Below are 68,818 nucleotides of genomic sequence, written 5' to 3'. Positions count from 1 at the left end.
AAGTTCTTAATCTCTTATACTATTTATATCTTATAGATATAGAGGTAATTATACTCTTTTAGATTATATAGTATAAAAGTAAAGACTTCTTAGTTAATAAGGTTATTTATCTCTATTTAGTCTAATTCTTTATATAGAGCACCTAGTATTATAATTATATTATTAAGCTATAACTTTTCTATTAACTCCTTATAGTCTTTTTTTTTTTAAGATAGAAATGCTTGATTAGTATATAGTGATTATTATATAGCTCTTCTTTAGCCTTTCTTTAGTCTTCTTCTTTTGTTTAGCTGTTTCTGAGGAATAGGTCATGCAATATCTGAATCTGATTGTGTTATGTCTTGATGGTATGGTTTAACATATGTTACATGAAACTGTATAGGACTATTAATCATCTTGACTGTCATTGTATGGCCTTCTATAGCCTGGACTTTGTATAGTCTAGTCTATCTCTTGTTTTCTCTCTATATTAGAACCTTACTTTGAATTAGTAGTAATAATATGCTTTAGAGGTTAAGGCTATTTCTGGTGTTAATTATATAATTAATCTCTACTTTTGTATAAATACTTTAAAGCATTTTTATTACTTTTTAGATTACTTTTGCCCTTTAGGTGATTTTAGGTAATAGAGGTAAGTCCTTATTAATCCTTAGATATATACTAAAGACAAGTAGTATAAATATAATATTATATAGACTAGCTATGTTATTTAATACCTTTATAGCTATCTAGAGAATAGTTTCCTTGTCTGTATTATGCCTAAGCTTAGTATATAAGATATTGTATATATACCTTAGAGGAGCGTGAGCTCTTTTTATCTTACCTATTGCCTAGTAGGCTTCTACTAGCATTTCTTTGTATGATATGCCTATGATGTTAGTATAGTTCCTGAATTCTGCTAATGCAAAGTTTATACCTAGGTTATGTACAATATAGTCTAGTGAACTAATATATATACTAATTTAGCACTTACAAAATGTATTCTATATATCTTATATAGATAAGGACTTTAAGAAGGTAGCTCCTTAGAAGCTTATCTTTGTGTTAATAATATGTAAAGCGTTCTTATCTCTTAGTTATATAATATTTATAATTATTTTATAGTTAAAGTAGTTTTTGTCTTTAAATATGAACTTAAACTTCTTTAGTATTAAGTTATATAATTAATAATAATAATAAAACTTTTAGACTTTTTTTAGAATATTAATATTAATATTATAATATTTAGCCTTTTTTAGGAGGTAATAAAGACGGTTTATATAAGGATATCTAAATTATTTATAAAGCCTTTAAAGTTGTTTTTTTATAAAGAATATACTAGCCTCTATATAACTAAAGTTAAAGAATAAGTAACTCTATTTTTATATAACTAGAATAGGTTTTTTATCCTGCTATATAATCACGTTATTAATATTATTAAAATATATACTTAACCTATCTATATTATATAATAAAAATAAGAATAAAGTAGAAGTATTAAGGATATAATATATAACCTTTCCAAGCTAATTCTTTATTTCTATAGTATTAACTAATGTAATTAAGTTATTTACCTTAAATTATACGTTTACTAATCCTAGTCCCTAGGATATTACTACACAAGGGTTTTCCTATAGGTATATAAGAACTTAAGGTTTCCTTACAGTAAAGAACTTTACTGCTCTTATATCTTATAGTTCCCTTTAGTATAATAAGATATAAGGATTATATAATAAGAATTAATAGGCCTTTAACGTTTTTAGTAATAAAAAAATATCCTCTTTTGTTGTGTAATAGAAGAATAAAGAAGACATTAGGAAAGCTAATATCTCTTTATCTCTTATGAATTTTCTCTTCTTATTATATAATTTATCTACTAAGTTTTTTCCTTTAAAGTTAAGAAAATATAAAACAAAATCTCTCTATAGTTCTTATTTAAGTATACTATATACCTAAAGGTATTAGTCTTTTATACAATTATGTTCTTTATCTAAATGATTTATAGACTAATAACCCTCCTTTTTATACACAAAACATCTTTTCTTAGATATTATATAATTAAACCTAGGTTATAATGAAGGTTGACCTTTCTAAGGTTATTAAGAAGATCCTCTGTTGTTTAACGGTCTATTATACAATAGTTATAGGTAACCCTTGTTGTTAGAGTACCTTCTATCCACAAAGTTGATGTTATATAACATAGACTTCCTGTTTAAAGCGACTTATAGTAATACTCTTAGACTAGAAAAGAATTACTTGCATATATAATATGCTTTAAGATTACTTAGAGCAGTTTCTAGCTCTAGTATACCTCTGTACGCTTAGGTGATTTATATATAAAGCATAATCTTCCCCTGAAAACCTAGGCTAAGTGCTTACTATATAAGGGGTATCTTGTCTAAGAGTATCTCTAATATATCCATTAAATTCTTATCTAGATTATTTTATTTGACTTATATAAAGGATAGATTTGTTTAATTTGTTTAATAGAAAGTATAGTTAATATTAGTATTAAAGTATATTTTTAATATATTATATATCTCGTCTTATCTCCTTATTAGTCTAATATAATAGAAATAAAACTCTTTTATATAATTAGCTAAGATATTAAGAAATACTATATAATATTAGTCTTTAGTAATCTTAAAGTATTAATAAAAACTAATAAAGACCTTTGTTTTATTATATAGGATATTATATAGCTTACTTATATAATTCTTGTCTTTTCTTTATCCCTTTTAAAAGATTAAAATTATAGTTAGCTTATATAATCTATTCTGGATTATTTGTCTTAGTAGTAGGTCATAAATATTATCTTTTTAATATAAAGGTGTTATATAACCCTGGATTTATAGAAAACTCTTAACCTCTTATGTAAATCTTGTTCTAGGAGATATATTTCTTAAAGCTGATTATAACTGTTCTTATATAATTAATATTTAAGTTGTCTATATATTATACAGGGGTTTAATTAGCTCTATTATTGGTTTAGTTATGTTTTAAGGTAAAGTTGATTTAGGGTTTTGAATAGGTGTTTAAGTTGTTATAATTATATAACTTGGTGTAAGTGCTATATAAGTAGAAAGCTACTTTTTTTACTTATTAAACTTCCTTCTAATCTCCTTGATGAATTTAACTAGCTATTAATTTATATTTCTTATTAGTAGTAATTAAAATCCTTTTAGCTTAATAAGTTATATAAACTTTGCCTTAAATATATAATAGACCTTTTCTTATTAAAAAGTAGATTATTTATTAAAATCTTTATATAATAATATTATTAGGTTTTCTTTTAATTACTTAAGATAAAGTATTTTTATGTTAATATATATAATATATATAGTTATCTCTTTTTTAGATAGTGCCTATGTAATATTAACTAGATTTCCCTAGTGTCTAGGATTCATAGTCTTTTTTTATGTATATAATAGGACTTTGCTTTTTATACTTATTTCTTTATACATTAACAGGTATTTATTAATATTATTATATTAGCTTTAACGATTATTTTCTAGATCCTCTTAGAAAGCTATGTTATATTTGGTAGTTATTTTGTATTATATAACATTAAAATTAGTTTATTTAGTACTATAGCGTACATTTTATGCTTTATATATAATATAATAAAGATTCTTATCTGGTTTAGCTTAGTAGGTAATAACAGGAATCTGTCTTATATAATAGTAAAACAAAAGTCATCTTTATCTTATCTACCTAGTTTAGTTTAGTAAACAATAATAAGTAAGATTAAGGCTTCTTAGCACAAGAGACTTTCTAGTATAACCCCTTAGGTATCCCTAAGGATTTCTCGCCTTACACAAAGTACAAGACTACCTAGTAGCCTAGCTATAAAGCCTAAGTCTTGTTTCTTTACTTTTACTAATCTGTAATTATATAAAGTAATTATATAGATTACTAAGTAACTACTAATTAGTATTAAATAGATTCTCTTTTCCTAAGAGAACCTATTTATATAATTATACTTAGGTTAAAGTTAAGGTAAACCAAAGATATATTTTCTATAATTATCTTCTTAACTATAAGACTTAGCTTTTATATATAAGATATATAATCTTATATGTCCCTAAGTTAGTTTAGCATGAATATACTTTTGATCCCCTTAATAGATAACTAAGGGCCAAATATCCAGTCTATGCCCTCTGCTATGATGTGTGTCCCTGAGTTGTGCGTGTCGTACAACTAGCTAGTACTATTATTCCAATAATATATATTATTTTTATAGTTAAGTACTATAGCTTTTATAGCCTTATTATCTAGCTTTTTTATCTTAGGATTCTTATTCTTATAGTAATATATAGATCTAAAAGTTACTATATTATTAATATTAGGCTTTATATTATTATTACTTATTTTATAAGGGGTCTTATAGTTAAGAGCTTTATAAGGGGTTATATTATATAGATCTACTACTATTAAAGTAGCTTCTTTTTATAAATATAAAGGCAAATTTGTTTATAAAAGCATAGCTCTTATTTTATTAGTTATAGTCCTTATTACTCTTTCTATTATACCGTTAGGCTCGTAAGTATAAAGTACTTTTATATTATGATTTATCTCTTTAATTATATAGGTATAATTTATAGTATTATTATTAAATTCTAGACCGCTATTTATATTAAAGTCTTTTATCTTATTCTTATTTATATTATTCTTATTTATATATTCTAGAACAGTAGTATTAACTTCTTTTACTTTTTTAGTTCTAAGTAGTTTTATAGATATAAGTCTAGATTTTCTTTCTAAGAAGATAATAAACCATTAATATTTATTATAGGTAAAAGGTATTATAGGTCTACAGAGATTAAAAGAGACTTTTTCTATATATTTATAATCCTTATTATAGTTATTAGAATACTTATTAACTTTAGTAGTAAAGTTTACTTTTATACAGGTATTATAGGTATAGTCTTCTTCTATTATATTATTAGTTATATTTATATTATCTTTAAGTTATATTAAGACTTTTCTACTTATATATCCTAGTCTATTATACTACTTTTTATAATTATTAATCTCTTTATTATATATAATCTTCTTATATTTATAAAGTTTTTTTTTTTATATTTATAGTATTTATATATTCTTTATAGTTATTAAGATCCTTTTTATTTAAAACCTTTATATTTAGGTAATATAAACTGTCTTTTATTTCTTTCTTATAAAGGGTTCTTTTATTATTTATATTTATTAAAGATACCTTTATATCTTAAAAAAAAAAGGTTATCTTAAGTCTTTTTAGTCTATTTTAACTTAGAAGATTAATACCTATTTCAGGTATATAATAACAGTCTTTAAGGATATATATATTATTATTATTAGAAAAAGAAATTACTATATCTCCTTATAAAGAGACTTTCTTTCTTCCTGTATCTCTCTAGTTAATATACCTGTTTATATAGGTAGTCTTTATAAATAGGAATTTATTACTTATAATATTAATAATAGTAGTAGTATCTAGGTAGAATATAATATATTTATTATTCCTAGTTATATATATAGGTTTATTTATATTACCTATTTTATTATTAGTTATAGTTATTATAGAAAAGGTTATATAACTTACATCTTTAAAATCTAAGTCTATCTTACTCTCTTTCTCTTATTAAGGGTTATCTATAACTATATTACTTATAACTATAATATATGTATTTTTTGCGTCTGATTTATCTAATTCTTCTAAATCTTCTTCCTTTATTATAGCTTTTTTAGCTATTAAGGCCTTTTAGGCCTTATAAAGCTTATTTCTCTTTATATTAGTCCTTTATTACCTTAGGACTTTTTTCTTAGTATTATCCTTATTTTTCTAGCCTTTAAGGGCCTTAATAGGATATAGGAAGTTATAGTCTTTAACCATATAGTTTTTTAACTTGTAGTATATATAGTAAATACCCTTTGTCTTTTTCTAAGGCTTTTTAATTCCTTTTCTAAAGGTAAAAGTATATAATACTATAGAAAAACCTTTTCTTTTTGTTTTATTTATAAGATTTACAAAAAGGGATTCTATAGTATAGGAATTTATATCCTTTTTAAGGGCTTAGGTTATGTTAGTTATAAAACCTTTATAACTATTATCTAGACTATTTAATACCTAAGCTATAATAACTTGTTTTAGTAAAGCTATATCTTTAGAAGATAGGTTGTCTATAAGCTCTTTTACCTTATTAAGGTATTCTTCTATAGATCTAAAGGATTCTAAGAAGGTATTAAAGAACTCTTTATAAGTAAGATATTTGTTAATAAAACTAGTAGGTTTATATAAATCTTTTAGTTTCTTTTAGGCTTTATATTCTATTATAAAGTCTTTTATAACCCTTAAAAGGGAATCCTTATAAAATAGCTTTATAAAAGCTAATACTTTTATATTACTCTTTTGTTAAGAAGGTATAGTTAAAAGGGTTATAAGACTAAAGTTAATATCTTTACTAATAAGTAAAGCCTTAAATCTAGTTATTTAAACATTATAGTTAAGGCTACTAGAAAGGCGTAGTATATAGATTTTTTCTATAGTATTAATTTGGTTTAAATTTAATTAGAATATAAGGATTTTAGTTGATTTTAGCTAATTAGAGAGAGATATTAGTATTCTAATAGTACTATTAAATTCGTCTTAAAAAATAGGCCTTAAAAGTGGTTAGGTTGTTATTAATAGTATGGTGTTGCGTGGTTGCCTTGGGTTATAGATATATATAGGCCTTTAATTAAAGAAGCTTTCACTAGATAGTAGAGCAGTTAGTCTAGTGGTTTAGCTATCCTCTAGATTAACTAATTAAATTAGTAACTTAATTAGAGCTCTTAGGTTCAATTCTAGCTTAAGGTATATAGTTTTTGTTAAATATAGACTAGAAATAACCTTTAACTAGTAGAGTAGAATTATGATTTGCCTGGAGCTGTAGTAGCATAAAATATAGCAATAGGTGTAGTACTTACCTAGTAAGCTAGTCCCTCTATTCTGCTAAATATAGACTGCTAGGTGTAAGGTGTAGCTGCCTTAGAGCTGTATTCCTTAAAATTCCCTTAGCTAATATAGTATATCCCTTAACAAGGTTGAATTTTTGTTGTATAAAATAAGGGTATAAGTATAAAGGAAGTTAAAGGTATAAAGGAAGGTAAAGGTATAAAGGTTACCTTCTCTACTAAGCTAGGCTTATAACTAGTAAGAATAATAAGGGGTTATTTATAAATAGTTATAAGGAAAAGTAAAGAAGAATAAAGGTAAATAGAAAAGGTATATATATATATTAACCGTTAAGGTATTGTTTTACCTTGTTATTATTATAAAATTGTCTAAGTAGAAAGGATATCTCTTAGTTATATAGAAAGTCCTTTAGATATATATAGTATCTAAGTGTATATCTAAGCGTATATCTAAGCGCTAAGAGGTACTTATAGTTTCTTATATATATATATATATACCTATATATACCTATAAATAAGTATAAGCGCTAACATATATAATGCTTAGAAGTATATGCGTTTATATATAGTAAACTATATTAGTTTATAGTAGTTTATATTAGTATAGTTATATATAGTAATATATACTTTTATAGGTTATTTTTCAAGAAGAATCTAGAAAAAGTAACTATATATTTATAGGACTTTTAGTTATAAAGTTATAAAGAGATTTATATATAAGAATTATAAGAATTTTACTTCTTAATTCTTAGTGTTTATTTTATAGAACTAGACTTCTTAATTATTCTTATTCTTTTTATACTATAGTTAGTACTTAGAGTAGTCCTTTTTAGTAAGCTAAGCCTTTTTAACTATTAGGTTATTACTAAAGTTAATATTTACTTATATAGCTATTAGTTTATTTAAGTTATAATAAGTTAAGCTTTAGTTAGCCTTATAAAGCTATACTTTTTTTTTATAAAAGGCTTTTTATTTAAGGTTTAATTTATTAAAAGATTCTTTTTTTTTTAAAAATAATATAAATATAATTATTTTAGTTTTTTTTTAATATTTTAATAAAATATTAATTATATAAAAGTTTAGCTTAATCTTCTAAGATCTATAAGTTACTTAGTAGTCTTTTTTTTAAGCTTACTTAAAGGTTTAAACTTATTAAGTAATTTCTTATATTCTTCTTTAAAGCTTATTTTTTTACTAAGTACTTTAATTAACTCTTTAAGTATAAGTTCTTTAAACTTAAGTCTTAGAGGAGAGAATTTAGGTTATTATAGTTATTTTTGTTCTATAGCTATTATCTTAGTAGGCTTTTTAGGTTTAATGCTTCTTTTTTTTTTAAGAGTATTCTTAAAGTCTTTTTTAAGTATTTATTATTTCTAGAAGTTCTTTTAGGCTTATATATATAATTAAAGTTATTTTTTAATAACTTTTAAAGTATTAGGTATATAAGAGTTATCTCTTTTGTTTTATATAGCTTTTTTAGCTTAGATAAGCTTAGTAATTAGCTATTAGTTTTATTACTCTAGTTATTAAACTATAGTTTAGTCTAGGTAGCCTCTTTTCTAAGTTTATTAAGAGATTACTATAGTTCTAGGTTTAAGCTATTATAGGTATTATTTAGTTTATTTTTTTAGTTTTTAATAAACTAAATAGTTATTATTAAAGTAAATAATCTAGTTTTTTTATTTATAAAGAACTTTTTTTTTATTATATTAGTTTTCTTAGTACTTTTAGGTATAGGCCTATTTTAAAGTTATTTTAGCTATTTATAGTCTTTAGCTATATATTTAGGCTTTTTATAGTTATAGTACTTAAAGTCCTTTAAGTCTTAATGGTTTTAATAGGTTTTTTTAATTATAGTATTAACGTTTATAGGTCTATTATGTTGTTTATAGAAAGTACTTAGCTTACTAGGTTGTTAGTTATTTTACTAGTATAAGTTAAGTTATAAGTTCTTAGGCTTTTATAGTATATATTTCTTACTAGTATTTAGTTATAGGTAGTATGTTTCTTTTTTTTTTTTATTACTTATATAGCTTAGTATTAATTCTTATTATAATTTCTATATATTATAAGAAGTTATTTAGTTAATTAAGCTTAAATAACTTATTTTTTATTTCTTTTTTAAGTCCTTAGTAAAACATAAAGATCTTAATGTTATTAGTATAATTAAGTTATATATAAATTCTTTAGAACTTTATAGTATAGTTAATAATTAATTTAGTTTATTTAAGATTTACTAAATCTTATTTAGCTTATTATTTCTTATTTAAGTCTTAGAATAAAGATTTTAAGGTATACTTAAATCCTATAAAGCTTTTAAAGATTTACTAGGTCTCTAGGTTATAGTACTTTAGTGTCTTATTATTTAAGTAGTTTTTTAGGTAAAGTTTAAATTAAGAAAAGATTTATTTTTTAAAGAAGGTATTCATATAAATAATTTTCTTTGTTTTTATATAGAAGTTATTAGAGTAAAACGTTTAGTAGGTCTTAACTTATATTAAGAATCCTTTAAGCGTTTTAGAGGTCTTATTATAAGTAGTAAGGAAGTTAAGCTTAAGTTTCTTCTACTTATTTATTAGGGTTAAAATAATGTTAATAATAGCTTAGAGAGTATAAACTTTTTCTTTAAGATTATTAGTTTACTAGACCTTAGCTTAAAGTTAATTAAGAAGTATTATATTATTATTAAATATTTATTATATATCTATAATATTTTTATAGGCCTTTTTAAGTTATTTAGCTATTTTAGTATTATTATTTTTATTATTAGAGGACTTAATACCCTTTATTTCTTAATTTAAACTTATAAATTTAAAAAGTATAATTACTTTTTTTTTAGATTTATTAAAAAATAAAGTTAAGGTAGCTTTAAAGGATATTATTACTATTTAATAAATATTAAGGTTAATTTACTAAATAAGAGTAATTAAAGTGTTATAGTTAAATATTTAATAGTAGTATTTTTTGTTAATAGGTAGCTAAAGTTAATACTTAGTAATAGTAAAGTAAGTCTTATTAGTAATCTTATTAGTCTATTAGTGTTTAGTGATTAGTTAAGTATATTTAGGCGTAAATAGCTTTATAGCTTTATAATAAAAAGATAATCTAAGAGTTACTTATAAAAAAGTGAATTATAAAGTTAATTACTAAAGAGCTATAGAAGGTATTTAGTTTAGTTAGAATAATTATCCTTATATCCTATTATTGCCTTGTTAGGACTGATCTCTTGAAGTTGGTCTTTGATAAGGACTGATCCTTGGTATGTTAATCCTGGGTTGTGGACTGCTTATTGGTTATTAGTCCTTCTTATTTTTATGTAACCTTCTTTAGTTCTTCTGTTCCAAGAGGGGATTGACGTGTTCCTGTGCTATCCCGCATATAACCTTGTCTTGTAACCGCTAGGCGCCTATGGGGCGACCCTGGTTATGTTATGCTTGTTGGGTCATAACAGGAAGGCTCCGTATTTGATGCCACCGATTTAACCAATTTAAGCAAAACCTCGATATTGATCTCAAGTTTGCAACAAGGGCTGGAAACCAACAATTTAGTTCTGTGACTAATAGATGAAGTTACAACGAGCTAGTTGTGTATGGGATCGTCACGATGCCATCACCTTCCGCCCCTTCCGGGTTTTGCAGCCACGGTGGCCAAACATGCTGGCAACTTGCAACCCACGCAGGCATTTGACATGAGCCAATGCCCAGAAACGAGGCCGTAAGAGAATCCACTCAACAAAAACACGAACCCCACGGAAGCCGCTTAGTGGTGAGGGGCGAGCTCGCGAAGCAGTTGGTTTTGGGCGAGAGTACGCAGCGTATGTGTCGACGAGAGCCGGGAACAAACCCGAGCTCGCTAGACCCTGATCAAACAAGTGGGGACTAGTGCAGAAAAGTCTCCATTGTTTACTTTGTACTGTTACCTTTTGCAGTGCCGGTCGTGGGGGTCAAGGTGGGGGCGGGGATTGCGGAGGTCAATTAAGGATGAACTACGTCCTATCTGAACCCAAAGACGGAGGTGGATCACGTTGCACATGTGCTGCTTCATGGTGAAGGATCACACTATGGAGTGCTTCGTTAAGAACAGCGTTAAGAACGGAAGGTACGATCCCAAGGTTTGCATGTGCTGCGTCACTTCTCATTAAAAAATTAACACAACCGATATTGATGTAAAAACCCTTGAGATTGCTGCTATTTACCAACTTAGCACACCATGGCCAAAATCGTGACAGTGCGGTACTACCGGGTGAAGCCTCGCTGGCTTATGGTCAAAATCACTGACGAGAATGGCGAATACGGCTGGGGCGAGGCCACACTCGAAGGCCATGACCTTGCTGTGGAGGGATGTCTTCAAGAAATGATCCCTAGAATAGCTGGCCTGGAAGCGAAGTGAGTCACGATCATAATTTACCTAACATGGGAATGATAAAGAGCCAAACCCAACCGATACATGTGCTAACCCCTTCATAGCAACATCGAACACATCTGGCAAACATTCTGGAGACATGGCTTCTACCGAGGAGGCCCTGTCTTCATGTCAGCAATGTCTGGTATTGACATCGCGCTTTGGGATCTAAAAGGTAGGAAACCCCGCTCTTGAATACAGGGTCTCTGAGTTGTTTGCTAATGGCTTAAATTCTAGGAAGGACGTTGAAGGTTCCCATATACGAACTTTTGGGTGGTCAGGTACGCAATAAGGTGCAGGTATACTGTTGGATTGGCGGCGACAGACCATCGGATGTCGAAGCAGCAGCGTAAGTCTTGAACAAAGCATAGTGATGAACTTATGTTGATCTCCGTTATAGGAAGAAGCGAATCGAGCAGGGGTTGACTTGCGTCAAAATGAATGCAACCGAGGACATGAACTGGGTCGACTCGCCGAAGGTACTCAAAGCTACGGTTGAGCGCCTGAAGCAGGTCAAAGCCCTCGGCCTTGACGCCGGTCTCGACTTCCATGGCCGCTTGCACAAAGCCATGGCGAAACAACTGGCCAGAGCTCTTGAGCCCTATGAGCCCCTCTTCATCGAGGAGCCCTTGCTATGCGAACACCCCGAAGCCATCAAGCAGCTCGCGAACCAGACCACAATTCCCATTGCCTTTGGTGAGCGCTTGTATACAAGGTGGGATATCAAGCGCTTCCTTGAAGACGCTAGTGTCGACATTCTCCAACCCGACATTGCCCATGCCGGCGGTATTTCTGAAACCAAGCGTATTGCCACGATGGCGGAAGCCTACGACGTAGCTATTGCGCCGCATTGCCCCCTTGGCCCTGTTGCGTTCGCGGCCAGTGTGCAAGTTGCTCTGTCATGTCCTAACTTTTCCATCCTCGAGATGAGCCTGGGCATGCATTACAATACCGAGGCTGGAGATATCGATCTCTTGACGTACCTAAAGAACCCTAAGGTATTTGACATTGAAGGAGGTTATGTCAAAGCACCGACAGGCTATGGATTGGGCATTGACATTGATGAAGAGATGGTGATGAAGATATCAAAGGAGACGGAGCCGTGGCAGTGCAAGATCTTTCATGGTCCTGATGGTAGCATTCGGGAGTGGTGATTGGATCGAAGACCAAGCATTCATAATCCTACAGCCTTTGCGTGACTCATGCGTCCAAAACGCAATGAAAACGCTAACTGAAAATGTATGTAATGTTCCTTGTGGACGAGTGAGAAAACACATCGTAACCATGGTCTGCCGCCTCTGTTTTTCTGGGGCCTTGGGTTCTGAACTCATCGTGCCATTGTAGCGCTCAACTTCATCTACAAGGGTTTGCTCAGTCTCTTCGCCCACACACATATAAACTGGTACCCAAAGGATACCTATGCATGCTTGTTTGTGCACATTGTCTGTTGGTATTATTGCCACAAAGGTTGTAGAACAGTCCTCACCATTCAACCTGTGTATCAATTGTCTCAAAACAGAAACCAGAGGCTGTTGTGGGAAGCTTGATTTCTGATGTTATATCAAACGGCAACCTTTAGGTAACGTGAAGCCTTAATCTTCTCGAGCATGAAAAGGCTGATATCCCTTATCCCTATAGATCATTATAGTTCAGAGACCTCACGGTGAAGCACAGCATCTAAAGATGCCCAAAACCCCGACGCTGGCCTTCACCTAAAATGTTGACTACAGTTAGATAACTCCCGGCCAGTGTATGTTAGGAGCCTGTAACCGGGCAGGAATCAGTCTTCAGCAGAAGATGAGATGCATTGATAGGCTCTTGAATGACGTGTTCCGCCTTGATAACCTGGACAAAGCCGGGCCAAAGTCCCATTGCTACCAATATCTCTGTTTGACTACATACACCAAGAAACTTTAGCGGCCCATCCAACCTCCATCAACAGTTAGCAATTCACCCGAGACGTACAAACTCCCTGCCCCCGCAAGGAAAACTGTGGCGCCCTTAAAATCATCCGGGGTACCCCATCTGCCTGCAGGAATCCTAGCGAGAATGCTAGCTGCCCGCTCGGGGTTGTTGATCAACGCCTCATTCATATCCGTCGCCACGTAGCCAGGCGCAATAGCGTTCACATTGACGCCCTGACTCGCCCATTCGTTACTCAACGCCTTAGTCAACTGCGCAATACCTCCCTTGGCTGCTGCGTACGCGGGAACTGTGATGCCTCCTTGGAAGCTTACGAGCGATGCCACGTTGATGACGTTACCACGATGGTTGTTGACTGGATTCGGGCTTTGCGTGAGCATGTAAGCACCGAAGTCTCGGCAAAGGGTCCAAACTGTCTTGAGGTTGACTTGCAAGACCTCGTCCCAGTCATCCATGGGGAACTTGTGTGCAGGGTGTCTGCGTTGAATACCGGCGCAGGTGACTAGTATGCTGACATCGTGACCATCGGAGAGGATTCTTTTTGTCAGGCATTCTACTTCCTCTTGGTTTGACAAGTCTGCCGTGTAGATGGTCGCTCTTCTGCCGAGCTCTTCAACTTGCTTCTTCGTCTCTTTGTTGCTCTCGTCTCTCTGCATGAAATGTCAGTAATGCACCATGCCACGGATTGTGTATCCTTACTTGGATGAGAATGATATCTGAACCTGCTTCAGCGAGTGATACTGCCATGGCCTGGCCAATGCCCCTCGTTCCTCCAGTTACCACAGCCGCACGGCCCTGCAAAGAAAACAGTTTTTCCAGTATGCTGGCCATTTCTTTTGTTGCGTGTCACCGTATTGGAGAATTTAATTATTGCCGTACTCCTTTGGTTTTCACTTTAACCTCATACCCTTCTTCATTTGATGACTCTCTTGGGCCAAAATGTAAATTACCCCATCTTGTGGCATGTAGCAGGACCCCCCACGGCAGTACTCAGTTGTACCGCATTGTTCCCCTCAACTGGATCCGAACATCGGCTGGAGACGGATTTCTGCATGAAGTGGAACCCAGGTGATTCATGTGTTGTCACGCACAACGGGTCTAGAAGGCAAAAATCGGCTTTGCTTACGTGCCAACTATGCTCACGCGAGTCGTTGTCACATTCTCATGGGGAACTTGCGCGGATTGCTGACATGGGAGATATCAAAGTTCCCGTCAGCATCTCATCAGACCACTTCCGACCAAGTAGCCTCGCGGATTTGCATCCTTGCATCTGAACCGCTTTCCGCAAACAATACGAGGGTGGTTGGGGGTCAACTCCACAAGCCCGGACCCACAGAGCCGCTTGGACGCCGAACTAGGCCCTCAACTAGAGTAGCAGCGTACGTGGGGGTCACTCGTTTTCCTATTCAGCTAGTGTCTGGAGTTGTTGGCAAGATTGTGGGAACTGGGACGGATTAGGTTCGGAATACGTGAGACGGCGTTTGCCACGAGATTTGAATGACATAGTAAACTTGACCTATTGTGCTTGTTGTGTGGATTACGACAAAGCATTGGCAAGGACAGAAAATTAATACTGAGAGTTAGAGGTCTTGTCTGAAGTATACTTTGCAATCACTAGGATATGATGCATGCCAAAACCTTTCGATTATTCTATAATGGACGGAAAAGCCAAATTCAGTTTTGATAAATGAATGGGATCTAGACACTCACAGCGAAGTGCTGAGGCTACAGATTTGAGCTCAGGTACCTCGGGCTGAAGCATCCTACTTAACCGGCTATTTACAAGCTGCATAGAAGTTGCCGGTCAACGACTTACACAATTGACAAACGGGGCCTTACTGGCTAGGACAGAATATTTTCGCTAGATCCTGTAGAAACCTTAAGACTGACAGATGGAAACATGTTTTAGACAATGAGCATCTAAGACCAACTAGTCATCATGCAGCGATAACATCAATCGATGCTCCAAGACTGGCGTTTCATAAGTTGGACACGGACTACCTAGGTAGGTTAGATTAGGTTTCTCCAAGAAGAACTTTTAAGTCAGATTAATACAGGTTCGCTATGAAATCGATTTGTAATAACTCTCCCATGTCCCGCATGCTCAACCTATTTCTGTAACGCCGTCTCAACTGCAACCAGTTCAGAAAACCCTTCGAGTTGTTTGGTGAGCTTCTCGCCTTCCAATAAGGCGCAAGGCCTTCTCGGAAGACCCCCATAGTTGTAGTACTCTTGAAGCGCCGCCTTGACTGAGACAAATCCACCTTGGATCGCCGTCCAATCACCACGCGCTACAACAGCCTGAAGCTCCCGCGCCTCCTCCAGTTTTCCTATGTCCCACAGCTCCATGAGCCTTACACAAGCAAGAGGCGCAATATTCCCAGTTCCACCGATGATACCATGACCCCCGACGACCAGCGTCTGCAGAGTGAAGTCAACGCTGCCGCCAAAGGTACGAAACAGGGGGCCAGTGTCGCCCTTCTTCGGGACTGTAGCAGCAGCTATCCGCGCCAGCTTGCCAGTATTACCGCAGGTCAGCTTCACACCAACAATGTTCTCATGTTCTGAGAGTGCAATGATGGTATCTGAGTTGAGATCCAGACCACTGCATGCGCCTGGGAAGTTGTAGATGAGGATAGGGATAGGGCTGGCATCTGCGACCTCCCGGAAGTGTTGCAGGATGTGCTCGGTAGTCAGAAGGCCTCCATAGTATGCCGGTGGAAGAACTAGAGCGTAGTTGCCGCCTGACGCGCCAGCTTCTTGGCAGAATTGAATGGTTTCTCTTGTTGACTGTGCTCCGCAGCCAACTAGTAGAGGGAGGTCGCTCTTTCCGACCAAGTCGAGTGCTGCTCGTGTGGTTTGGTTGATGAGTTGTCTTTCGGCGTGGTCAAGGTGCACGGCTTCACCGTTAGAGCCATGAGTAACAAGACCGGCAACGCCAGCCTTCGCTAGACGGATGGCGTGGGAGGTGGTTGTCTCAATGTCCACTGAGTCGTCGGAACGGAAGAAAGCTACCGTCGGAACATAGAGCCCCGGGGCCAGGGCCGGCCTTGGGGCATGGTCGATGCCATTGCCGTTGTGGCAGTGGGAGTTACCGATTGCTGAAGGAGACATGACGAGATGACAATGCCGTTTAGCAGCACGAGAAAGGAGTTGGCTTAGGATAGCAAGAGAAAGAGGATGATAATGGTGGTTTGGATTTTCTATGAGCAAACCTTTTGTAGGAAGAACATGGTCTCGGGATGCAAGGAGTCAGACTAAAGGTGCATGGATAATCATGGGATCAACTTTCGCCCCCTCCCCCAAGTCAGTCGGTGTAAGTCTTGCGCATAACAAAAACCCGAAGTCGTAGGAGAGATCCATGTGACCATGTATTACAACCCCCACACTGGCATCCATTCTGAGGGTAGACTATTCGCGACCCGAGGTATTTCAATTCTACTTAAGACCCCCCACATATCGGAAGAATAGAAAGGCTCGGAGACCATCCCGCGGGGGTTTTGATGGCAAATAATTACGGGTTTCCGCCCTCTGGCCAAGAGAGGGTCCCTCAAATACCCCATGAAACTCCACTGTATCTTCTCCACAGACTTGGCCCAACAGATCATGTAGCTAGACTGTTCCGGTCTGGAATCAGGACGTTGATCAGTCGAGGCGGTGACATCCGGGGTGGAAACCGGCGTGGGTTTCCCTTTGACACGCGACTCGCTGAATTTGTCGCTGGTTGAGGAAGCTGTTGTGTGACGCCGAGCTCACGATTTGCATCGCCTTGAGGAGTGCTCTTTCTCGCTTCTCGATCATGCGAGGTACGGAGACGCAAAAAGAAACGATCGCATTGTTTTTTCTAACTTAAACTAGCCCATTCACAGTATGGTAGATTCTCGCCTAGAATTATCTCAGCAAAGGATCGGCGGCGTCCGGCTATGTTCGGCAACCAAGCCATCACCACTGACGATGACCGCAGCGCCGCCGAGTCCCCCAGCTTTTCAGTTTGCACGCGACTAGGTGAGACATTGGAGGCAGCTTTCCGCGGGGGAGTGCTGTCATTCCCGGCTTTTTGGGCGCACCTCCCAAGCGGAAATAAGAGCCCGATTCAGTATCATGGCGGGGTCCAATCGGGGAATATGTCACCGCTAGCGGTCGGTCGCCGGATTGGACGAACGCCCTACCACGCATAATGACGAGCCAGGCCACTATTCTCAAATAAGCCCGCCTCTTTCCAAGATCGTGTGCAGGGTGCAGTTGAGGTAGGGGAGACCTGGACTCCTCAAGAGCAAAAGTGCCACAGCAAGTCTTTGAGAGTCCAGAAGCGTCTCAAATTATGACTGTTGCAGCAAGTGCTGGCAGCCAATCACCACGGGCTAGCTTACTCGCAGAAGGGCGAATGACCAATGGAATTACGTAAATGGAGATGAGAACTTGTCTGCTTCACCAAAGAATATAAATGGCTTTTTGTACGTTGAGAGGCCGTGGTCCACTAGGTGTGTATCATGAGGTGTCGTTCTTGTCTTTTTCCGCAGGTACTCATTCTTTCATTCATCCTTGGCGACCTTTCGGATTGCAAAACTCAGAGCATCCGATGTGCCCGCTTCAGTCCTGGAATAATGGGCGATGAAACAGATATCGCGGACATCACACTTCGGCTGCTAGCGAAGGCTGGGGAGATAAAATTGAAAGAACAGGCAACGATGCCTTCATCCACGCTTACATCACGGTTACGGTCAGGGTCTGGCGTGACCGTGGGAGCAGCGACTCGACTTTCGAAACAGCAACAGCCCTCACAGCACGTTAGTCGCAAAACTACGCCAGGTGACCGAAGAAATGTCTTGAACAGCAGGGCAGAGGAACTTCAAAGGCCATACGAGCCGCGAGGACGACACAAAAACATCATAGAGGCAGAAATCCCTGATTTTGGACAATGTGTGATGCAGAGTGCTCTGCCAGGACCGCCATCACCAATTCCCACGGGACCTACGACAGAAGCCATGACGGCTTTGGGCTCACTGCCTATACGGAGGAGTTGGAGAAACCAAAGCGATTTGCCATCACCAGACATCTCACAGGCGCCTGTGCTGGAGGCTATCATGGTCCATGAACGAGGAGAGGCACAGAGTCTCGATCAGAAATGCTCCAAGTGCCGAAAAGGCCACGGGCTTGCAGCGGAATGCGTTAAGATCCCCGGTATGTACAATGGAGCATGCAGCAATTGCCTCATAGCACGAGCATCTCCACGTTCAGGGTCCATAGCGAGGCCGATGCGGAGCTATTCCGCCGAACGGAGGTTCATCTCAGCTACGATATCCCAGTCGATCCCAAAGGAGGACCTCATCGCTGTCTGGAACCTTATCGCTGGTGTCATAGCAACACAGCCGCAAGAGTGCTTCTTGGAAGATGGATCAGAGACCCCTGGGAAGAGAATTGAGGACGCGGCGTGCTTGGTAGCCAGGTCAGCGGACGAGTGGGGGCATACCGTGAAGGAAGAAGAACCGAGATCGGTGAAGAAGTCCAAAACACCAGCAGAGAGGAAGAAGCTCGTCACACAGGCACACAGGATTCGCGAGACGGCGTTACAGATTGCGAACTGCGCGAAGGATTGGGGTGAGAAGTTGGAGAGAAAGCGGTCTTCCTCACAACTTCGGAAATAAGACATCCGGTTTGCGGTTGAACAGAACGCAACCAGGGGGTGTGAACCCAAGTAAATACAAGCGTAAGCCAATGCTGGTGTTGGAAATTTGCCCACTGAATGGGCCATCTATCTCGCACTAAAGCGCATCTCGCATTTCTTCGTCACAGGCGCCCGGCATTGACGTGGTGAATGCTTCCATGGAGGGCAGATGCAAAGTTGCTGATTTGCCGATCTCGTACATGATGGTAATCCTCAGAGACCCAACCGACCAAAGTATACCGCGGATCCAAGGCACAGGCCGAATGAAATTTGCCCTATTGAGGCCTCCAATGGAAGGGGGAAAAGAAAGTTCAGTGCCGGCTTCCCCGCGTCGGACCAGGAAGTTGGCCGAGGAATGAGGGGGAACATGGAGCGCCACGTCGGACATAACCCCGAACCCCTGACCGAACCCGGATGTGACCCCCAAGAAGCCCCCAATGCACGTCCACCTCGCTCCCCCACGAGACGTCCAAAACCAGAAAAAGTACAATCGATTTCTGGGGTAGTCAGGTGGCCACCCCACCGCAACCGAACATCGGGGCTCGAGGCACAACATCAGAAGAGGGGAACCCCGTCAGTCTTCTCTCTGCGCTTCTATTGTCTTGAAAGCTGCGGAACGGAAGAGTGTACAAATATTGGGTCTGGTGAATAACCAGGCCAGGATTGCATGCAAAGTAAATCCGAGACCAAGCTATCCCATTATCGACTATCAGGACTGACCGACAAGGACCAACCAACCCACATCACTCTAAGAATGACGACCGACAAACAGATCGATGTTCTGTTGTACGGACTTGGCGCGTGCGTTACACTTTCCAGACAAGCTGAAATGAACTGCAATACTGACGTGAGATTGCTAGCATCGGGTCATTTTATGCTTTCATTCTAATCAAAGTGCCCAATGTCAGATTAACGGTCGTCGCTAGGTCAAACTACGACGCAGTGAAGAAGAATGGAATCATTATCTCCAGCGAAAACCACGGAGAGCACACTGTCCGCCCATACAAAGGTAAGCATCAATTAAGCATCTGGAGTCCCAAGTTCGTGCATTTTGTGGGATCGAGGGTCTAATACCCATTACTGACTTCCTGAAGTCGTAAAAAATGCTGTCGAGGCAGATGCAAAGTTTGACTATATTGTCTGCGCCCACAAGGCCATTACGCAAGATGCTGTGCCGGCGCAGATTGCCCCAGCTGTAAATGAAGATAAGTCAACGATCGTCATCATCCAGAACGGCGTCGGTAATGAGGAGCCGTTCCGTAAAGCGTTCCCCCACACAACAATCATCTCATGTGTGGTGAGTGACCTCGGTTCCAGGAATCTGTTTTTGCGAGTACTGACTGGACCAGACCTGGACCGGAGCCGCGCAGCCGCAGCCGGGACATGTCAAGCATACCAAATCCGAGGACATGCAGATAGGGTTATACGCGAACAACGCTGACCAAGCAGTGGAGAAACGGCGACTGAATGAGTTTGCTTCCTTACTGACGGAGGGCAAGACCGTCTTCCAATTGGTCCCCAACATCCAGATTCAGCGTTGGGAAAAGGTGGTCTGGAACGCCGCTTGGAACTCGCTCACAACGTTGACGCTCCTCGACACCCACTCCTGGTTGAGCTCATCACCAGAAGCTACGCCCTTGACTCAGCGCCTTATGAGAGAAGTCATCGACGTTGCCAAAGGGTGCAACGTACCTATTGAGTATGACTTGGTTGATAAGCTCATCAGCAAGATCTTGGCCATGCACCCCATTGGCAGCAGCATGCAAAACGACTTCAAGGCCGGACGGCCAATGGAAGTCGACATTATCCTTGGTTATCCATACCGTAAGGGCAAAGAGCTGGGTATTGCAACACCAACATTGGACACTATTTACGTCATTCTGACCGGTACCAACCTCCGGCTAATGAGAGAATCTGGGCAGTAGATAGTCTCATTAATGATGGCGCAATAAGCTGAGAAGGTCCCTGACTTCGGATCATTCGACGCGATGTGATCCTTCTGTGATGCAAAGCTAACCCCTCAGCCTCTGCGTGGGGGTGACAAACTTTTGTCTTCACAGTGCAGTCTCGAATCCAAGACACACCAAGTCTGCCCAAGTCAAGGGTATACTTGTGCACGGCTAGTCATGTGGCTCGCTCACCGCACGCGGACTTCTTCCCTTGAACCAAGTCCCGTCCCCACAACCCAGTGTCGTATGAGGGGAAATCGTGCTTGATCCTCGTCTTTTCCCCATTCACCAAACCTGCCAACTTGCTTAGCGCGTAGTGATAGACAAGGGTAAGGGGCAGACCCCATGGGGAATATCCACATCTCCCAGCTATTATCTGGAGCAATTATTGGACGGTTTGGTATGGGGTTGATGCAAATCGTCCAGTGGGAACCTCCTGATGACGAACTTGCCCTGAGCTTGCTTTTCTCGGATATCTGAGCGGTCAGTTGGTCCGCGATGCGAATGAATGCAACGGTGCAGCTATAAGTACAGCTGAGATCACTATTCACAGCATTGGTTGACGTACAAGGAGACGCAGGCTGTCTCTCTTCTCTCATGTCCCCGTTTCCTCATGCGAACTGCGATCGTACCCATGGATACTGTATCTAAGACCGGAGATGGCGTGTCGTATCAACACGAACACCGCATCGAAGATGTTGAGCAGCTGATGCATCAGGGTCAGAACTACGCCAAAGGCGCTGACCGGGCGGCGAATCTCATTGGTGACCAGCAGATTGAGCTCACAGAAGAAGATGTAAGTCCTCTTACCTGGATGCCGTACTATGCAGTTGAAGAACTCAGCTAACACTTTTAATCACAGAACAAACGCATCCGCCGGAAAACTGATAAGCGAATCCTTTCCATCCTCATCTGGGTCTACTTCCTCCAGATCCTTGATAAGTCGGTGCTCGGGTATGGTGCCATCTCCGGGCTGCGACAAGACTGCAACTTGACGGGCGACCAATACTCAATGGTCAGCTCCATTTCTGCCATCGCCCAGCTCGCATGGCAGCCCTTCTCCTCGTGGCTTATCGTCAAGGTGCCACATCGCATCTTGATGCCCTGTCTGGTATTAGGCTGGGGCATTGCTCAAGTCTGCATGGCCGCCTGTCATAACTACTCTGGCTTGCTGGCGACCCGCTTTCTACTGGGGTTGTTCGAAGCCGGCTGCCTTCCTCTTTTCTCTGTCATTACGTCGCAGTGGTATCGCCGAGCCGAGCAACCGATGCGCGTCGCTTGCTGGTACGGCACCAACGGCCTTGCAACAATGTTCGCCGCCGCCGTGTCTTATGGTTTGGGCCAGATCAATGGTTCTATTCATTCGTGGCAGATTCTATTTATCTTTGTCGGCCTGATTACGGTTCTCTCGGCGCCCGTAGTATACATCTTTCTCGACAATGATATCCCATCTGCACGATTTCTTACCGAGCACGAAAAGTTACAAGCCATCGAGCGACTTCGAGCCAATCAGACAGGTACTGGTAGCCGTGAATTTAAATGGAACCAGGTGTGGGAAGCGTTGTACGAGCCCAAGAGTTGGCTCTTCATTGGCATGGCTGTGTGTCTCAACGTCACTGCCGCTGTGACAAACACCTTCGGCCCCATCGTCATCTCTGGGTTTGGGTTCGATAGCGAGAAAAGCTCGTTGCTCAACATTCCCTTCGGTTTTGTTCAACTCATCGTAATTTTCCCAGCGTCATACTTGGCTCATCGGTTCCGCGTCAAGTCGGCTTTCTTGGCAGCGATTCTCGCTCCTGTACTGACGGGTGCCGTCATGCTGTACGTTCTGGATCGGAACGACGTCCCTCCACTACTGGCAGCGTACTACATGCTCGGGTTTCTATTCGGCGGTAACCCCCTCATCGTGTCTTGGATGATCTCCAATATTGCTGGCACCACCAAGAAGTCTGTAATCATGTCGTTGTACAATGCGGGGTCTTCTGCCGGTAACATCATTGGTCCTCTGCTCTTCAATGCGAAGGATGCTCCGCAGTACAAACCTGGCCTCACTAAGGTGATGGGTATTACCTGTGCACTGCTTGCTGTCATTGGTCTGCAGGTGATCAACCTCTTCATCTCCAACAAGGTGCAGGAACGCAAGCGAGCTGCCAACGGCAAACCGAGAAAAATCAAGGATTTGAGCATGGAGCGCCACTACACCAGTGCGCAAAATGATGAGTCCGGTGCTCAGTTAGGAGAAAATGCCTTCTTGGACATGACAGACAGTCAGAACGACGAGTTTGTATACGTTTACTGAGAAGATGGACAGATAGTTGGTAGGGATCTTGAGGCTTAGTGCACCTCATAATAATTGACCACATGGATACGTATCGTGTTACTAAAGCCCATTACATGCAAAGCTTTGCCGTGGATTCATCAATTTGGGCTAGGAAAAGGCACTAAATACTTGAGAAGCACATCCCTCGGTTTCACAATCTATCGTTCTTGGCCCAACATCTCTCGACTTCCCTATTCCCAGTTTCACGCTCATGCTCACTAAAGGTCATGCTGACAGCCGAATTCTCACACCCACCAGCACGGAGCGTACCCATGGCAAAGCCATTGACTGCGTTCATCATATACATCTTGACGCTTGCGCCACAAATATGTAGCCTGTAATGGGGACTAGAACATATAGAGAAAACAAAATAAAAAGGTTAGAGAAGTTTTATAATCCATTCTATGATGCCGGGTTTGAAAAGCGTACCACTGAGAATCGTACGCCTAACGAACTCCGAATGAGGCGAGAATAGTATAGCCAGCCCGTAAACCATGCTCCACAACTCCGTGATCGTTGACATCTGTCAAACGCTGGACCGAGTGACCCTTCATCATATGTTGTTCGCGCTATAGTGAGAGCTCAGCGATAATGCTTTCCTGGGACTTCAATATCGGAACTATCCTTACAAATGTCACAAAGCACAATCCTTATAATGGAGACTTCCTGTATGTAGTTGAAACCGCAATCTCCAGTGAAGGTTTGCTTGTTCCCGACTCTAACCCCAAATCCTTGACGGGCTTGTGGATATTTTAGGTCTATCAGCAACTCCCTCGATCATGTCTTCTCTGATGAAAAATGAACTTCCACGGTTGCCTGAGGGTACAAAACCGTATTTGCGGCCTCTTATCTTCATGTACAACAACGACATAATTACCCACATGATCTATCACGAAAAATAAATGTTCATCTCTCAGCGATGGCTCCTTTAGGAAAGAAGAAAAGGGTGTGATGTGATGACGTAATCGAGTTAATATCCCCTCCCCCAAGTGACACTGTGAACCCTGCGCGCCGTTCGCGGAGCTGATGTTGACTCCGCTTGTTGCATTATTAATCAGGACACTGCGAAATCGTCATATAAAGAACGTCGTCCTTCTATATTCCCTTGCCAAAAATAAGTAAACAAACCAAAAATATATCGACACAATGGCACGAATTTTCATCACAGGATCTTCCGATGGACTTGGCGCAGTTGCTGCCCGCACATTGGTCAGCAACGGCCACCAGGTTGTCATTCACGCTCGCAACGCTCAGCGCGCCGAAGATGCGAAATCAGCGGTGCCAGGTGCCGAGACTGTCCTGATCGGCGACCTCTCCAAGATCGAGGAGATGAAGAAGCTGGCCCACGACGCCAACAAGCTAGGAACCTTCGACGTTATTATCCATAATGCCGGCCTCTACCGCGGTCCTTATCGCAAGACCGATCTGGGTCTCTCAAGCTTGACCGCAGTCAACGTCTTTGCGCCGTACATTCTGACTGCCTTGATCAATAAACCTAAACGACTCGTTTACATCTCTTCCGGTTTGCACAAGAGCGGTGACTCTAGCTTTACCGATCCGACTTGGCGCGAGCGCGGAGAGCAGGAGTGGAACGAGAACCAGGCGTATTGCGACTCCAAGTTGCACGTCACAACCTTGGCAAATGCGATTGCTCGCCATTGGCCGGATATTAAGAGCAATTCGGTCGATCCCGGCTGGGTACCTACTAAGATGGGCGGACAGAGTGCACCGGAAAAGGCTGAGGATGGAGTCGCCAGCTACGTCTTGTTGGCGGAGGGAACGGGTGCGGGGGATGTTACTGGGAAGTACTTCAAGCCTCCGGGCAAGGAAGACAACCCGGCGCCATTTACAAAGGATGAGAAGAGACAAGAGCAATTGTTGAAGCTGCTAGAGCAAGAGACTGGTATAAAGCTGGCTTCAGCATAGCTGAAGCTGCAATTTACCAATGGACAGGTCCTTGGGGACAATGCCATGCAACAAAATGCGAGTCAAGTGTTCCTCTGGAAATAAGCGATAACTTATTCTTGAAAGCTCTATAATCGCGTGTGGGCTACTTGTATACCGAGAAGGGAGATTCCGTGAATGTGATACCCAATGGCAGATAACAAGGATGATCTTCAGACTAAACAAAGACACTCCGCAGAGTCTTTGTTGTCGGAGAAATATGTATGAATCAAGGAATTGATGACGAACACTTAAAGAAATGTTGAACCAAGTTTGAGTCGTGTTTCGAACTCGTTGTGCCGTCGATAGACCTTGGCCCCAAAACATGCATTTGTTAGGAGGCAAATCCACTACTTCCCATGCTCTCACCCAAGCCCGGATGAAGTGACCTTCAGCGAAGAAACCGGGGGTTTGGCGGGTTTTCAATTGGCTTAGGGTCTTTCCTGTTTCCGATAGCCACATGTGCAGTGACAGGAGGACCTCCGAGAAAAACTTGCCCGCCCTCCGACTGTTGGACCCAAATCACCCCGGCTGTCAGGCCGATTCCGGTGCCGGTAGCGTGGACCATCGCCAAATCCTTCTTCGGAGAGGGTCTCCTACTCGTGAAGCGATACCTTACGAAGTCTAGTGTTACCAACTGCTTCATGATGAAAGCTTGCAGGCATTCAAAGAAGACTAGCACAAACCGTAACTAATCACGACGGTGCTTGAGGCCCAGTGTGAATTGCTCAATGTCGCCGTCATTGTGGGAGCTGTTAGTGAGCCCCTCGGTCCCTGGACTAGTGGTCGGTTGAGCCGGGGCGAAACTCAGATAAGCAGTTCTCCCGCCCAATGGTGCTTGGGGTTTGCCCATGGGGGCGGGCCTAGTGCCGTTCATTATAGAGGAAAATTGTTCGCCTCAGTGGCTGATAGGCGATGCGGAGAGGGGGGTGGGGTTGACAACCACATGGACGTCCAGCCCGCTTGCCATTGCCGTCTTGGCAATCCAATGTGATGTCACAGTAGCAATGCAGCGAACACCGCACTTAGTGTTTTCACCAGTTGTCGGTTGGGCCGGTGTTCATCTCATTTGGTCTCGATCATTGGTGGCGACGCTCGGTTGGGGAAACTGACAGGAGAGGAATGTAGAAAGGAAACAAGCGGCGGCACTTCGGCGCCTTCTGAAGCTACGACTAAGTTTGTCAGATGTTCTGCAGCTTCCAGGGCAGCAAAACGCTCTTAGTGAGGGTCTCCAAGTTGGTTGAGTACGTCTCAGCGGCTGACTGATTGTATGTGTGCCACACTTACGAGTCCGTGCTATCTCCACGGAATTAGCAGAGTCCCAGCCTTCCCCGGTATGGATGCCGGCAGATTTTGGGTAGACCTCCTCTCTCATCGGGCCTACACCGTTATTCGTGTTTTGACTCATGTAACACCCCGCTCGTGATTAAGTGCTCGCGGGGAGCGCACCATTTGATCGACAGGGTTTTGGGATTGATATAAGACTGCCTCCCTGCCAGGTGGACACCAGATTCGACAGTCGTGCCAACCTGCAACTCTTTTGACTGGAACCAAGACTTTACGATTGCCCGTCATGGACAGCTCTCACGACAAAACACACGTCGATCCCGAGCGCAGTCCCTATGTTGAGCACCATGGAGACCAAGAGCCGTGGCACGGCATGTCCGTCGGTCGCTACCTTGGGACGCGCTTTACGACCTTGAAGCCGCCCATGCTGAGCGCTCCGAACCCGTTGAAGCTCGTTGTGATGATCAACAGGCGCCAGTGGGCATTTTTTGCCGTTGCATTTGCTGCTTGGGTGCGTTGACTATCCCCGATGCCTGGCTCTCCCTTGTTGACCTTGACATGCGCTGACAATCCTGTCCAGACATGGGACGCCTTCGATTTCTTTACCGTCTCACTCACCATCACTGAGCTATCCGAAACTTTCAACAAGTCCAAGACCGATATCACTTGGGGCATCACACTCGTTCTGATGTTCCGATCAGTCGGCTCTATCATCTTTGGGATAGCAGCAGACAGATACGGCAGGAAATGGCCCTTCGTCGTGAATAACCTCCTCTTCATCATCCTCGAACTGGTAAGAAATCACTCATTTTGTTCTCCTTTCTGCCTCGATTAGTTTCGACCGGCACGTTTTTTCCGGGCCTGGCTGCAGCAGACAAGCTTTCTCCTTCCCCCTCTCTCCCGTCTTGGCTGTGTCTTTCGGGGAATCCCTGCCTTACCCCACAACCCCCTTCTCCAGCCCTTAGTAGCTTGTTAGTCACTGCTAGTGTCATCAATAAGAGTAGTGACATCAGCATAGTCTTTGTTCACTGTTGAGAAAGAAAGCTGACAAACGGTGGACTCTTTCAGGGAACCGGCTTCTGCCAGACTTATGAACAATTTCTGGCATGCCGCGCACTCTTCGGCGTCGCCATGGGCGGTTTGTACGGAAACGCAGCCTCCACCGCTCTCGAAGACCTCCCCGCCGAAACTCGCGGCATGATGTCCGGTGTATTACAGCAAGGTGTAAGTCCTGAACGGGCTTAGTGAACCCCCAGCCCCCAGCAGCCACCCCTCCTTAGCATGCCAGTTGGCACATTACAAGAGCTAACCTTCTGCCGATCAGTACGCCTTTGGATACCTATTGGCCGCGGCCTTTGCCCGAGGACTGGTCAACACCACCCCGCATGGCTGGCGTCCCCTCTTCTGGTTCGGAGCCGGCCCGCCAGTGCTGTTTATCCTCTTCCGTCTGATGCTACCCGAGACCGATACCTTCATCGAACACAAGCGCATTCGCGAAGCGGCTGGGCGGCAAGCAGCGGCTGCTGGCGGGAGCGTAACGTCGACCTTCTTGAAGGAGGGTAGGGTCGCGATCCGCAAGCACTGGCTGCTGCTGACGTACCTCGTCCTCCTCATGGCCGGCTTCAATTTCATGTCGCACGGCAGCCAGGACCTATACCCCACCATGTTGACGAACCAGTTCAACTTCAACGCGGACGAAGTGACCGTCACCCAGGTGGTCGCTAACCTTGGAGCCATGCTAGGCGGCACTACCGTTGGCTACTGCAGCCAGATTTTCGGCCGGCGCTTCAGCATCGTCATCTGCTGCATCATCGGCGGCGCGCTGCTCTATCCTTACACTTTTGTCACGACCGAGGCTGTCATGGCCGCGGCCTTTTTTGAGCAGTTTTGCGTGCAGGGTGCCTGGGGTGTCATCCCAATCCATTTGATGGAGCTCAGTCCTGGTGCTTTCCGCACCTTCGTCGTCGGCACCTCGTATCAACTTGGTAACCTAGTCTCTTCAGCCAGCTCGACTATCGAGTCCCGCCTCGGCGAACAGTTTCCATTGGCACCCAAGGGGACGACGAAGCGCTATGACTATGGCAAGGTCATTTGCATCTTCATGGGATGCGTCTTTGCATATGTCATCCTCTTGACATTCATCGGACCTGAGCATCTGCGTCGAAGCTTCGACGTGGCAGACGATTCGGACATGCGTGAGGTCGCTGGGGATGAGACGATTGAGGATGTACTCCACAATCGCGGGGCGGGGACTGGACACTTGGCTCAAAGCGACGAGGAAATGGGACATCAGGAAAAGTCGGCTACTCACCGGGAGTGACTCAAAGTCAACAATGCCGACTGGGATAAAGATTGCTACTGAACAAAATGATAGTCTCACGTACAATGCAGCACATTCAAATCCATCCAATTAATCGGAGCCAAACTTCAAAGATCATGCCCAGCAAGTGCACAAGCCCATCTTTCTCGGCTGTTTGATTATGCTTCATGATGACAGCGTTGCTAGTCTTGCGGTACTGAAAATGTTTCTGGATGATTTCACCGCGCGCGTGCAACAAAGCTGACGCCAAAGGTATAAGTTTTTGAGTTGAGAGTATTCGGGCCGGGAACATAAGATTTGCTCCATGCACGGGATAAGCGCGGATCTCCCACCTACCTATATTCACCCTGGCCCAAGCCCGGCTTCCTTACCAATTCTGTGGGGCCTGGGTCGTTCGTCTCCCTGGGCTTGCAATGGATCCCGGGACTCTGTGTATTGCGCTGGCGAAGTTGAGTGACTAGTTTTATACCATTGTTCAATATCGCCAGTCATTCTATGGTTATCTTGACGCCAAGAAACTCTGGAAGCCATGGAGCCGGATTCTCCCCGTCCCCCTATTCCCGGACAAGGACTCAGCCGAAGCACCCAGTTCCTCCTTTATCGGCCAAACGCCGTGAACAGCTCTAGTCTCATGCACATACCGAACACGGGGTGACTGGCAGAACAATATGCAGGTGCTTGCGACCCGCAAACATCCGACTACTGGTAGCTGCCACTATATTGGGTTTGGATTCCTAATAGTCGGGTGGTGAAATACATGAGATAAAAACCACGCAGGGGGATTTGAACGACTCGTGATCTCAATTGCGCCTCGGAACGGCTATGATGTGATCTCGCGCAATAGACGCCGAATAGGTCGATATTCTCTCATTACCGAGTCAAGCATCTTCTCTTATCACAGGTGACAGAACACGAGGTTCGGACATGCAAGTGCCCTTCAACCTTACCTCAAATCATCTAATCGCTCAGGGGTTTATCTTGGCAGCATCCCTTAGGTAGCATCGAGAAGGACTGAACGGTTTACCCCTCAATCCTGCCATCGCATCTTCAGTTCATCTAATGCTGCCGTGTTCATTGCAATGCAAGGCGAGCTGGTGGTGGATAATCCACGATTACCATTTTATACCGACTGCTGATTATTAGGCTATTGTATGAGAGGCTGTCCGGGCGAGAACTACCTCGTTTCCGTTGATCAATATGCCTCAAAACCTCATGTAGCAAATCGTCTTGGTCTCGGCCTTCAGCCATCCTCCACTCCCGCACCACCCTGGCACCCTTGTCGTCCCAAGAAGGAAGCTCATTCCAACAACGATGGCGATATCGCCAGGAAGTCCCACGAACATGTCCGTATCGGCAATGCAACGCTGCAATGGAAGGTTACAACCCAAATACCGATGTTCTGTGGGATGTGATATCGCCATCAACATGATGGTAGTTTTGACATTTAAAGCTATTTTACCGACATGTCCTCTCTGACTGTTGATGCAAGGCTTCGCGCAACGCGTCTTCTTGATTAGCTAGTCTCCAAGATGCATCTGCTCAGCAGCATTGCAGGTCTTCTTGGGCTTCCCACCCTGGGGAGTGCGCAATCGTTCTCTACTCACCAGACTCCAGAGACTGCCAACGAAGCCAACAATGCCACTGTCCCTGTTGCCAAAAGCTACATCATTGAATACACTTCAGTAAGCCTCTTTGGTAATCCAGGGAGTGTCGAAAAAAAGCTTGCATGCTCATTTAGATGCCTAGGGATTCGCCAAGGCTCGTCGCGATGTTGCACTAGCCGCCGATATCAAAGTTTTGAAGAACTTTGAGAGTGACATTTTCTCAGGCGCAAGCATTGAGACCGACACCCACAACATTGACAGCCTTCAAGGTTTGGCCGGAGTCGCTAGCGTCTGGCAAAACACACGTGTCGCGTTATCTCCCGTCGAAGCTCTCCAGGCCATCGACGAAGCTGCTGCTGAAGACTACACTACCCACAACACAACCGGTGTCAGCAAGCTTCATGACAAGGGCATCTTTGGCCAAGGCGTGAAGGTCGGTGTCGTGGACTCTGGAACATGGTATCAACATCCGGCAGTATGCAGTTTCTTCCCTTGAGCGACGACGTCGCGTTGTCTGTACTGACAGCTATAGCTTGGGGGTGGCTTTGGTGAAGGTTTCAAAGTCGCTGGAGGGTATGACTTTGTCGGCAACGGCAGTAAGCCATCCTATCACTAGGTAGGCGTATCTAAGCATTGACAGTAATGCGTAGTCTGGCCATACGAGGACAAGTCCCCGGATGACGATCCAGAGGATCAACTGGGACATGGTAGGCGACATTTTCTTCAAGAACCCTGCCAGTAACTAACGAGCGTAAAGGAACACATGTTGCTGGGATCATTGCTGGCAAGAACGACTTGTAAGCGTGTTCGAATTGACGGCCTTGAGCTAACCGGCTTTGCTAACATTCAAATTTGCAAAGCTGGAGCGGAGTGGCTCCTGCAGCCTCCCTTTACTCATACAAGGTCTTCGCTCAATTGGTAAGTTACGCGAAATCTGAATTATCCCCACAAGCGCATACTTAACTTTCAAACAGGACTCAACAGATGAAGCGACTCTCATCGAAGCATTTCTCAGAGCCTACACTGATGGCGTAAGTGCTCCATTCATTGCGACGTCTTATCGGGGAGACGCTGATCTGCGGAACAGGTTGACATTATCACTGCCAGCATCGGTGGACCGGGTGGTTGGTCTACCACTGCGTGGGCTGAAGTTGCATCTCGTTTAGTTGATGAGGGTGTTGTTGTCACCATTGCCAACGGTAACTCTGGAGCTGCTGGAGCTTTCTTTGGAAGTACCGGCTCCTCGGGTAAGAAAGTTCTTGCTGTTGCTTCAGTCGAGACCGAGCAGTATCCTGCGTCGCCATTTGAATTTACTTCCACCGTGAACGGGGAGAGTAAAACTGTCAAGGTATGACATTTTTGCCGGTCGACTGCCTAGGTATTGACTGACTCATTCTAGGCTGGTTACCTGCCGTCAACTTACTACTTCTCAACCGACATCACCGACTGGCCTATAGTCCCCTTGAACTTTGATACCACCGATCCTGCAGACGGATGTGAGCCCTACCCGGAAGGTACACGCAGACTTGAGGGTGTCATACCTTTGGTTCGCCGAGGTACCTGCACTTTCGCCATCAAACAAGCGAACCTTGTTGCTCTTGGTGCTGAGTACATTCTGTTTTACAACAATGAGAATCCTATCATCACTCCAGGAACAGATTATGATGCTGGTCTCATCGCCCTCATCACCGCCGCTGCTGGCGAGGCTATCATTGATACTGTCAAGGCGGGTGGCAATGTAACTGCGGACTTCTCTCATAACCCCGAACAGGTGGTGGGATTGGAGTATCCAGCGGGCGGAAGACCCAACACTTTTACTTCCTGGGGGGCCTCTAATGACCTAGACATCAAACCCGACATCGCAGCCCCCGGAGGCCAGGTCAGTACAAACGTTTCTTTTTCGAGCCATTGACAGCTACTAACAGACTTACAGATCTTCAGCACATACCTTGACAATACCTATGCTTTGCTTTCGGGAACGTCCATGGCCACACCGTACGTCGCAGGTGTTGCGGCTCTCTACATCAGCGCACACGGCGGACGATCCGTGCATGGTGAGTACATTTCTCAAAGTGATGGTTGTGTGAGGGTCTTGACAGAATGCTAATGTCCTTCAGGAAAGGACTTCGCCAAACTACTCCACCAAAAGATCATTGCCAGCGGAACTTCACTCCCCTGGTCTGACGGAACAGCTACCGATTATGGCTTCTCTGCATCAGTAGCTCAAGTCGGCAACGGTCTTATCAACGCTTTCAAGGTCGTCAACTACACTACCGACATTACGTTCAACAAGATTGCTCTCAATGACACGCACTACTTCAGCCGTTATCACGATGTGACCGTAACCAACAAGGGGTCCAAGGATGTTAGCTACAAATTCTCGTATGAAGCGGCTGCGGGTGTGGAAATCCTCGGCTGGTACCCCTTCGTTGTACCTTGGGGAGGGGAGAAGAGGCTGAAAAGTTTTACCGAGTTAACACCCAAGAGCCTGCCGGTACAGGTTTCTGTGCCGAGAGATTTTACGCTGAAACCTGGTGAGAGCAAGACTGTGAGGTAAGCAGTGTCTTAAGACCTCGGAACTCGATGAAAGAAACTGATTATATCAGCGTCAACTTCCCCAACCCTGATACTCTGGGGTGGAATTCTTCTTCTCTGCCCATCTACAGTGGGAAAGTTATCATTTCAGGCAACAGCGGAGAGCAGCTCTCTGTGCCTTATTTAGGTAAGCGTTCCTACCAACGCTCTTCCGAAGATGGTCCGCACTAATCTATAAAAGGACTCGGAGCGAACTTGAAGGCTGAAGTCAGCCCTATCTACCGCCCTTCGTACCCTTTCACTACTCAACGAGACTAGTAAGTCAACCATCATTATTAAATGGTAATTAATCCACTGTTCTGACTTGGAAAGTGTCTACTCCTTCAACTTAGAACGTTCGGTCGCCGACTTCCCAATCATTTACTCTAAGCTTATTTGGGGAAGTAAGGAGGTTCGATGGGATGTAAGTAGAGCAAGGTCTTGTGCTTCCTCTAGGGAAAGAGACTGAATTTCGCAGATATACGAAGCCGGTTGGACTGAGAGGCAATGGGAATATCCCCCCGTCCCTGGAAAGAACGGTTACATAGGCCCTGCGACCAGCCATGTCGTTGCAGGCAGCGTTTCTTACTTCGATCCCAACGTCTATGACCCCGATGACACATGGACCTACCCCAGGTCGACTTGTTCCGCAATGCTCAAACGCAGAATTCGTACCATGAGTTCTGGTGGTTCGGCAAACTTGGAAATGGAACCCAGATTGAGCTTGGCAACTACACGTAAGTAAACTCATATTTTACCATGAGATTGGACAAGTTGCTAACATAGATGAGCCAGCATGCGCTTTGCCACACTCAAGCCTTTTGGAAACCCTAAAGCTGCTGACAATTGGGATGTGTTCCAAACTCCGCAGATTCAGGTTACGGGCAAGTACGAGAGGCGAGGATGAGTGGTTGGGAACGACTGCTTTGTTTGGAAGTTTCGATGGACTTTAAGTGTTCTGAGCCCACACGTATGTTGCGATACTATTGAGATTTGTCTGTTTCTCGATATGAAGAATCAGTATGATTGCAGACCCAGAAGCAATGAGAGCTTAGTTACTCACGTTTTGTCCACCTCACTCTGTCGATCGCTTTTTGTATTCATCATCCGTAACGGCATCATGCCACTTAGTCTCACCGATTCCAACAACAAAGTGCGTCATGATGCTTCCGTCGTCGGCGCCATGCCAGTGCGTTGTTCCCGGAGACGCCCAAACCGTGTCGCCAGCTTTGATCCTGCGGGCCTCGCCGCCCTTATCACAAACCCATCCAGTGCCGGATAACACCCTAATCATCTGTCCACCGGCGTGGGTATGCCAATGGGTCCGAGCGCACGGAGTGAAGGTAACATTGGCGATGGCGGCGTGCTCGTCTCGGTTGATTAGCTCCATGTAAACATCGCCTGTGAAGGTGGCGGTGGGCTTTGCGACCGTCGACGTCGGGGCCGGGATGACTTTTGACTCTGGCATTTTGGTTGTCGATGAAGTGTGCAGGTTACCGTATGCGAACGGGGATGAAAGGTATGGCTGATAAGGATTTATGCCTTGGATTTAGCTGCGAAAAGGGTCTGGTCTTTGTAATCACGCCATAGAGGCTCCGCTATGTCGGTGACAAGGAGAGTGGGACCGAGAGGCAGCTCTACTGACTAGATCGGGATTAAGGCCTCGAGCTCGGCCAACTTGATGTTTTGCCGAACGTTTGACGAAACTTGTAGACCGGAATGGTTGTCCAGGTGTTGACGAAGTGAGGTGGGGTTGACACGCTGACATCCTCCACTCACTGGAATAATAAACTCCATCTGTTATCTCCGGTCTGGACAGTTGTCCGTTTCGGACCATTTGGGATGAAGGCCAGCGCCAAAGCAGTCTGTCAAAAGAAAAGAAAGGAGGAAATGCAAATGAGGAGAATCGGAGTTCGCGACGATGATCCAGAATGATTCATGAATATATTACAAGACGCTTTGAATCAGTCCTGCTCCACTAAATCCTTGCTATTCATGAAGAAGTTATTGATGACTTCCTCCTCGACAGCCTTCATGTCAATGCCCTCTGCCTTGTCGTTCAACCTCTTCCGACTCTCAAGAAGCTTCACGGCAACATCCTTCCACGTGAACTGCTTCCCATCAAGGCCCAATTTGTTGGCTCCCTGAATTTCGTTGACAATAGTTACTGGCAGCAACTTCCCGCCTTCCTTCCTCACGACACCGCCGACTATGACGGTTTCTACGTCGCGCTCACTGGAGTGAAGAACAACCGCAGCGACAGGGTCTTCCTCGGCGGCGGGGAACATCGAAGGGCTGTTGGTATCGAGAATGACAAGGTCTGCCTTGGCGCCCACGCAAATCTGGCCGACCTCGCCGGCCATGCCGACTGCTCTGGCGCCACCAACCGTTGCCAGGTTGAAAATCTGCTCGGCCAAAGGGCCGACATGACGGCTCCATTTGCCCTGTCTGCGGAGGTTCTCTTGACGTTCGGTGCGAGCATACTGCAGGCTAAGACGCATCTGGCTCGGCATGAAGCTGCTGCCCAAGGAATGGCAATCTACACCCAGACTGGAATGAGCTTCGAACTCAGGAAGAAGACCGATAGGGGGCCATCCCATCTGGAGCTCGGTGTTGGGAGTCGAGGAGACGTAGACATCGTGCTTTGCAACCAGCTCTGCATCACCATCTTTGGGAAAGTTTGCGTGCGAGACCAAGATGTCGGGGCCGAGAAGGCCGTGGCTGTTGAGGAGCTGCACTGCGGAGGGCCCATTTCCAAACGCTATGCCCGAGGTAGCGTGAGAAGTGATGACCTTGGCTTTCGCAGCCCGAAGCTCCGAGTACAGCTTCTTCATCTCTTTGGGCGATTGGTAAATATTATCTACGGCGAACCCGATCTCGACTCTCTTATCTCCATATGGACCCTTCGCTGCAAGCGACTTCCAGGATTCAAGGACATTCGGGGAAGTGTAGTCATCATGCAAGGAAAGCGGACTCCAGCTGGACAACACTCTGGGAACGCAGTAACAGTACACGGCTCGAATTCCAGAAGCAGCGAGAGCTTGGATCATCGTCGGTGCTGGTCAGGTCAGCATTTGCATCAGGGTTAGATGTGCTAGGCTTACTGACGGTACTCGGGGCCAAAGTTCAGACTAGAGTGATCTACAACAGTAGTGGTACCGCCATCGATCGCTTCCAGTGCACCACCTAGCTCTCCCCAAAATGCATCTTCGACGGAGTAAAAGGCACCGCTAAAATTACCGGACGGAAGGTACTCGAGCAGGGTTTGGTTAACGTGGCGGCCCTTGAGAGCGGTCTGCCAGACATGGTGATGGGTGCTGATGAAACCGGGCAATACTACTTTACCCTCGCAGTCAAACACTTTGACATTGTCAACGCTGGCTTCGATTTTGTCGTTGATTTTGATGATTCGATCTCCTTCAACCATCAGGTCCGCCCGCGTCGGAGTTACCTTGCCGTCATCTCCATGGATGAGAAGCAATCCGTTCTTCAGCAGAATTCTATTGATTGTGGAAGTCATTTTACTGAGATTCAAGTGAAGTTGAGTGGAAAATGACTGGTAAATGAGCAATGATGTTAGGGATGAGATTGTCCATTTTATATTCTAATCCCACTGCCTACGTAAGAGAATAGACGATGAGTTTACTTGCACGGGCTACAAGAACATCTGACTAATTTTATTACAACTCCAAAAGTACGTGAGTGCTTGCCCAGTTCGGATATAACAGCTCACGCGAGACGCGAGACGCGAGACGCGAAGGTTTTATATAATAAAACCTAGTGAGTCTATTGGTTCGCAGTCCGAGATCTTTACGGCCGGCCTGAGCACCGATTGCCCTAGTGCTGTTTGCGGTGAATTGGTGAATGCGAACTGCGATGCAGCCTAAATCCGCCGTTGGGTGGAGAAGACAGAAAGGTAGTTGTCAAAACTGATGTTAATACTCGATGTAGTGCTGAAGAATCTGTTTCTTTGGGAAAACAGTCGCCAGTGCAATTACTATAGCTTGTATGAAGTACCGCCATTCTTCATTGTGTGGTTCTCAAACCTCTGTCTACTTTCGCCACGCAAAACGAGTGTTCGAGCTTTACGTACTCGCCGAAGACAAGAAGGACAAGATTGTCATATTTATTGACTTCCAGACTGACGCCAACAACGAAGTGGACAGTTCAATCGAGTGACTCCAGGCCGCACACCGATCGCACCGCCACTGCCTTCCCGTTTCAACGACTTGCGAAGAAGATGAGAACATCCTACGAGCAGTCAATTCCGCGGGATATGTCACCGAGTCTGGTCGGGTTCTGAACAAGCTCACAGATGGGTTTTCACTGCGATGCCTCCGAAAACTGGAGTTGTTGTACTCGGACGACCTCGAAAACTACGAAGATACGAAGCTGGATGGGATGGTCGTTGATGTCACCGATGTAAGCGCTGAATCGGTGGCATATAAGATTATGGAGCAGTCAAGCATGGTCATCTGAGCAATAGTTCAGGAACATCTGATCCCAAACCAAGACCTCACATTCTCGTTGAAGGCTACTCCGCCTTTCGAATGCAACTGCTTATTTTGAAAATCTACACACACTGTAGAGCTGGAATGGGTTGAGCATTACCAATTCAATCGCTACACTCACCTGCCCATTGCGACTATTTCGGTATGTTTCCAAGTAATGCTGGTAGGTAACCCTTTATACCACGAATGTAATATCCATCAGGGTTCGTTACGTTTTTTATTCACTGGTAATTTTCTCCACTATCATGAGCCTGCGAGCACGTTGATGAAACTATCAGACCTCCATTTGAACAAGAAAGATAAAGTGTAGCTGGGGGGACCCAGTCAGACTGTCAGCTCGACGCCTTGGCAAGGTCGTTATACGAGAATTAGTAAGCTCATGTGCCGGGAACAAATCTCTCTTCGTTATTTCTGTGTGGGGCTCAACGAGTCTATAACGAGTCTGGGCCGATCTCGCTACATCTTATCAATCTGGCAATTTCGATTTCGCTTCTCCCCCGAATTCAGACCTGAATGAGCAAAGTGTCATCTGTCAAATCGTTAGTTGTTGAATTGTTCAACATCTCTCCCGATTGTTCGCGAATTGAATGTCCTTGGTCAATTGCAACCAAACCTAATCTAGAACGAACGCATCTGCCTCAGAACCCACTTTTAACGTCAACACACTATCAAAGCCTCGGAACAACAGCACAACAATGGATTTCAACATCAAGCCTGCCACGGCCGGTGACACCGCCGAAATCATGGAGCTCAGCAAAAAAGCCCGCGCCGAGATGTTTCCTCACCTGAGCCAAGAGTGGCGCGCGCAAAAGGCGGAGCACGACTTGGCGGTCTTTCAGCAGACATTCATCGACCAGCCGCAAGGGGCGTTCCTAATCGCCCGCTCCGGAAACAAACTCGTTGCGACCGTTGGGTACCAACACTATGACTACCGATTTCCAGCATTCCACTTAAACAACGAAGGTGTCGTCGAAGTTGTGAGATTGTATGTTGATCCCGACTGGCGACGCGGCGGGTTGGCATCAAAAATGGTCGCGGTTCTGGTGCAAATTGCGAAAGAGTCAGGCCTCAAACAACTATACTTGCATACACACCCGTTTCTGCCGGGTGCGATAAAGTTCTGGGAACGGCAAGGGTTTACTCTCCTGTGGGTGGATGTGGAGGACCATGTATGGCAGACGACGCACATGAGTCGACGCTTAGAGGGGTAGAAACTTTGTACCTGGAGGTGAAAACGTGGTGTTCACGCTTGGGTTTCATGTAGAATAATGTTTCAATGACTGTCTGAAGGCTAGGTTTGGTTGTGCAGCAACGGCCAACTAAGGTTCGTCTCTGAATGACCGATAGCCAAGAATTGCTTGCGGCTGACGGAGCTTCGAAGAGTCTCCTTCACCAAATATACCAAACTATCATGGAGCATGTGAAAAGAGACATGGCGGTATCAGAGTCAAATTTGTAGAGATGATGCTTGTTACCAGAGAGTGTTTACGTTTGTTTGTGAGTTCCAAAACGCTAGCTCTACGGGTTGCACTGGTGGATTGAAACAGTTCGAGTCGTTGAGCGGACTCCATAAAAGACAACACAAGTCATAGCAAACCCAGAAGGCACACTCGGTGATCATGTCCCATGCAACAAGGATGTATTGCTTTTTAGAGGAAGTATTAGAAGCTCAGGGCTAGCAACTATCTGCAAGGAAACCCCTCTCTGCCCAGTATTTTTGCTATCTGCCCACCAGGGGTCTTCGGCCACGAGCGCCAGCTTCCATCGTCCGAGTTGGTACACCCAAAGCAACGAATAGTTTTATTACTTATGCCTGGAACTCAACAGTGCGCTTGCCATTCGTGGCGGTGGTGTTAGTGTCCGACCCACTGCCGGCAATCTGAAAGGGGACAACACCGCCAAAAGGACCGGCAGCGTTGCTGTTGGCAATCTTGACCAAGCAGACATTGCTCTGGCCACCCATGGAACCAGAGCAGGTGGTTCCAGCGGGCACTGCGAAGGCCATGGGCTACAGAAAATAGACGAATTAATAAGACGTTCTTCAATTCTACTGGATTATTAGATCCGATGTGCAGTGACACTTACGAAGTCCATGTTGACGTTGGAAGCACGCTTGGTGATGACGCTCATAGCCCTCTCCCATAGAGAGCGCTTGCCGCCGGGGACCTTGCCGTTGGGCCTGATGTTGCCACCATTGCCGGGAACCTGCTGGAGAACTTGGAGCTTGGTACCCTGAGAGAAGGCGCCGGTTCCCGTGGTGTCGAGAACGGCCTGCAGAGAGCCAGCACCGTCGGTGGTGACAATGTGGAAAGTACCAGTGATGTTGCCGCCAGTAGCAGAGACCTGGGGGAGGGTGCTGCCGGACAGCTCCATCACCTGTCTGATGTCATCGAGCTTGACCTTGCCCTGGCCCGTGGTCTTTCCGAGACCGTCGGTCATGATGTTCTTGCTCGAGAAGACGGTGGTGTCCAGTTCGGTCTAAACCGAACCGATATTAGCCTTGATCGTTTGTACTACTTCTATCCTACCTGGGAGAACCTACCTTCTTGTTGGGACCGGGACCAGGGACCACACCTCCCTGAATGCCCAAAGCGGTACCGTTGCCGCCAGCATCGCCAACGACGGCGGCGACCTTGCCGTGAGCAGCAGCGAAGGGAGCGGCGACGAGAGCCAAAAGAAGGGTCTTGGAAAGCATCTTGAGAAAAGGTTGGATTGAGGTTAATCAAAAAAAAGTTGATTGGATTAAAGCGAGGACGTAGGATCGTTCAGAAAAGCAAAAGAAACAATGGTTCCGCACGAGTCAATCGGCGTTGAAGTAAGAAGCAGAGGCAAGGAAGAGGAAGAAGAAGATGTTGATGATGATGAGGGATCAGAATTCTCGGCTAGAAGGCGGGAAACCATGACGCTTTATAATCTAGTAAGTCGTGAGGAGCATTGATACGAGACCATCGTCACGGCAAACAACCTGACGGTGAATGCTGGCGGCACTCTCCCTAGCTGGTCATCGCGAGTGCCGAGTGCCTGACAGTTTCCAAACGCAAACCTCCCAAAGCAGTCAACCAGCCAGCCGTCCGCCCCATCACGTCTGCGTCAAGTGAAACGTCGCGGCACCTTCCACAGGGTCGCGACAGTCAATGTGTGGTGGGGCGGGGGCGATATCGCGCATGCGCTTCAATATCGTCCAGGAATCGGCCAATGTCCGCGCGGGCTGTGATACTGGATGACACTGATGTCGATATCAGACGCGATAGGATTGGACGACTTGATTGTATGCATACTACGGAACACTCCTCTTCTCTATGCTGAGGAAGAGAGTAAGCTTCAAGACCTTGGATGGCGACAAAATCTTATCCGGGGGGTTCTTCCAATACCCCGAGCTTTGACGGAGATAATACCCGAAAACAATGTCAGGAACTATGAATCGACACAAACCGGGGATCTTTCGTCTTGAACTCGAGCCAGCGTGCGCTCAACACATTGAGTTCTCTCTCGCGACGGACGCGTGCATCTCTGAACTCATTCCGTCCACCAAACATTTAACAGATCTGCCGCAAGGATCTCGCATTTCGGTAGCGGCCATAGAAACTTACAGATTCCACAAACGGCCAAACCGACCGGCGACTCGGTCTTGGCCGGCGGTGCTACCGCCCGTGCAGCCGTCTTCCTTGGAGAAAAAGGGGAAAGGCATGGAAATCCTCATGAAACCCGCATTGGAGGACTCACCTGAGTGAGGGATGCCGGGATACCGCTGCGGCACTCGCCGTGATAGACCCGAACACATCATGTTTCAAGTGCCAAGCACGCATCTCCCCGTGCCCCTCTCTCGTTGCCTCCCCCGCCCACTTGCGGCTCAAATGTCCACCAGGAGCTGATTCATCGGCTAAGATGGGACGAAGCTGACGAAAATTAGAAAACACAGGTGCAACGCTTTGCTACTGCGTAGGGAAATGGGGGCATTGGATGACACTCGCGTCTGGTGTCATTGTCACCTGCCATCTGTCATGCCTAGAACTCTGTGCAGGCCGTTCCTTGTGCTGAAGTTGGGATGTCCGCCGCTGCGCTCGAGCAGTTGCAAGCCCTCCCACTTCGGCCAACACCGATGTTCGGTATGTGTAGTCGGCAATCGCTTGAATGCGAGGCGCAGGCACTCTACCAACACACGCAGCGGTGACCGTGTGATGCCGCATGCTGCTAGGGAAAGGCGCTGATGGATGGTTGGTGAATCCCATCACCAGATGATGTCGCAATTGTCTTTGAGAGGCCCAACACCATACGAGCTATATTGCCAAGGGGCGGGAAGCACATCGTTACCGCAGGCAATATCGAGAAATGGTGGGTTGGTCACTTACTGATCGCTCGCTTCCCCCCCTCCCCAATCTTGATCTCCAAAATCCTCGTCGATCTCCCTTGAAAATCAGCATTCTTCGGTAATTGTTACCATTTCCACTGGGAAACTCCACATGACGCGGATGGATCGGCATTCTGACACACGTGGAGACAATTCTGGTGTAAAACACCACCTCGCCCTCGCCCTCCCTGAGGAGAGGTCGTCTGCATTTTCGGCAAGGTTTTTGTTCCCCACTATTCCAGGGGGAGAATTGGTCGCGCCGTCGTATTACCCCTGAGAAGGTTCCCATGGCGATTGTCCGACAACGACTTCGGCCGAGTGTTGGTGCTTTGGACATGGCCGGATGAAAGCGCACTGAAGCCCCGCAGCCATGCAATCTATAGCCCCGCTACCAGTGACATGCTTATCGAGAGAAAGAGTCCTCGCGCGAACCGCGATCTAGGCAATCGACCGCCACAAAATATCTTCAGCCCGCATTTCCAAAGTATATGCTATATCACTGCAACTGCTGACGATATCACTCATGACTCTGCACAATTCCACATGCTCTACTGGTCGTCCTGCCACAGTCAAAAGCTTGTGAGTCGCGGAATTCATGCGTCCAGTCCACCAAAGATCACGGCTTGAGACTCTATTGGGCCAGCAGCGTCAGTGCCGCGCGCTTTTGACAAAACACCGCCAGTGTTACCCCCTTTCTTCCCATTTCTTAAGGGGCTCGAAAAGTGAATCGCCGGTCTGACGTCGACCTTTCTATATTGCCGAGAGCAGCAACAGCGCCAGATTGGAATGGTTTGATCAAGAGGGGGGGAAATCTCTTCATTATCTTCATTGACATAAGAAAGTGGCGAACTGGGTTATAATCCATGGTTCAGGGTTGGTGGTGGTACAGTTGAATTGAGACTATTGAAAAAGCGGCGGCTGAATTATCCTTTCCTCAGATGGCGCTTCCGTACCCTATTTGCGTCTCAAACCAGGAGTGTTTTCTTGATAATGCGTGAGTACACATCAACAAAGTACTTACTCGTAACGCATTGTCAAAAGTAGCTAGTCGATCTTGGTGCCTGACCCGGGAAATTTTTCAATGGATACTCGCTAGAACAACGGAGAACCGCTATCCATTTGAACCCGAGTGCTACCCATTTTAGCGTCTCGGCAGCAACAAGGCCAACTACCAATGACATAAGCACATAAATTACATAACCTCTCAGGCTCAGTGAAAATAACGTGATGATTTTGTTCTGATCCTTGCGACGCTAAAGAGGCCAGCCTGGGTTCAAATGGAGGAAATGGCATGGGGGGGGATTCCTGAGATGGTGATCTGACACCTTTGACCAGGTCGACCCTGCAGCATCTACAGGTGTATCTCACCGCCTCTACGGGCTGCAAACGATGTGAGATGTGATGCTCGTTCGAAAACGACGCGGGTGATTTGAAAGCGTGCCAGTCTCTGTTAGTACAGGCAGAAAACACTGTCCTAATACACGATCAAACTAATGACTAAAATGACAAAATAGACATCATAAAATAGGTCAAGTCCGTAAGTCTATTTTCCTTGTTTCTCGGTTGATCAAATATAGATGCTTTGGTTGCAAAGTGATGGAAGAATCATGAAGTGTACCAAAGGGCGACCCATTGTTCTTTCACCCGATGAGGGAGGACAACCCAATGCGGCGGCATTGAGTTGTGGTTCCAAATGACGATCTTCGGCTGCCCCTGCCAGAGAGCGCGTAAACCCGCAGATCAACGGGGGGGTGCAAGCCTCCAATGATGAATGAAACAATGTTTCCGAACCGAAAAGGGTCGACGGCGATAATCAATCGAATTTAATTTGGCCATGTCCTATCGTACTAGCCTTTGAATTGTATTCCCATCTCGCTATTGTAGGACCAGCGGCATCCAAGGCCCGTCCCAATCAAGGTTTGGGGCATGAACAGCGGTTTACATGTAGGCTACGCGAAGAAACCCCAAGCATAATTTCATCGCTCCGCCTTAGCGAAACGTTCCTACATCCTGCGGGGGTTCCAGAGGGTGAAGATCGTCAACACCATGGGTTGACGATGGACCGTATCCTCACCAACTCACTCGTAAAGGGGATGACTGCCGTGTGAGTCCAATGGTGATCATCCATTGTGACATTTGACAGAGAGACTAAACGGCGTAATGACGACTACGGTCAAGGGTACGAAGTAAAAGGAGGCAGCTAGTTGAAGTCGGATTCGACGACCAAGGAAGAAGCCCATGACCTCCCCATCAAACGGACGATTTCGACCTGCAACGGGAAAGACAGTGTGGAGTGAGATCGGCATCGTCGGGAAGTTTTCAGGAGTCGCGAACAAGCTGCAAACCCTGGTTCTGCATATCGTGATCGGGAGTGACGGTGTATCGCTTTTGAGTCGTCTGGATACTTAAGATGTTGTCAACTCAGCGGAACTGTAGACTTTCACTCCCTCTCATCATCAGCATTCTCACTCAGTCATTCTTTTCAGAACCTTTCGGTATTCGTCATTCTTTACCAACATCCAACTAATCACATTCTTTAGTCCAATTCAAACCCCTCCACCGCAACAATGAAGTTCCTCAACATTGGCCTTGTCGCCCTTTCCTCGCTCTTCGCGACCACCTACGCTGCTCCCGCCAGCAGCGGCCTCCTCTCCGACGTCGAAGTCCCCAAGGTCCCCGCCGTTGGCCTTTCCGAGCTTCCCACCTCTGAGATCCTCAACAAGCGTGCCCAGGTTGTCTATACCGAGGTGCAGTACACCATCGTTGAGGTCAAGAAGCACTGCTCTACTATCAACTCCACTGTCGATGGCGTCACCGGCGGCCAGGTCTCCGAGAAGAAGGATGAGATCATCAAGCTCGTCAAGACTGAGGTCACCGCCATCGTCAGTCTCATCAACTCTCTCGTTAGCCAAGTCGTCGAGCTGCTCGGCGAGACCACTGAGATCGTTGGCGATGAGAAAGACCAGATCATCAGCGCTGTCCTCGAGCTCATCTTCGAGATCATCTACTCCTTGAAGAACGTTATCAAGGTCCTCGGTATCAGTAAGTATCCCTTTCTGTATTCACAGCGGCCACATAGCATGCTGACCTCAGAAACCAGGCATCTTCGAGCTCCTCGGCCCACTTGTCTTCGTCCTCCTTAGCGTCATCTTCCACCTCCTCTGCACCCTCAACAGCTTGATCGACGGTCTCCTCAAGCTCGTCCTGTCCGCCCTTGGCGGTGTCATTGACCTTCTCCTCGAGGTTCTCAGTGGCCTCCTGCCTACTGTCCTCGGCATTGTCGGTGGCATTCTCGACAAGCTCAACATCGGTGGTCTTATCTGCAACCTCCTCTAAATGCAATTCCGTCCATCATCCGCACACTCGAAATGGGTTTTTCCTTCCGACATGAACAAAGTAACTGTGACATTCTGTCACAGCGGTTTTTGAATGCACTATGGTTCAGTCAAGCTGCGCGAAGTCAAATGGTTTAATAGCGTAACTAGTCATAAAAGCTAATACCTTGAATCCTGAAACTAATGCATAAGTGATGCGACTACCATTCCATTGATATGAACTGCAGCCGCGTTTTTATGTAAGTGATCCGTCTTGTGTTTGCCTGATTGACCAGTTCCAAGTGAAATACTTCTGTATCAACGCGTTCAAACTATTAAGTTGAGCACTGAACGGCCGGACAATTCGCTTTTCGTCTACGCTGCAAGCTTTGAAGAAAATAGAGCCATTGGAAGTAGGAGCTTTGGCCTATTAGCCAAACAGCACGTATATAAAAGTTGTTACACCTGGCCTGTAGCGAAAGGCCTTTGATTCGAGTACCGTCACGACAGGTTCGTGATATTGTCGCTGGTGGGCTCAGCCTCGCCATGCGCCACATTACGTGATGGCTCGTCGGAGGGCCGTACTTCTGTGTGGCGACAGCCTTCCACCACCCCTTTCCAGAATTCAAGCACTGTCAAATTTGTTCCCTACGTCTGGGTGCGTGCTATAACCCGTGACAAGTGCTTTTTTCCAAAGATTGGACGAATTGAGCAAAACCAAGTTGTCGACAGCCGCCATACCATACACATTATGGTATTTGCATCATGATTTACAAGTTGTCTGAAGCACGGAAATGATCAATATGGCTTGGGCCAAGATGGCACCAATTGACAACAAAAATAGCCACGGTAACGTAACGGGCGCCAGCCGGTTTTACGAGCATCACACCACGGGGCTAGAAGAAAAAAAGTCGACTCAGAGCCTGATCGATGACTGCGTTATAAGTGCAGTAATAGCCATACCGTAGTAAAAAAATACCTCAGGTTGAAATTAAGTAGAGTTTCTTGTATTATTAAGGCTTAAATTAGGTAATATATTACTATTATCCCTATAGAGGTTATTATCCTTATTGTTTTCTTTTTTCTTTAGGCTAAATAAGCTTTATTTCTTTTTATTTTTATCTATATTATTATTTTTTATTAGATTATTATAAATAATTACTATAATTACTTATACTTTTATAATAAGTAACTAATAGAATAAAGAAAAGCTTTTTATTAATATAAAAGGCTTTATTATTATTTAATTAATTACTTTAGCTTTTATTACTAATAAATAAAAGGACTTATTATATTAATTAAAAAAAAAGCTAATAAAAAAGTAATAGTTTAATAAAGAGGTTACTTAAAATATTACTAAAGTCTATAATAAAAATAATAATAAAAAATATAATAAAATTAATAATAAATTTTTAAGTAATATATTATTTTTTTTAAAGATTTATTTAGTTAATAAATATTAATATACTCTTATACTATTTAGACTTTAAAGTTTATTTATTACTTTATAAAAAAGCTTTTTAATTTATATTATAATAAAAACCTTAATACTAATAAGGCTATTATAAAAAAACTAGTCTTTAAAGATCTTATAGTATAAATTAATATTAAAGGCTAGTTTATTAGTCTTATAACTAATAAATAAATAAAAAATAAGTATAATAGTAAAAAAAAAAGGTTTTTTATTTAAATATTTATTACTTATAAGTTAAGTAATATATTTAATAAAGATAATAAAAAGGTTTTTTATAGTAATAAAGTAAAAGAAAACTTTTTAATTACTTATTTAAAGTATAAGTAGGTTTTTAAAAAAGGGTTAGGACTATTAGATTTATATAAAGAGATATAAGGTATAAATACTAGGAAAAGTAATACTATATTATTAGTTAATAAGGTTATATATAACTAAGAGATTAACTTTAAGGTAAATAAGAATAAGAAAAATAATAGAAATAATAATAATAACTTAAGGGATATATAAAAAAGTTAATCTTTTTATATACTATTATAGTTATTTATATTATTTCTTAATACTTTTATATTTTTATAAAACTAATAATCTAATAAATAATTCTAGTAATAGTATATCTTTATTAATAATAATAAATTACTAAAAAAAAGACTTATTATTACTAAGGCTAATACTTATATTAGTAAATTAATATAAAAGCTTAAAAATAAATACTTTAGTAGTAAAAAAAAAATATTAAAGTTAAAGCTATAAAAAAAAAAAAAAAAGAAAATAATTATTATAAAAAAAAGCTAAAGTTAATAAGGCAATAGAAGACTTTATAAGATTTAAAAAAGATTTTAATTATAACATTTATTTAGTTATTTTAAATTAATTAATAATAAAAAAGAAAAAACTAGTAGTTTTAAAAGTAAAGTATTAGAATTTATTACTAAGTAATAAGTTAAAAAAAGTATATTATATAGAGGTTTATAAGTAAGAAGTTAAGTACTAATAATAAAATCTTTTTATTTATAATAATTTTTTATAGTAATCCTTAGTATTAGTTTACTTATAGAAATATTTCTTAAGTAGTATTCTTATTTTTTTTTATAGTATTTCTCTTAACTATTAAACTATAGTTCTCTTCTTAAAGCCTTATTAGACTATAGTTCTTTTTTTAAAGCCTTTTATAGTATTACTTAAGTATAAGCTTTTATGTAGTAATTAGGCTAGTTTTTTTTTTTTTTTACCTAAACTAGAACTAAAACTAGATAGCTTTTATCTAAGAAACTAAAAGGACTTTAGAGAAGGTTAATAATAGTACTAGTCTTTACTTATTAGCTTTATAGTAAAAAAAATAGATTTAATATAGTTTATATTCTTTTTTATAATAGTAACTTTTTTAGTATAAATAGTAGTTAACTAAATAACTAAAAAGATATAAGTTAATTATTATAGTAATTAATTATAGTAATTATATACCTTTAAATATAGCTATAAGATAAGTCTTAATAGCCTCTTAAAGTATAAGAATAACTATTTTTTAAAAGTAAAGGTTATTTTATTAAGAAATATTATATATAATCTCTTTATAAAAACATTAAAAGAGTACTTTTATTATTAGAAGGTTAGTTAACTTTTAATACTTATAGATTTTATAAAAAATAATAATTAAAAGTAAATTAATATTATAGTAATTACTTATAGTAATTAAATAAGTATTTACTACTAGCCTTTTAGTGTTTTTTTTTTAGAGGGGTAGCTATAACCTTTTTAGGCGTTTTTTTAGTAGCCTTTTTAACTAAGGGTTTCTTTACTAGGGCTTTAGTAGTAGAGGACTTTTTAGTGCTATTCTTCTTTATAAAAGGCTTTTTAATACCTTTTTTTAAAAGGTATTTATAGAAAGCTTAGGCTACTAGTATTATAGTAAGTCTAAATAGTTAGTAATTTTTAAGAAAAATAAAATAAAAAAAGAAATAACTTATAAAAGTTATTATTATTATTATTATTATTATTAAAAAAAAAAAAGTAAAGTTAAAAAAAAAGAAAAAAGGAAAATAAGTAAAAAAATATAAGTAAAGTAAATATAATTAATAGTTAAAAAAAGTATAAAAAATAAAGTAATTTATAGTTATTCTACTTATTATTTTTAACTTATTTTTACTTTTTCTTTTTTTTTAACTTTATTTTTTTTTTTTAATAATAATAATAATAACTCTAAAAAAAAATTAATTTAAAAGTAAAAAACTAATTATTTTATTTATTCTAAAAGTATTTTAACTTTTATTTAGTTTTTTATTTACTATTAAAGATATTTTTTTTTTAGCTTTTATAAGGTCTATTTATATCTATTTGTTTATAGTAATTAATTATAATAACTTAACTAATATTTCTCTAAGCTACCTACTAGGCTCTAGTATTAGTATAAAATAAAAGGCTAATAATAGCTACTTTAAGAATATATATACTAAAAAAGCTTATAAGCGTATTAAGAAAATAATAGAGAAAATAAAAGAGCTTAAGAGGACTAAAAAGTCCTTTATTACCTAAAAAAATTATAAGCTAACTACTCTTAAAAAGTCTTAGCTATATATTAATAGTATAGCTTTAGTTAAGGCTAATATAAAAGCTAAAGTAATTAATAATATTACTATTATAGCATAAATAACTTTCTTTTTATCTATTTTATACTTATTTTTAACTTTAAAAATAAATAAGTAAAAAGTAATTATTTAGGAATTATTACTATATAACTTAGTCTTTATTAAACCTTTTTTAAAAGCTAAGCCTTTATTTAGGTTAATAATAATAATTAAGTTATTTAAAATAATAATAATAATAATAACTAAAAGAAAATTCTTTTTCTTAGCTTAGAAAAGTAAATAAAAGAAAAGCTAACTAATTTTAAAGATTATTATAACTTTAAGGTTAGTTTTTTTTTATTAAAAGTATTAATATTTAGTAAAAAATATAAACACTTATTACTAAATATAAAAAAGTAAATAATTACTATAAAAGATTATTATAAATTACTAATAAAACTAAGATTTTATTTATTAAAAGTATTACTATATAATTAACTATTAATATATAGCTCTTAACTAGCTTTTTACTAAGGTCTATTACTTAAAGGTTTAATTTTCTATTTACTTTAAAGTTATTTCTAAAGTAAGTTTTCTTTAGTTTAATTAAAGTTTATTAGCTACTATAAATATTTTTATAAAAGAGAAATCTTTTTTTTAGTTAATCTTAACTAAGTATTAAAAGGTTTTTACTTTTAGAGACTATAAGCTCTTAAAAATTATCTTTTATTTTTATTAAAAAAAAAAGTAAATAAAATTAAAATTTTATAACTAATAAACTTTATTAATTAATTATTTTTTAAGTAATTTATTTTTTAATATTACTTTACTATAAGTTAATAAAATAAAGGTTTTTTTTATACTATTTAATGTTACTACTTAACTTAAGACTTTAAGTTAACTATTAAGTAATTAATTAAAAAAGTAAATTAATTACTATAACTAATTATTATAAATTATTAATATAAATATAAGTTTAAAGCTCTTTTACTTTATCTTCTTAAAAAAAGATTCTTTTTAGTTCTATAAAGATATAAGATAAAGTTACTTTTAACTAAGAGGTAACTATAAGATTTAGTTACTTAATAATAAAGGCTTTTAAGCCTCTATAAAAGGTTTTACTGCTTTATTTTTAGCTTTAGCTACTTATTAAGGTATACTTAACCTCTTAAAAGAAGGTTTTTAATATAGCTTATAAGGCTATATAAGCTTATAACTTTAATTTTATTAAAGAAATAATAAAAGATATTTAAAAAAAAAAAGTATAAATTATAGTAATTAGTTATAATAATTCTTACTTCTCTTATACTTACTACTATTCTTATATTACTTTAGTTATCTTTTTATAAATTTATTTTATACTTTAACTTAAATATTACTTATTAGCCTTTTTATTAACTTTATTTATATTAAGCTAGTTTTTTATATTACTATTATACTTTTTATTTTTAGTATAATAAAATAAAAAGTTATATAAGCTTATTATTATATAAATAATTTATACTTATATATTTAAATTATACTTTAAGGCTAAAAAAGTAATTATTTTTTATTTTTGTTTTAAGTAGCTAAATATTTACTTAATAATTATTTAAAAATAACTATACTAAAGATTATATAACTTTTAAGCTATTTCTAGTAGTTTATTTATATTCTTAAAATCTTATAAATAGTAATAGGTTTTTAAATAAAGAATAATAATATTATTCTAAATACTAAACCTTATATCTTTTAAAAAATACTAGCCTTTAAAAACTTTAAACTTTTTAATATTTATAAAATTAATTAAACTAATATTATAAATTAACCTTTTAGCTTTAATAAATATAAATAAAAAGCTATTATTAAAATAAATAGTAATAAAAATATTTTAAAAAACTATTTTTTTTTAACTATACTATTTCTTTTAAGTAGTAATAAAAATATATATACTAATAAGTATACTATTAACTACTTTAATATAACTAATAAAGTATTTATTTAGTTTTTTATTACTTTTAATTCTTTTTAAGATTTTAGTTTTTTTATAAAAAATAATATATATTTTATAAAGCTTTATAAAGTATAATAAAACTTTATTTTAAATTAAAAATATAATTAATTAATTAATATAAAAAAGTAAATAATAGCTTATTAACTAAAATTATTATTATAAAATAAAATAAATAAATAAATAAATACTTTTTATTTAATAAAAAAGTTTTAAAATAATTATAAAAGTATATTATTTATAAGTTATTTTAATAATACTTAAAATTATTATTTATTAAAATAAAAGAAGTATAAAAAATAGTAGTTTAAACTAAAAAAAAGCTTTTAATATATTTAATATATAGTTATAATATTATTATTATTAATAACTTTTTTTTTATTTTTATTTTTATTAGCTTAATATTTTATTATAATAATATTAAATATAACTATTATAATAAAATAATTAAATTTTATAATAAATTATTTATAATAATTAATTATAGTAATAAGTAATAAAAAAATAGTTTTTAAAGTATAATAATAACTATAGTAATATTAATATAAATTTTAAATATAATAAAAATTTATATAAAAAAATAAAAAATAACTAATAATTTATATTATATAAAGTCTTTTTTTATTAAAGTATATAATAAATATATAATAATATAAAGTTCTATAATCTAGAACTATAATCATAATATACCCTCTTGTTTTAGGCCTAGTATAACATAATTTGAGTTCAGAGGGTACTTATGGCTAGTGTTATTGCACATTTGAAATTCTTATTGCACATTTCAGTTCTTACCGCAGTCATCGATCACGCCCTCAGTCCAGATAAGGTAACAGCGGCACCAGTCAGGATCCGACCGGCTCAGCTAACAGACACTGCGAATGCCACCAGCCACGGCCCAGGAGGCCTCAACCGCCAATCGCAGGAGCGGATGCCTCACTCTGACATGGCTGTGCAGTGCAACCTGGCAGCGTTATCAACCATACGTTTTCGGGTCGCCTCGCAGCAGCTCAACGGGCATGCATAAAGATGCAGACGGTACACGCAGCGGCCAAGTTCAAGGGTTGCACAGAACGCGGAGCAGTTCTCCGCCCGATGTCGCCCACTTTCCCGTTGGGTGGTGTTGTGTGCCAAAATGCCCCATACATACACAGCCAGAGCGTAAGCGGAGCCAGGCAGAAGAACAACCCGTCCCCGCAAAGGAACCCAGCTTGCCCATCCATCCCCGGATCGTGTTTCCCTTTGATGTCTTGAATCTGCCTATGATGAGGCTGAGTATCGGAAGTCTAATGGTACGCGAGCGACGTTCCGCTAATTCCACAGGCGGCGGATGCCAGCCAGCCAACCCCTGCCACGAGGACTTTGACATTCAATCCCATGGATTTTGAGGCGGGCAAACACTCTATTAAGCCTGGGTTTTTTTGGGGGGGTTTTTTTTTTTTGCTTGCTGCAACCTACCGCCGCAGTGCCTGCAGAAAGAGCTTCCAAAACTACTCGGCCCATCCTTGGAGGAGGGATATGGAGGTTCTCTGCGAGCCTCAGAACTAAATGTCACATGGCGGAGGTTCGAGTCACCTTAGTTTCAGACATTTTGCCTTATTCCAACCTCTCCATACAGAGCACGGCCGATGCGGTACACGTTGGAAAGGCGCAAGGCAAACAAACCAGTGGTCAAAAATGACGCCAGGCGCCATCAGCAACACCGCTTTCTAGCTCCTTTCACACTTGGCTAATGCAGCAATCCCATTCTGGTCATCTGACGCAGGCGGCAAAGAGTCGTGGAGCTCCTGCTCTGCCTGACCCTACATAAGACACAACTTTGAAGAAAGACCTGCCCAGGCACTAATTAAGGAGACCTGTGCTGACGAGGCAGTCTTTGCCGAAAGGTTCAGCGAGTATTTCAAGTAGGTGCGACGCAGATGGTGGTGAATGGACTTTTCGACCGATGATATTCTTGGCAAGTTCTGAATGAGCCACACACCATTCATCTCAAGAGACCACTTCACCTCACTTGAGATCCGAGACACCTGCAGCCAGAACTCGATCGAGCGAACCATTTTGATGTTGCCTGCAGCCTGCAGAATTATCGGAAACAGCTTTTCCTGCACCTCCAGCTAGGAGCTTCTTTGCCTGAACGCGTCTTCCATCTCGAGGGAGATAAAAGCCAACCCTGCCCTTCCTGACGGATCGATTCTTTTTTTTGTCTCAACCGAGCCGGACCGAGTCGGTACTGCCGCCCGAATATCGAGACTCTACTCTCTTTTGCATCTGACAAGACAGACCCTACGATTTCATATCCTTAGAACTTTGGATTTTTTACTCGTTGATCTCCGCAACTCGCATCGGCACGCTCCACCATGTCTTCTCTCGACGTCGCTTCTGCAGACCGGCAGCTGGGAAGCGCGCCGGCTGACCCCGTCCCCGCCGATGAGGTGGAACCCGGCAAAGACTCGGCCACCGCTGCCGTCGCCCCGGTTCATCCAGCCAAGTCTTCACGTAACCCCAAGGACAGCAAGAAGAAGTCAGTCAAGAACAAAGTGGCGAAGCAGTCCAAGAAGAAAGCGAAGAAGCACAAGAAGGCCTCTCACGAAGACGATGAGGACTCTTCGGCATCCGCTACGGAGGACGACAGCGACGAGTCTGCCAACGATGATATTTCGTCCGACTCCGACTCCACGTCTTCCGACTCGGAGGGCGAATCGTCCAGACGCAAAGCCAAATCGAAAAAGCACTCTGGCAATACCACGGCTAAAAAAGCCCGTTCCGTCGCTCCTCGTTCCACCAAGAAGAGCAAGCCGTCCAAGAAGCGCGATCCATCCCCGTCCCCCTCGTCTTCTTCGTCCGATACCGACTCAGACTCCGCGGCCGATAGCGCCGACGAAGATGACGAAGATGAGGACGGTCTGACCAAAGTTCCGATGACGAATCAGCAGATGCAGTTGTTCCAGCAGTGGCAACGCAACAATGGCTCCTTGTCGCTCGGCAACAACAATGCCCCGTCTTTCTGGCCTCCTCCTCCGAGGCGCGGCAACCTTGGTCTGGGAGATGGCGGGCTCGGTGAGAACCCCGTGTTCGGCAACAGAGCGCGACCGCGAGGGCGGGCAGCCCCGCCGTCTTCCAAGAAGAAGTCGAAGCTGGACTTCAAGAGAGTCGACCAAGTCTGGGACAGCGCCATCCACCAGTACAAGCTACAGGACACGGCGGCAACCACCTCGGAAACGCAGTACGACGCTTACGTGCTCCAGATCAGACGGACGTTCGACTGGGAGGGAAAGTACAAAGCTACCTTGGTCGACATCAAGAGCAAAGTTCTACGCGAGTGTTTGCAAGAGGTCATGGGGAACATCAAAGGCGTCAGCTTGGTAGATGAGACGCCGAAGCTCAACCCCAATATGCTGTTTTTGTAAGGGCTACTGCGAGGTAGAGTTGCTTCAGTCCTTAGCTGACCAATTCTAGGTATCTGGAAGACTTTCGCAAGTATGACAGACAGCTGAAGAAGACGGCGATAGTGGGCACCGACAAAAAAGAGCGCAAGAAGCACAAGAAGCACATCAAAACTAAGCGGCAGCATCTCAAAGTTCTTCTGAAGTACCTTGACAAGGATTATGCTCACGTCAAGAAGAGGTACGGTGACCCGACGTGCATGATAGGAAGATCGTTAACGTGTCCAGTCTCTATCCTATGCTTGAGAACGGACTCATCACGTTCGAACTGCTCTGGGCGCTCTTCAAGCCCAACACGCTTGTCTACACAACGACTTATGGATCGCCCGATGAGCCTCGAGTCTTCAAGGTGGAGCAAGCAGAGAAACTGAGCAGCATGACCAAAGGAGAGTTTTACTGGGTCGATGGCAAAGTGAGTGCCATTGGGTTTCCCCGCATCCTCTCAAACCACTAATTTATACCGTAACAGTACCTTGAGTTCGACGGAAAGCAGTTCGGCTACGGCACTCTCTGCGAAGAGGTCCCCGAATTCCGGGGAGCCCGCAAGATTAACAGTCTCAGTGCCTTCTCTCTCGACTTCCACAAAGATAAAGTGGCCATAAAGGCCGCCTTGATCGATCGAGGCAAGAAGTTCGTGCAGCTCGGCGGCGTGCACTACCGAAGCCACCAGGGCCTCGCGTATTATAAGAAGAAGAAAGCAGTGATCAAAGTAAACATCAACGGCCGCGTCATGGTCGACCCGGCCATCCATCGCAGGATCAACCCCAACTACCAGGTCTCCGTCGTCCGACCCAAGGATCACGATGTCTTGTCCGACTCCGAGGACTCCGACGATGAGAAGCCTTGTGGTCAAGGCTCGGATTCCGAGAATGGATGTGGGAGTGACGACGATGCCTGCGGGAAAATGGTGACAAAGGTCGTGCGTGACGCAAAGGGTAATGTTCGCATGGTTCAGGTCCCAAAGTCTGATCTCGAGGAGTCTGCTCCAGCGGAGAAGCTCGAATTGGTCAAAGACGTCAAGGCTGACGGCCCATCCGACGCATCTCGTCAAGAAAGCGAGAAGTCAAAGGAGGTGCCGGAGTTCTCGGAAGAGGATTATCTCATTGCATCGTCCGTTGTGCTGGGCTTTTCCTTCTCCGAGAAGCTGTGGCTCGAGTTCACCGTCTCCGGGGTCAAAGACATCCAATGGAACGACAGCGCATACGATTCACTGGTGCTTGAGCCAAAGCAAAAAGATATTGTTAAGGTGCATCATTCTTGTGTTCACCGTGCATAATAAAGACTGACGATACGAACAGGCGCTCGTCGAATCGCACAAGTATCACGCTGCGGAGAGTATTGATGACGTGATTCAAGGCAAAGGAAAGGGGCTTGTCGGTAAGTTTGCATGCCATGGGGATCGCTTCACTTTGCTTCATCGTCTTTTCTAACATCCACCCAGCCGTTCTCCACGGGCCTCCTGGCACAGGAAAGACACTGACAGCCGAGGGCATAAGCGAGCTGCTCAAGTGCCCCCTCTATATGGCATCCGCCGGAGAGCTGGGCACCGACTCGCGCTACCTCGAGTCGGAGTTGCAGAAGATCCTTGACATTTGTCATGCCTGGGGAGCCATCCTCCTCCTTGACGAAGCTGACGTGTTCCTTGAGAAGAGAAACCTCCATGAGATTGCCCGCAACGCGTTGGTCAGCATCTTTTTGCGTCAACTGGAGTACTTTCAGGGCATTTTGTTCCTGACGACGAACCGAGTCGAGGTATGTCCGCCTATGCAACAACGTATTGTGGCACCCACTAACACCATGCAAGACGTTCGATGACGCTTTCCAGTCACGGATCCACATCGCCCTGCGGTACGAGAGCCTTACGTACAAGGCCAAGAAGTCCATCTTCAAGATCTTCATCGAACGCGTCCGTGTCCTCGAAAAGGTCGATCTCAAGCCCTTTAGCGACGAAGACTACGACAGCCTCGCAACGCACGACCTAAATGGCCGACAAATCAAGAACACTGTCCGTACTGCACAAGCCTTGGCCGTCAACAAGGGTGAGCCCCTTAGCATGGAGCACATCAAGCAGGTCCTGGATGTCCAGAATAGCTTTGATCTCCATCTCAAAGGAGGAGAGTCGTACAAGGATGCCATGAGGAGCTATTACTGATGGGTTGAGAAGGATTGGCCGCCACTACCGCGGGGGAAAGAGATTTGGTTGCTGGCTTGGGTTTCGTTAGTAATCTTGCAGTTTTTTGGAATGTCTTATTTCCAAGTAGTGCACTTTAACCGAAAGAGGGTCGGCATTTCGCCGATTCGGTAATCCATTCTCTTAATCCTCAATCCTTTATCACCAAATATTTTAAAGTCGACAAGGCAAATGTTTTTTACAGGCGGCTTTCCATACCTATCCTTGTGAGAGCAGTTGCCATGATTTTGGTTTCACTATCACCTTCGGAGAGAAGTTGATGCCTGTATCCGGTTCCCGAGATACCCGGGGAGGCCAGCGGGATCTTTCCGGCCCCGCCTAATAACTATGTTCCAAATACTGGATGAAACCGACTTGTGCCAATCTTCTGGGGATTTGCTAAAAACAACTACATATTGAAGGTCACAATTCTAAGCAATTTTCCTTGCATGGGACGTTCCCCGCCCGTGAGCTGACTGTCATACGATGAGATCCTTCGGCGGGGTCGTGACGGGAAAAGCCCCGAGATTCCGCCCTACATAAGAAAGCCACTAAATGCTGACGGGGGCACGAAGCCATCTTAATTGTCCGCAGCCTGCCACGAGTCGTTTCCAAATTTACCTGGGACCTTGATTGTCGAACATCGTGCCTTTGCTCAGCTGCTACATCATCATCCGAGCGTTTCTCCTGCAAACAAGCTCATCGATCAGTGACGAAACGTCGATATCAGTATGGCATCTCGTCTGTTCTTTGATCCCATGGTCGCGCTGCGCGTTGCGCCACTGGTATCGTCATCTGGCACCCTCCTTTTCGCTTGGGCTCAACACTTCTTCCTCGGCCTCTTCAACGACAACACCGAGGCCCGCAAGAAGAGCGCACCGTTGCTGAAGCCCTACTTCGATACATTTTTCCGTCGTGGCGTCTGGGTCGTCTTGGGCTTCGTCGCCGTGTCAGTCTCAACGGCCGCCGCAAACTTGTACAAGCAGCCGGAGGCGCTGCAGAACAAGGGGACCTTTTGGTGGTATGCTGCCGGTGCGACCTTGTCGGCGGGCCATCTGGCTTATGCTCCGCTCGTCGCGCCTCATGTGAAGGCTTTAGTGGAGGCTGAAGCAGAGGATGATGTCAACGGAATTTTGGATGATTGGTTGAGTGTCAATTGGTGGCGGATGGTTACTGTGGATGTGGGTGCTTGGCTTGCTTTTGGTGTTGCTGTCGCCACAACGCTTAGCGTTTGACGGAGACAGTCAAGATGTTTTTCTAGCCAACTGGCCGGTTATGAGTCCATTAATGTCGTCAACTGTCTCATTTTATGTGTCTTGTACGGAAGAACAGAGGCTTCTTGCCTGATTCCCAGTCGTTTATTTTGGCCAATAAAGGATAACCCAAAGGTGCACGTTATTGCTTTTCAACCGTGCCGCGTTTCCGAGCATCGCTGGTGCCAATTAATCGCGAGCTGGGGCTTCTGAACAGTACACTACCTATACACCATGAGAGGTTATCGGGTGCAAGCAAAGCACCGAGACTTGACAAAGAGCTGCGGTTTAGTTGAGGGTATTTCGAGCGTTTCGTTGAAGGTCCAGCATCCTACCACCGGTATCTAGAAGGCTAGAACGCAGGGCGGTGGGGGAGACTTCCAAGATCACGAGCCTCACGGATGGATGGTCATCCGGAGCCGCGTAATCGTTCTTTGGAGGAATCCTTCGGCGTCCCTGCTCTCCTGCCAAAACCCCCAGTTACGCATGCAGGAGCTAGGCTGGAGGCAACATCGATCTCGGCAACCGGCATACTGGGTCATCGTGCAAGGGCCGGGATCGTGGCGAAGACCGACATGTGCATTAGTTTCCGCCATTCTTTTTTTTTCCCCTTTGTGTTTTTTTTTCCCGCGTCTTGGTGGTAGCGGATGATCTCCAGACTCTCAAGCGAGGTTCCAAATCCAGAATGTATGGTTGGGTGCCGGCACGGACGTGTAAGCTCGGATGTCCGAGAGACTGGGGCACGGCCGGCACTCACGTTAGCGACGGCATTCATGAGAGCATATTTTGCCGTGCAGCCGACACGTCTTGGGTATTTTGGTCTGTTCTCGCTCACGGGAAGTGGGAGGCAACCGTCTGAGCCACACGTCAAAAGCTTGAAGGAACAAATCGAGATGCAACGCCACACTTTCGGGAGTGACGCTCTCAAGATCCATTTCACAGGTTCGCTGATTCGAACTAGTCTTGCTTGGCATGTTCGAGATAGGGTCGTAAGGAAATAAGTGGGATGCGGGATGCATGCAGTGAACAGCCGGGAAGATCCTTGCCGTGATCGCCATTATCAACATGAGCCACGTCGTCCATCTGCTAGAAGGAAAGGAAGGGTGGCATTGAATTATGGAACAGAACCGTCCATCCTTCAAGAGTTCATCCAACGGCATCGATAGCCGATCAACCACCGGGTAGTTATTTCCAGGGCCGGTGGAGGTTGGGATGAGCTAGATTGAGCTTACTCACAGCATCCGAACAATGGGATTGAGCGTTGGCCACTAGGTTCGGAAATTCCAGATTATGCCAAAGATAGCGTCCGGAAAATACAGCTGGTTGATAATCCCCAGAGGGAAACACTCCGAGTCGTTTGTTCTTTTGGTCACGGACCCTTGTGTGCCCTGACTTGGGGGTTAGCATCAGACTATGGCTTTGGAGACAGCATGCTGACAACGCCACGTAAGATGACATTTCGGATGGATGGCAAAATCCTCGCCCGAGAGCTACTTGACAAATGGGCCAAACCATCAACGGGCTCTCGTGGGTTTCCCACGAGGAACACATCCTGTGCTATATGCTGCCTCTGCTTGACTACCATATGAGCCGAAACATCGCATCCGTGCCTCAATGTCTGAAGCGAACTAATGGCTCCTGCATGCCCTCTCGGGACCGAGCCCCCGGTGATCGCTGAGAATGTGGCTATCGCGCAGGACAGTTATCACTCCGCCGCCACTGGCAGCCCAGTTCATGGCACTTATATAACTAGAAGTTGTAAGCCCTTCCATCTGCAGTGAGTTGGAAACACCATCCAGCAAACAAACAGTTAGTCATTCGCTCTAGCACTCTCTCCACGTTCGTTTCCGTCTCGCCCAATACTGTCGCTTTCCTTCCAGCAATCAAATCCCTCAACTCCATATTATGGCTCGTTCAAGAAAGGCAGCTGTCCTCCTTACGGCATTCACGGCCATTGTCGCCGCCTACCCTGGCATGGGCCGGATCCCGGGTGGCATGACCCACGAGGACCTGGTTACCAAGCTGAGTCGCAGTGGCGGCAGTGGCTTCAACGGCAAAGGTCCCAACGGCAACGGTCCCAACGGCGGTGGCTTCAACGCCGGCAGCTTCACCGCTCGAGCCGAAGACAACGAAGCAATCGGCGACCTCCTCAGCGTCCCCGACAATAATCTCTCTGACGTTGGCAAAGACGTCAAGGGCATTCTGACTGGTAACGGTAACCCCGTCTCAGACGACACCGAGGCGAGCGTCCCCAACCTTGGCAGTGCTGAGTGCAGTGCGGACAAGTGTTGCGTGTGGAAGCACGTGGCCGACGAGCTGATGCCCCAGTTCCGCGACGCCAACGGCTGCACCGACTCTGCTCGCGCGTCCATCCGCCTGGGTTTCCACGACGCCGCCGGATGGAGCAAAGGCACCGGCGACCTGGGCGGTGCTGATGGATCCATCATCCTCGCACCCGAGGAGATTGGACGACCCGCCAATGACGGATTGGGGGATATTGCTGTGCAGATGAAGGCGTGGCACGACAAGTTCAAGCAGTATGGCGCCGGCATGGCCGACCTGATCCAGTTCGCCGCCACCACGGCGACTGTGGCGTGCCCCGGCGGGCCGAGAATCAAGACGTTTATCGGCCGCAAGGATTCGTCAGTGGCGGCCCCTGACGGCTTGCTGCCGGACCCGAGAGACAACGCGGACAAGCTTATTGAGCTGTTTGGCAACAAAACCATCACGGCACCGGGCCTCGCGGCCCTTGTTGGCGCGCACACCACCAGCCGCCAGCGGTTCTTCGAGCCGTCGCGCGCAAATGCCCCTCAGGACACGACGCCTGCGGTCTGGGACGTCCTCTTCTACCAGCAGACGCTCGCTGCGGGGGATAACGAGATTGTCACCTTCCCCAGCGACCTCGCCTTGTCCAAAGACCCCAGATCTGCCCCGGCTTTCCGCACCTTCGCGCAGCAGGCGCCGGTGTGGGGTGCTGTAAGTTACCACTCGGGTATTTATAGTCTTGTGAATTATGCTAACAGACAGACAGGCTTACGCGAGGGAATACCTCCGTCTCAGTCTGCTTGGAGTGTTCAATATCAACGATCTGACCGATTGCACCAAGGTGCTGCCTGCCGGAACTGGTGTCAAGAAATAATGATTAACGGACTGACTTACGACCGGAGTTCTGGGGAGTAGCATGGGCATTTGACGAGTTGGCGAGAGGGCATGCATGCTTAGGATAGACCATTTTAAGAACTGTTGTCGGCAAATCATCGATGAAGATTGTGTGAACTGGACCATGGTGCTTGTCGTATGGTGATATGAACTCGTAAAGTCGCATCTGAGATGGTGCTTGGAGTCAGAACACCTCCCCCAACTACTTTCCCTGCCATACTTCTTTTAGTACCGACTAGGGTACTCTCTGATATGAGTTGAGTGCTAAGCTGCAAATAAATCAACATACTTTTTGGGCCACACTTGGATTTAAGGAGTCTTTTGAAGTCAATTACTGTAGTTGGCAGCAGGTCCTTTCAGCGACCCCATTTGCCAACTGCATAAGTACCACCAACACTGTTTATGCGTCCGTGTGACACAGTACATAATTTTCTCGACTCGATCATACGATCTTATGTAGGCGGGTGATTCGGCCACACCTGAAGCATCAAGTGGCGGCTCCGTTAACGGGTCACCTCCTTCATCTTCACGCAAGGCAATGTATGAGTCGCCTGACCAGGTCTCAAAGAGCCACCCACGGATATTATCCAACGATAGCATTTTTATGTTCCTTCACGGTGGTCGGAACACTGGGGCTGGAGGAAGTCGCGAATCAACTCGACGTGAAGGTGCTCCCCTCCGGGAGTTGGCTGAGCCCAATATCGGCTCTCCTGCCCAGCATAAAATTTTCACTGACTCGGGAGAAGTAGGCAGCCATCGCATTTCCTGACATCAATTTGGCAGTCTCAAGCACTTATAACCTGGGCAAGAAATTCCAATTTTCTCCGAGACTGCTACAGTGTCGTTCAGGTGTGGCTGGGTCGCCGCCGTCCCAAGATTGCCTAACGCCGTGAGCAGAGTGAGCATGTTGCTTGCGCGGTAAACAGAGAACGGACTGGGGAATCTGTTAGCGGAATTGTCTCTTGGCACGTAGGCTGTGACTTGTGCTGACAAAGTGTTGGGAAATCAGATTTCGCCGCAGAGTTCCGCTACCAAAGCCTAATCCTAACGGACAGCATACATTCCACATATCTTTTGCGGTTCGAAAAAGTGAGATTGATCTGATACCGTTGTTCGTAATCAAACTACTCACGTCATGATACAGCCGATACTTCAGGCAGTCGCAGAGAGAACAGGAGAAAATCAACCTCTACTTACATTCAAGTGATTACAAACTTGAAGCAAATCTCTAGTACTATGGCATGCCGAGGCCCCAAATTCCTTCCCTTTGATCTCTATCACAAGGCACCTCCGCAGCTAGGAAATATGGGAAACCTTTACAGATTCAATAATGGGCTTCTTCATGTGCTTTCATATGGCAGCCCTAAATACCAAGCTTCTTGCTCAGCCAGTGTGCGAACCGCACACACCTCTGGTCAACCAGCCTCCAGTGAACATCGCCAAGCCATAAGGTAAGTACAACCGTTATAGCGAAAAGGACGCTCCAGGCGAACGCCAAGCTGTGTCCATCATGTACCAGACGGAGTTTCAAGCCGTAGGTGAGGAAACACTTCCCACAGACCCAGTGTACTAGATAAAGACCGTAACTGATCTCACCCAGATAGAGGGCCCAGGGCATGTTCAGGACGCGCTGAAGGACCGGCAAGTTCTCTAGCGCGACAACCAACATTATGGATGAGACGAATTGAAAAAAGCCAGGTGCGGGAATGCCAAATGTTGGCACCCACGCAAACCATGAGAACCCCATAGCAGCAGCGGCATTCCCATGCACCGGCCAGCCGCCTAGGAAGAGCGCAAGAACGAACATCATCCATGACACAAGAGTAACAGCCTTCTGGATCGCCCCTGGTAAGTTTGGTAGTCTCTTCCGCTCATGCCGGAAGTCGGCAAGGAGCATTCCCGTGAGGAAGAGACATTGTTGCAACCTGCCGAGGTTAAAGAGAAAAATCAGCAACGACAGTACGAGTGGTATCCGTACTTTGGGCGACGTCCGTACGAAAGCCATGCAGCACAGAAAGACGAGAATCGATCCTTCGTACTCGGCAGTCAGCGTCCAGCCCTGTGGCATTATGGTGTTGTTCGTTCCGGCCGTGATAATGAGCACCAACGAGCGCCATATGTAATAAATATGGTCCCAAAACCCGCTAGCGACAGGAGCCATTGGTTCCGTGGAGTTGAGAGCATAGAATGCCTGCAAGTAGACCAGAACGGTCGTAACTGCGAGGACAGGGATGACAGGCATAAAGAGGCGGAATGGGCGGCGGAATATACTGGACGGCATGGAGCTGATTGCGGCTGCGCTCTGGCCGCCGTAGGACTTCTTGAGAGGACCGTACGTGAGCGCGAAGCCACTGATAATAAAGAAGACATCGACCATGAGAATTCCGCTGGTTAACATACGGACGATGGGTAGTTGAATAAGATGGTGATCATCGTCTGTATCACCCCAGCCGCGATGAATTAATGGGTACTGTACACAAGCTTGTCAGCCGGCTTTGTAACTCCATCATGTGCAGGTATGTACTGTGATATGTGCATGGCATTGTGAGAACAAGCCGGGATGGGCTTCCTGGCTTCTCATGCCAAGCTCTTAACGGCCCGAGTAAACAGAGAGAGGGAAGACGACGTGTGCGCGTGCCACTCAGTACTTACATCTGCGTCTACAGTATGCTGAAGAGCGACGATTACCGATGCAATGCCGCGAAGGCCGTTCAAGTCCGATGTTGCATTGGCCGCGGGGATCTCTGAGTTGTCACTAGCGTGACCGAATGCACGGGCAAGGTACGACGGCATCATGACCCAGAAACAGTTTCGCGCGCCGTTGGTACGCCAGCGAGATTGTTCTGACTTCGGTTCGTGGAGTAGCCCCTCCGCCGATAGAGCATCTGTCCCATCTTCGAGTAGGGCGGTGTACTTTTTGCCAGACAGGGCTTCGGCAATCCAGCTACGCAAAGAGTCGAGTTTGTCCATGATCAGCCAAAATACACAGGTTGCCGCACTTCGTTGTGTTGTTCCGGTTTATGAAAAGAATCTACTCAAGGAAGTAAAGACTTGGTACAGCATACAGATGCACTCGGCGGATCATTCACTTTAAATATATTGGTAATATTCTTAGATAGTCACAAGTAAAGAGACTTAGTGACTTATAAAAGTAGAGAGATAGAATAAATCTTGCATTATCAAGTGGCAGTTGCAAGATAAAGCTTGTACTTGATGAAGATAAGCTATTCTCATCCCAAAGGGTAGGAATATCTTGGGTTTATATCCTTTTTCACATTATCTTGTTAGGAACGTTGTTGTCTAATAAGGGTAGCTTATCTGTAATCTAGGAGCTGTCTTTCCGGAATCTAGGATGGTCTAGATTCAGATCGGGAATCTGGGGATAACCTGATTTCTAGCCAGCCTACTCTAGACTACCTTAGCTGTCTAGATATTATAAGGTATATGCGTATATAGGCAGGTTACATATCGTTGTAAAGCTTCTTATCTGCCTAATCCAAGTTCAGATGTGGCAGATCTATGTAGTTATTAGGTGTAAAGATATAATTTGACAAGATAAGCTTTCTTGTAAAGAGTCTTATTTTTTTAGTCATTCAACAGTAAGCGATGCAGACCCACATGTGCCCCGAGACAACACGAAAGCAGATATCAGGTGGGAGAAAGAGAAAACCACAAACTAAAACAAAGTGAGAAATTATGTATGTCATGATCATCGTCTCTATCAAGCTAGTCGCCGGGGATACAGAGGGTTCAATGACGGTTACGGTTAGTAGGCACACAAAAATGGAGGGATCGCCACATAGCTTTCAGAATGCGGTCAGACACATCTGTGACTGTGAGCCACTTCCCGAATCTAGTGATAGGGTACTAAGGTGTTTGCATCCCAAATGCATTCGATGATGTAGTATACTTCCATCAATCAATGAGCCTGTCTACGATCACAACAACCACCGCCCTCATACAAATGATTTACAACTGAAGCTACGACACTAAATTATCAATGGCGTACTACTGTGGTAAAAGCGCTTCTCAGTATCAGACAAGCGGGCTGAGCATGCAATTGTCTAGTTTAGAAGAATCGCTTCAGGGTAGAAAAGAGGATTGAACTCGGAGATAGAAAATGAAAATAAAACACATTGAAAGGAGCAGGGGCCAAATGTTCCTTCGTAACACTAAACCTTTATACTAGGCTAACACGTGTTCACTCCATCCGCCGAAAAGCCCTCAAGTTACCTTGTGCCGGTTTTTGTATGTGCTTGATAAAGAGATTCAGACAGTGACATCCGACACGATGTTTCTTTAGACAGTAAACAGTATTTACCACGTGTCGTCCTGATGTTCGGGTTTGTGGGCGAGACAACTCGATCGTAATACCAGTTGCCAAGAGGTGCTGCCTCCTCGGCCGTCTGCGATGGATAACCTTCTTTCGTATAGCAACAATTGTGTCTACTCAAGATAGTACAAATTCTCTACTGCCTTCATCCCTATTTCGGCGTACAAACATGATGTCGGATCTCCTCGTAGGCTCGAATACGGTCGGATAATGACTCGCGCTTCGTTCGGGGTCAAGTATTTGATCAACGCTATGTACGAGTATGACGCGTACTCCTGTTGCATCCTTAAGCTCATCTATCACAAATCGTATAATAGCTAGGATTCCACGATAAAATAAAAAAATTCAAGATTCTACTGGACGGTCTGAAGTAGCAGAAGAGATGTTTTATGTGGAAGGTCAGTGGCATTACGCACAATCGCTCCCCGGTCTTTGAGAGCGGGAGCCAATACAAAGATGGCCAATTAGACAGCGGGCATCAAGAATGTTAGCAGAGAAATAGCAGGTCCCTCGATTCAACGACAGTAAGGTTCAACCAGGGGTAGCATCTTCATGCAGCTACGTACCAAAAATGAGGGCTTCAAGGCATTACCATAGTACCTACCATAGCCTCTCGCTTTCAAGGTAATTTGCTGTTAATAATCAAGGTGTATAAGATGCTTAATATTATTAATAAGCCGTTGATTTCTCAAAGAACGCGGCTTTCTACATCAGTCAGCTTAACACCACAGCATTAACTCCTGTCTCTTACACCAATTTCTATGACCTTTTCATAGAAATTTTCTCTCAATTATTTTAGAAAAAAAAAGATGCAATTTAGTATTCTCATCGCTTGCTTAATACCTCTAGGTCTAGCGGAAGCGCGAAGTGCATATATCTCGGGCACTTGCTCCGCCAACCTCACCTGCGAGATCGACACTCAGTACGCCAGCCCAGGTTTAGCTTACAGAAACATGACTAGGCACTTCGCTAGCACAGGTAACAACAGGAAGATGTCCTGCACTCCCAAGAACACTAAGTGCACGTATATGTGTAACGTAGCAGTGCTAGGTGTTACGGTCAGATATCCGACAGTGGTGTTTTCTGCTAATAGGCAGCTGAGGTCAATACTCGGTAACAGTAAGGTAAGTCTTATTAGTAATCTTGCTGGTCTATTGGTGTCTGGTGATTAGTCAGGTATGTCTAGGCGTAGATAGCTTTATAGCTTTATAATAGAAGAATAATCTAAGAGTTATTTGTAAAAAAGTAAATCATAAAGTTAATTATTAAAGAGCTATAGAAGGTTTTTATCTTCTTAGAATAAGTATCTTTATATTTTAGCTTTTTTTTTTAGATTATTTTTATTACTTATAATTTTAAATAAAGGATTAGTTTTATTTGTTAGTAATTTTTATTAAAGGATTATATTAGATTACTAGTAATTTAATTAATCTATTATATAACTTTCTTAAGTTCTTTTATTCTAAGCCTAGTTTATATTATTAGCTTATATACTTAAATGTCTAGCTACCTTGTTAGCTACTCTAGGGGTTTGCTTTAAGCTATACTAGCTATTAACTAGATTTAGGTTATAATATTAGGTCTTTTTTTTAAAGGTCTTATTCTTAAGACTATTATAAGTATATTACTTTTTTTAAGTTAAGAAATATTAATTATATTCTTTTTAATAATATTAATATTATATTTAGTTATATAAGTAAATAAAAAATAAATTCTAAAATTTCTTAGAAAACCTATAAATATTATTTTTTTATTAAAGTAGTTAAGTACTATAAAGTTAATATAATACTTTACACTTATTATTTTAAGTTTAATAAGGTCTATAAAATAGCTAAAGAGTTATTATATTATAATAAATATATTTATATTAGTTATACTTAATATAATAAAAATAATATTATAAATACTTATAAGTTTTTTTAGTTATTATATATAAAGTTAATATTAATTTTATAGTAAACTATTATTTAATAGAATAGTAGAAAACTAAAAAGGATAAATAAAAAGCTAAAAAAGAAATAAAGATTTTTTAGACTTAATTAGCTATTACTTTAAATTTTTTTATTTATTTATAAAAACAGAAATATTTCTTAAAGAATTATAGTTCTAAATTAATTTAATAAAGTATATAGTCTCTAGATAAGTTAAAGGTAAAGGATTAGGAGGTAGCTAAAATAGAGGCTAGGGTTAAACGTGACCTTGTTTCTTAGGGTGTAGGTAATGTCCTAGACTAGAGCTTACTAGGGGTTAGTCTGGAGTTTACTGATCTAGGGCCTCTAAGTCCTTCTTATAATATTATTAGATTATCTCTTAGTAATATTAAAGGTTCTTAACTAGTTCTTATATATTATCTTTATTTCTATAGTTCTTTTATTTTATAAGGTATTATCTTTTCTTATTCTTATATTATTTACTAACAATTTTTTTAATCTTATATTTTAGTTTATTTAACTCTATAATAATATAGTTATTAGTATTTAATTCTTATAGTATTAGTTCTAGTAGCGTAATATAAAAGACTAGGTGGATTTTTATTATTTCTAGTAAATTAAGCTTATAGTTAATATTTAAGATTTTTTAGGTAATTTTAAAGGGTCTAAGTTTTTTATAATTAAGTTTATTACTTAGTTGCTTTATTTTAATGTTTTAGTATAATAAGTATATATTATTTTTTTCCTTAAAGAATAGTCTTATTATCTTTAAAGTATTAATATATTTAGCTATTTATATCCTAATAAATTCTAAATCTTTTATAGTATTCTCCTAGATTTCTTATAATTTATTATAACTAGTTATAGCCTTATTTACTTATAAGCCTTATTATAGTTCTTTATAAGTAGTTAATTAAAATCTATAATTAAAGTAAAATAAGAAGTTTATAGTATTTTCTCTAATAGTACTATTATATATAAATTAAGCTATTAGTAATAGTAATACTTAATTATTTTAATTATAGTTAATATAATATTATAAATACTATTCTAATATTTAATTAACTTATTCTATTTATTTATTAGTTTAGAGGTAAAAGGTAGTTAATAGCTTATAGTTAGCTTCTAATTATAAAACTAGAGATTTCTAGAATTTAAAGGTAAATAGTTTGTTTTTATTTAAAATGATTTCTTTTAGTAGCTTATAATTACTAATAATATACTTAAGGAATATATATATTAATTCTTTTACTATATTTACTTTTAAGTAAAAAATAAAGTAAATATATTTTGTTAGTTAATTAATAATAATAAGTATATTATTATAATAAACTCTGCTAAGTAGTTCTTTTAACTTTAGGAGTTTAACTATAAAGTCTAGAGAGATTAAATGTAACAGCACAACTCCCCTAGCCTGATGGTTGTATGTCAC

The 68,818-nt window shown here is 42.6% G+C and overlaps 19 protein-coding genes across 19 annotated transcripts; 13 read left to right on the top strand and 6 right to left on the bottom strand.

Moving 5' to 3' along the window:
- Window positions 1-11,124: 11,124 nt before the first annotated feature.
- Window positions 11,125-12,470, top strand: ColSpa_04566 (D-galactonate dehydratase; the record flags this gene model as incomplete). Its single annotated transcript, XM_049270778.1, has 4 exons — window positions 11,125-11,300; window positions 11,382-11,491; window positions 11,554-11,665; window positions 11,717-12,470. 4 exons carry the CDS (start codon window positions 11,125-11,127, stop codon window positions 12,468-12,470), a joined length of 1,152 nt encoding a protein of 383 aa, XP_049126735.1.
- A 759-nt stretch (window positions 12,471-13,229) lies between these two features.
- On the bottom strand, window positions 13,230-14,070 carry ColSpa_04565 (2-dehydro-3-deoxy-D-gluconate 5-dehydrogenase; the record flags this gene model as incomplete). Its single annotated transcript, XM_049270777.1, has 2 exons — window positions 13,230-13,889; window positions 13,939-14,070. The coding sequence occupies 2 exons, from the start codon at window positions 14,068-14,070 to the stop codon at window positions 13,230-13,232; spliced, it is 792 nt and encodes a 263-aa protein (XP_049126734.1).
- Window positions 14,071-15,348: 1,278 nt separating this feature from the next.
- On the bottom strand, window positions 15,349-16,353 carry ColSpa_04564 (putative 4-hydroxy-2-oxoglutarate aldolase, mitochondrial; the record flags this gene model as incomplete). Its single annotated transcript, XM_049270776.1, has 1 exon — window positions 15,349-16,353. One exon carries the CDS (start codon window positions 16,351-16,353, stop codon window positions 15,349-15,351), a length of 1,005 nt encoding a protein of 334 aa, XP_049126733.1.
- Window positions 16,354-18,224: 1,871 nt separating this feature from the next.
- Window positions 18,225-18,884, top strand: ColSpa_04563 (uncharacterized protein; the record flags this gene model as incomplete). The annotated part of the gene is made up of 2 exons (XM_049270775.1): window positions 18,225-18,420; window positions 18,478-18,884. 2 exons carry the CDS (start codon window positions 18,225-18,227, stop codon window positions 18,882-18,884), a joined length of 603 nt encoding a protein of 200 aa, XP_049126732.1.
- A 774-nt stretch (window positions 18,885-19,658) lies between these two features.
- On the top strand, window positions 19,659-20,829 carry ColSpa_04562 (putative 2-dehydropantoate 2-reductase; the record flags this gene model as incomplete). The annotated part of the gene is made up of 4 exons (XM_049270774.1): window positions 19,659-19,705; window positions 19,813-19,913; window positions 19,999-20,201; window positions 20,254-20,829. 4 exons carry the CDS (start codon window positions 19,659-19,661, stop codon window positions 20,827-20,829), a joined length of 927 nt encoding a protein of 308 aa, XP_049126731.1.
- Window positions 20,830-21,487: 658 nt separating this feature from the next.
- ColSpa_04561 (putative transporter) lies at window positions 21,488-23,152 on the top strand (the record flags this gene model as incomplete). The annotated part of the gene is made up of 2 exons (XM_049270773.1): window positions 21,488-21,649; window positions 21,716-23,152. 2 exons carry the CDS (start codon window positions 21,488-21,490, stop codon window positions 23,150-23,152), a joined length of 1,599 nt encoding a protein of 532 aa, XP_049126730.1.
- A 1,167-nt stretch (window positions 23,153-24,319) lies between these two features.
- Window positions 24,320-25,099, top strand: ColSpa_04560 (short-chain dehydrogenase chyC; the record flags this gene model as incomplete). The annotated part of the gene is made up of 1 exon (XM_049270772.1): window positions 24,320-25,099. The coding sequence occupies one exon, from the start codon at window positions 24,320-24,322 to the stop codon at window positions 25,097-25,099; it is 780 nt and encodes a 259-aa protein (XP_049126729.1).
- A 1,591-nt stretch (window positions 25,100-26,690) lies between these two features.
- On the top strand, window positions 26,691-28,724 carry ColSpa_04559 (carboxylic acid transporter; the record flags this gene model as incomplete). The annotated part of the gene is made up of 4 exons (XM_049270771.1): window positions 26,691-26,915; window positions 26,985-27,197; window positions 27,473-27,628; window positions 27,729-28,724. 4 exons carry the CDS (start codon window positions 26,691-26,693, stop codon window positions 28,722-28,724), a joined length of 1,590 nt encoding a protein of 529 aa, XP_049126728.1.
- A 1,529-nt stretch (window positions 28,725-30,253) lies between these two features.
- Window positions 30,254-32,885, top strand: ColSpa_04558 (minor extracellular protease vpr; the record flags this gene model as incomplete). Its single annotated transcript, XM_049270770.1, has 11 exons — window positions 30,254-30,406; window positions 30,471-30,803; window positions 30,861-30,924; window positions 30,979-31,035; window positions 31,068-31,125; window positions 31,189-31,246; window positions 31,303-31,359; window positions 31,416-31,676; window positions 31,728-32,207; window positions 32,262-32,382; window positions 32,446-32,885. 11 exons carry the CDS (start codon window positions 30,254-30,256, stop codon window positions 32,883-32,885), a joined length of 2,082 nt encoding a protein of 693 aa, XP_049126727.1.
- Window positions 32,886-33,523: 638 nt separating this feature from the next.
- ColSpa_04557 (uncharacterized protein) lies at window positions 33,524-33,809 on the top strand (the record flags this gene model as incomplete). Its single annotated transcript, XM_049270769.1, has 2 exons — window positions 33,524-33,639; window positions 33,698-33,809. 2 exons carry the CDS (start codon window positions 33,524-33,526, stop codon window positions 33,807-33,809), a joined length of 228 nt encoding a protein of 75 aa, XP_049126726.1.
- A 168-nt stretch (window positions 33,810-33,977) lies between these two features.
- On the bottom strand, window positions 33,978-34,370 carry ColSpa_04556 (uncharacterized protein; the record flags this gene model as incomplete). The annotated part of the gene is made up of 1 exon (XM_049270768.1): window positions 33,978-34,370. One exon carries the CDS (start codon window positions 34,368-34,370, stop codon window positions 33,978-33,980), a length of 393 nt encoding a protein of 130 aa, XP_049126725.1.
- Window positions 34,371-34,866: 496 nt separating this feature from the next.
- Window positions 34,867-36,422, bottom strand: ColSpa_04555 (5-methylthioadenosine/S-adenosylhomocysteine deaminase; the record flags this gene model as incomplete). Its single annotated transcript, XM_049270767.1, has 2 exons — window positions 34,867-35,893; window positions 36,007-36,422. The coding sequence occupies 2 exons, from the start codon at window positions 36,420-36,422 to the stop codon at window positions 34,867-34,869; spliced, it is 1,443 nt and encodes a 480-aa protein (XP_049126724.1).
- A 1,686-nt stretch (window positions 36,423-38,108) lies between these two features.
- On the top strand, window positions 38,109-38,624 carry ColSpa_04554 (uncharacterized protein; the record flags this gene model as incomplete). The annotated part of the gene is made up of 1 exon (XM_049270766.1): window positions 38,109-38,624. The coding sequence occupies one exon, from the start codon at window positions 38,109-38,111 to the stop codon at window positions 38,622-38,624; it is 516 nt and encodes a 171-aa protein (XP_049126723.1).
- Window positions 38,625-39,220: 596 nt separating this feature from the next.
- ColSpa_04553 (uncharacterized protein) lies at window positions 39,221-40,108 on the bottom strand (the record flags this gene model as incomplete). The annotated part of the gene is made up of 3 exons (XM_049270765.1): window positions 39,221-39,421; window positions 39,499-39,891; window positions 39,956-40,108. The coding sequence occupies 3 exons, from the start codon at window positions 40,106-40,108 to the stop codon at window positions 39,221-39,223; spliced, it is 747 nt and encodes a 248-aa protein (XP_049126722.1).
- A 4,220-nt stretch (window positions 40,109-44,328) lies between these two features.
- ColSpa_04552 (uncharacterized protein) lies at window positions 44,329-45,097 on the top strand (the record flags this gene model as incomplete). Its single annotated transcript, XM_049270764.1, has 2 exons — window positions 44,329-44,803; window positions 44,862-45,097. 2 exons carry the CDS (start codon window positions 44,329-44,331, stop codon window positions 45,095-45,097), a joined length of 711 nt encoding a protein of 236 aa, XP_049126721.1.
- An 8,357-nt stretch (window positions 45,098-53,454) lies between these two features.
- On the top strand, window positions 53,455-56,692 carry ColSpa_04551 (ATPase family AAA domain-containing protein 3A; the record flags this gene model as incomplete). Its single annotated transcript, XM_049270763.1, has 7 exons — window positions 53,455-54,500; window positions 54,554-54,721; window positions 54,769-54,952; window positions 55,010-55,786; window positions 55,839-55,917; window positions 55,982-56,292; window positions 56,345-56,692. 7 exons carry the CDS (start codon window positions 53,455-53,457, stop codon window positions 56,690-56,692), a joined length of 2,913 nt encoding a protein of 970 aa, XP_049126720.1.
- Window positions 56,693-57,441: 749 nt separating this feature from the next.
- Window positions 57,442-57,945, top strand: ColSpa_04550 (uncharacterized protein; the record flags this gene model as incomplete). The annotated part of the gene is made up of 1 exon (XM_049270762.1): window positions 57,442-57,945. The coding sequence occupies one exon, from the start codon at window positions 57,442-57,444 to the stop codon at window positions 57,943-57,945; it is 504 nt and encodes a 167-aa protein (XP_049126719.1).
- Window positions 57,946-59,868: 1,923 nt separating this feature from the next.
- ColSpa_04549 (versatile peroxidase VPL2) lies at window positions 59,869-61,102 on the top strand (the record flags this gene model as incomplete). Its single annotated transcript, XM_049270761.1, has 2 exons — window positions 59,869-60,939; window positions 60,995-61,102. 2 exons carry the CDS (start codon window positions 59,869-59,871, stop codon window positions 61,100-61,102), a joined length of 1,179 nt encoding a protein of 392 aa, XP_049126718.1.
- A 1,383-nt stretch (window positions 61,103-62,485) lies between these two features.
- Window positions 62,486-64,092, bottom strand: ColSpa_04548 (uncharacterized protein; the record flags this gene model as incomplete). Its single annotated transcript, XM_049270760.1, has 2 exons — window positions 62,486-63,592; window positions 63,775-64,092. 2 exons carry the CDS (start codon window positions 64,090-64,092, stop codon window positions 62,486-62,488), a joined length of 1,425 nt encoding a protein of 474 aa, XP_049126717.1.
- Window positions 64,093-68,818: the final 4,726 nt, after the last annotated feature.

The sequence above is a fragment of the Colletotrichum spaethianum genome (genome assembly GCF_022836535.1).
Source record: "Colletotrichum spaethianum MAFF 239500 DNA, contig09, whole genome shotgun sequence".
NCBI lineage: Eukaryota > Fungi > Ascomycota > Sordariomycetes > Glomerellales > Glomerellaceae > Colletotrichum > Colletotrichum spaethianum.
This window is presented reverse-complemented; position numbering and strand designations above follow the sequence as displayed.